Genomic DNA, 72,089 nt, shown 5'->3' with positions numbered 1-72,089 from the left:
GTGGAGAAAGTCTGAAGGCCAGAAGAAGAAAACAAGCATTTCCTCTTGAGCTTTCTTTGACTGCAGTAACCAAGTTTACTTTACTTTGTTTCAGTTTTGACAGTGTAAATCACTGAAGTTCAGACTCCTGTCAGATTGTCAGCAATCACAAAGCAGCCTCAGAAATGTGCACATACTTAGTGAGAAAATGACAAGGTAATGACTAACTATGACAAACGTATATAGGTTTGGATGGGCAAATCTATCATGAGGTTGTACCAATTAATGCCCTGGAAGGAGTTTGAATTGTTTCACACAAAACTAATCACAGTTATTATGTGGTAAGTTAGGATTTCTGAAAACATGAAGTCACCATGTGCCAATAGTTTGCAACTGATCAAAAGGAATTATAAAATTCAAAGCAATTTTTCAAGCTGAATATATGAAAGGTTGCAGGTAGCAGGGGACTTATGTTGCTTAGATCATTCAGAATTAATGCAAACATATTTTTAGCTTAACTCTCTTTGACAAGATTAAGTTAACTCTCTATAGCAAATTAGGAATGGGCTCACCTAAAACAAGTAAATCTTAATTAAGCCCAAATTAAGTTGTTTTACACACAGGCCAATTCAAAATCAAAGGTCTCATCGAGCTCCCAAAGATGTCATCAGGAATATGAAATCCTCATTCCAACTTCCTCATGTTAATACACCCCTTCCAAGCTCATCATTCTGTTGCTCCCTTTCCTTTGTTTAAAAGTTACCTGATAGCAGCAAGGGATTGGGAGAAAAATTCAAACCTACTTAATTTACACTTTCTGAAACAATATACGAACTGAAACAGAACCAACCTTTGATATTTGTACTTCTCCAAAATTTGTAATGCAATTCTCCAGCCAGGTAATGGGTACCAAAATGCACATACTATGGTAAAGGTTGCATATGAGTGCTGACATAATGAAAACAGAATGCACAAATGCATGATATTATGGGAAATAGTATGTCCTGAACTCTTGGCCTACCTGGCAGCAAGTCAGTATGTCAAGTCCCCAGTCCAGGGCCAATCCACAAGCCCAAAGTCCAAACTGAAGCACAGTCCCACAGAGATCCTGCAACATCCAAGCTAAGGACCATCAACATGAACAGCTGAGTAGACAAAGCGCTTCTGCTCTGCTGCGCTTTGGTACTTTGCATACTGATTAAGGCATCTAGGCTTGATGAGACATGGGACCATCACCTGTCCCAAGCCTACTTCAGCTGAGGAACCACACAACTCTTCCCAGAGCTAGCAACCCCACCTGGCCAGCTAGTGAGCTGGGCTGTGGGCCCTTGTCTGCTTCAGCCTCGTGGAGTGCCCCTCCCACTGCTCCCTATGCCTCAGAGCCTGCTGTGTTCTATGAGACAGGGCCCCCTCTGGCTCTGGGGATGGGTCCTGCTGCTCCGGTTCCTCTGCACTGACCTCCATCCCCTCGTCATCGTCCATCACAAACAAGATATGAAATGGAATCCTTCAAACAGAGGCTTGACCTCAGTAAAGCAGAATAATGAGGGTTGCTGCAGCAGCCTTGGTTAAGTTCCAGAACACTTGAGTAAGTTCTTGGCATCTGTGAGGACCCATAATATCTAGCTGCTCCATGGCCTAATGAAAGCTAAAAGTGCAGCCCTGATCACCCTTGGCAGGTATGCTTTAGTAGAAAAGGTCTGCTGAAAGTGCAATATCAGTCAACCATAATCTTCAGAGACATGTGGTCTCAGCTTGTAATTAGATTGCTAGTTTCAATTCCCAGTTCCAAACTTAAACTGCATTACTATATGTGACAACTGCATCAACAGACTTCACCTGTATTGCTATCGGTGATACCTGTACCAGTAAAGATTTCAGTATACCATTCCATAGATTAAACAGGGAATGAATGGTTGTCTGAAACCAACAAAGAAGTACTTAAATAGCAGCTATGGGCAACATGAGACCTCCAGATATTGCTGGATATTTCTCTTACTATTGGCCAAGCTGGCTTGGGTCAATGGGAGTTGGAGTCCAGCAACATATGGTGGCCACTGGTTCCCAAACTGCTACCACAGAAATACATCTGTGCTATAAAACCTTAGTCATAAAGTAGTAGTTATGTTGGGCATGCCCAAGCTATAGCTAAGGTATGTTTCTTCACTTTCCATTATAAAAAAATTCCCAATTTATATGCAGAAACTTTCAAGCTGAAACTTGATGGACAGATTAAGTACCAGAGACAAGTTTAGTATCTCAAAAATCTGAGTGACATGAAGCTATAGGGCCAGAGATTCAGGCAATGATTGAAGGAAGTTTACATCTAATTGAAGGTTTTTAAATTATGCCAATAAAGTATGTAAAGAAACAGAAGCATGTTCACAGGCATTTCTGTGATGAAACCTTGTGTGTGCTTTGGACTCACAATAGTACCATGTATTTTTGTGTGTGATGCACAAAAAGCTTAACAAATAATAAATATTAATATTGGTATTGGCATGAGTTAGTTATTTGCTCAAAATGAAATGTTCGATTAAATTAGTTAATATTAACCAAATGGAGTAGATAATATGAAATTCTGTATCTTACCAATCAAAAGATGATTTACTAAAACATGCTACAACCTGGAAGTAAGCTCCACTGGATTCAGTAGGACTTACACCTGAGTAGACATTATATGCTTTCTTAGAATGAAGAAAATATACTGTCATCCTGGCTATTTAGTGAGGTGTAAATACTGAATAGATAACCCACATATTATTTCATGTTGAATGGTAAAGCACTCATGGATTGGTGTGCTCGTTCAGCAGGGACAGTGCCCCACATGTTTATAACAAACAGCATTTGAAATAAAGCCTTGATTTTGTTAATGATTCTTTCATCTTTAACTACACCTTTAAACTCATCCTCATGTGCCATGAAGAATGTATTTCTGATATTACTGAGACTAGAACACATGATTAATAATAAATGCTTAAGGCTATTTTGAGTCCTGGAAGACCTGCTCCCTGCTTTGCAGGCTTTTCCCCACCTGAGACTGACTCCAGCTAAAAAAGCAGAGCCTGTTGGGTTGGAGTGTTGGGTTGGAGTGTTTTGTTGAGGGAGGGGTTGTTGCTGTTGGTTTTTCCTATCTTTATTAAAGATCTTATCGTGATTTATGTGGAAATTGTTCAGTTCGGTTGTGTATTTTTGATGTTTTATTTATTGTTCATGACTACTTTTTTTAGGTAGTTATATATTTTATTCATGTTGTAAGCCACCTTGAGCGTGGTTTGAGCTGTGGGAAGTCAGCTTACAAATAAAATTATGTCTGTATCTATGTTAAGTGTTTTGCAGCTAGGGGGTTCTGGATGTGCTTAAAGGAGTTTTCCTGATTTTTATAACAGACTATACATTATCTTGTACTTGGGCCCTATAATAATTTATGATTACAAAGCACAAATGCACAGAAATAAAAAAGATTTAACATCAAATGAAAGGGGGGGGTTGACAAAAAGTTGCTTGAAGGTATATAGGTTTGTCTCAGAGTCTGAAAACTTACTGAGTTAAGATGTTATCATAAAACACCTTTTAGTGAATAAACAAAAGTAATCCCTTTGAGTTGGATCCAATTTTTATTCATTTTATGCCCTATTAATGATCAGCTAACTAATGTAATGCTTCAGTTTGAGAAACATGATATACTGAGCACTATAAATTTAAAATCCCCTACTAGAGGTGCTTATGATAAAGCCCCTATTATTGTAATTCACTGTAATGCAGAGATGACATCTGATTACTTCAATAAAGAATGGGCTCTTTTGTTCAGTTTACAATCCGGCTTTGAAATCGCTTGGAAGAAAAGAGGGGAATAATGTCACACTGGAGGGCTCATGAACGTGAGTTTGATTTTCATTCAGGAATATGGGACCCTGGGCTATTTTCTATTGAACTCCTAACTTTTATATCAAAGTTCCATTTCCATGTAATTTAGCAACAGATAGGGTTACGAACTTGGGTGTTCTGTGCAGCTACCAAGTAGTTCAAAGGATACGGCTCTCTGAGACTCAAAGGGTTGGATCCAAAGGGGATTTCTGTATCGTCGTTTCACCACTTTACACATTGTGCTGCATCAAGTGTGCAAAAAGTGGCCCAGAATTGAGATCAGTTTCTCTGCTTGCACTTCCACAGGTGGAAAAATCAACACTGCTATTGAACTTGCCTATTGCCACATTGTATAAACCCTTGCATAAGCTGTTGCAAAACAGGACTACTGCTTGTTTTACTCCCTAGACACGAACTGAGCACAGCAACTGTTTTACCACTTCTTCCTTATCCTCACATAGTATACCATGAAGGCAGCATGTTCCAGCTAGATGCAAATAGTGCTACAAGAATGATCTTTGTGCTCATTAATTTTTCTGGAAAGCCTGGGAAGCTGGCCCTGCTGTATGTGATCCTGAGTATCATTGCAATAAAAGTACTCATAGCTTCTCATAGCAGAAACCCACCCTCCCGTCTAAATTTAGTTTGTAGTTTTAAAACTATACGAGACAATAATAAAACTATACAAGGCAATAATAAACTGACTGCTTCCCACAAATTAAAGGATGAGCAGGATGCATGTGTGCTAAAGGTGTGTGTATGGGCATCAGGTATCTTGCAGGTTTTCAAGGGGATGACTCTGTACACTTTAACAATGTACTCTTATTCTTGTCTAAAGTGTATAGAGTCATCCCCTTGAAAACCAGCAAGATACCTGATGTCCATACATACGCCTTTAGCACACATGCATCCTGTTCATCCTATAGTTTAACTAAACTATAGAATTCACCAGCAAAAAATGTGGTGAAAGCTACTAGGTCACTTAGGTCATGACTACTTAGGTCACTTGAAAAGGATCTGCCACTGGCCACTTGTCATGGCAGCTGCTTTCAACCTTTGTAAGCCAGTTAATGTGGGACAACCATAAGAGAGGACTATTGTATTCATGTACTGCTAGTGGTATACCCAGAGGCATCTGGCTGGCCACTGGATGCTGCACTAGGATAAGCCTTTAGTCGGATGCATAAGGAACCTTATTATGTTCTAACGCCATACCCTGAGTTATTTTGCTTGCTGTCTTTTCTGAAACACTTTTCCAGTTCAATTCTATCTCCAACTATATGGCTGTTTTGTAAAGCATCTCTTATAAATACATCATCAAGAGTTTATCATTATTTATATAACTTGAATGCATTTCTAACTAAAATATTTAAAAAATATATTCATACATTTGAAGTCAATATGTGATTTTAGAAATAATATTTCTAAAGATAAGGTTTTTGCTCTGTAGTGTGTCCTGCAGTGTAAACATAAAGGAGACGCAGATATCACAACAGCTACTTTTGGAAATAGAATCAAAGACCCTCAGAGTCTGTTGGTATCTCAAAGGCCATCTAGTCTAAAGCCCTGCCAATGCAGAAATCTTGTCTTTGTTGAAGGCAGGTTGTGTCAACCAGTGACTAGTGCATTTGGTGCCACCTCCATTGTCATGGACTTGATCAAGGTGTAATCTTTTGACTCGTCCAGCGATTAAAAGCTACATGGATGATCAAATGGGGAACGGAAAATGTTATTGGTCAAAATGTGATTCTGGTAAAGTTAATGTCTTATGGAATATTCAGATTTCTTGGGCAGTGTGAGGTTGGCATCACACTCATACAAATAAAAGGAAAGGGGAATATTGGTGGTAGATTGAAGCCAGGTTCCCCCTTCCCTGGGCAGAAAGGCTCTTTCCACCATACAAAGCTTTGGATCCAGCAGATTGGGGGAGGGAATGTTTTTCAATCTCCCCATGCTTTGTAGACCCCAGTGCTACCTCTCACATTATTTTGGAAGCCTGCAACCCTGAGAGCAGGAGCAAAGTCTGGATCCAACCATCACTACACCATTCAGGATACAGGTTTATGTAACAGCAGCACTGAAAATGGGAGAAATGATTTATTCTCAAATTGCTTCCAAGAAGTATGGCAAATAGCACAATCTACTTGTTTGTTCATTTTTCAAACCAGTCCACATGTCTATATATGCTTAAAAAACAGAGACTAATCTCATGTACTTTTCATTAGCCTCATGCTAAATTAACATCATCTTGTTTGTTGAAATGCCCTAGGCGGTCATTTAATCCAACATAGGTTCTAAGCCAAAACACCACTAGATAGCATCAGAATGGAAGAGCTCTGGCGCTTAATAGCATGGCCTTCAGTGGCAGGGCAGGAGCTGCCACTATGAGTGAATCAGCAACAACTATCTGTAATACAATATTCATGCCTAAAAAGCACAGAAATGAAATAGAAGCCTTCCATCTGCTGTTGTGTTCCATGCATCTGGTCCATGATCAACATAGCACAACACATGCATGCAGTTATTTGTGACAAAGGAGAGCAGAGGGAATTTCCTGGTCTGAATATTTTAGTATCTAACAAAAACACAACAAGGCTGTTTAAATGAATGCAGGAGAGTTTCTGGTGTGTTTGTATGCACCTTCCCTCTCAAATACCAGTAGTTTAATCATGCTAAATTCCAACTGTGATGTATTCATCTTCTGTTTTCTTCCAATTGACAGCTCAGTTTGGATCACCTATTCCTGATCTGTGTCAATATAGCTATAGAAACTGGAAAGCTGTTTGTTTGTTCATTTTTAAAACCAGTCCACATTTCTGTTTACATTTTGACACCTCTTCATAGAATCATATAACTGTGGAGTTGGAAGGAAACCAAGGGTCATCTATTCCAGCCCTCTGCAATGCAAGAACGTTTTTGCCCAATGTGGGGCTTGAACCCCTGGCCCAGAGATTAAGAGTCTCATATTCTACTGACTGAGCTATCCCACAGGCTCTTAAGATATCTTAACCACATTCTTGCAGATCAAGAAGCAAGTTTTTATCTATGTTTGTGTACAATTGAATCTGTTGACAGGATGATGATGATGATTTCCTGTACATGACTGCTCAGAAGTAAACCTCACCAAGTACACACTTACTTGGAAGTACCGTAAGTCTCATTGATTAGGATTGCAGTCCTAACATATGTGAGACTTCGCTCATGATACATGGACATCATGTTACTGAACTTGAACCCTCACATTTTCACCATAGGTCAACTGGCCTTTTTATACAGTGGTACCTCGGGTTAAGTACTTAATTTGTTTCAGAGGTCTGTACTTAACCTGAAACTGTTCTTAACTTGAAGCACGACTTTAGCTAATGGGGCCTCCTGCTGCTGCCGCGCCACCAGAGCATGATTTCTGTCCTCATCCTGAAGCAAAGTTCTTAACCTGAAGCACTATTTCTGGGTTAGCGGAGTCTGTAACCTGAAGCGTATGTAACCTGAAGTGTATGTAACCCGAGGTACCACTGTATATTGTTTGAAAGGGACTAATGTATTTGAAACATGTAGGAAATGCAAGCATGGCTGCCAGTGTGGTGTAGTGGTTAAGAGTGGTAGTTTCGAAATCTGGTGAACCAGGTTCACGTCTCCGCTCCTCCACATGCAGCTGCTGGGTGACCTTGGGTTAGTCACACTTCTTTGAAGTCTCTCAGCCACACTCACCTCACAGAGTGTTTGTTGTGGGGGAGGAAGGGAAAGGAGAATGTTAGCCGCTTTGAGACTCCTTCGGGTAGTGATAAAGCAGGATATCAAATCCAAACTACTACTCTTCTTCTTCTTCTTCTTCTTCTTCTTGATAGGCCAAGGTACGTGGGTGTAGGTTGCTTGCATGTTTGCCAAACCTTCAAACATTACAATACAGACGCAAAAACAGAGACGTGTCTGACTTGCAAGGCTAACATGGGAGCCTACCTTTTGTGCAACATGAGAAGCAGTCCTTGCCTTGGATTTCTGGTCTTACATGTTTCCTAGTCATCTGGGTTAGTGCCTACCTACATTTGCAGTTTGGCATACGGCTCAAGGATATCTCTGTTTTTATCAACGCCGCTACTTGGTCATTAAAACTTACAGAATCCTGGGGGCAAAACTGGAGATTAGAAAACAAAGCTTCTTAGCAGAGATTTAAGGCAACAAAGACTTATAGCAAATGAGATTAGTTCTGCATTAACAATCTTGTCTGAACCTTTAAAAGTTCCACTGCTAATGCTGAGGCAGTCATTTTAGGCAAGAAATTCCTTGGTTCTTTTTATCGGTGAGGGAGCAAAAACCATTCACCTGGGATGACATCTTAGCTGTACTAAACCCAACAGTGCAAAAATTCCCACTGGAATGTCAGCTCTGAATATCCTGGTGGAATTAGAGCCCATGAACTTCCATCTCTGAGCTTCAATTGCATCTTCATAAAAACTAACCAAGACTAGCCTCTAAACAAGTTGCGCCAACTTTCATGGCACAATTTTGTCTTTTTACTACCAACATCAGCCTAGATGCCCCTCCACATGTTTTAGACTACAAGTCCCATCAGCCCCAGCCAACATAGAAGTGATATGTAGTTCAAAACATCTGGGGGGAGGGTGCACCAGGTTGGATGAGGCTGATCTCGGTTTTTTATAGCATGAAGGGAGCAGTTCAAAAGTTTAATTCCCTTGATTCCTTCTGTACAAACCTTTTAACAAGGACAAAATTGTGCTACTTAATATGTGAGCCACTTCATACACATAAGCATACAAAGAGAGATATTTGAGGTGTGTGGGGGGAGAGACTCTGTGAATGATTGGGATCCCACAATAGAAAAACGCATACCAAACCACTACAATTCCAACTTTTTGACTTTTCATTTCAGACTCCAAAAGCAGAGTTGGCATCAATGATAAGCATAGTTGGGCATCGGCCAAAGGCCAACACTCCAGCAAGGGGCACACTAACAACAGGACCCTCAGCTGCTGCAGTCCAGCTCACTGAGGGAAGAGGCCCCTGGAGGTTTCCAAAACCTGGAGATGACATTGCCAAAAGGAGAACTCAGTGACCAACATAGCAGATGAGGCCACTGAAAATTGTCCTAGCTCCAGCACTGTGAAGTTTCATCAAATGGAATGAAGCAGTGTTGTCTCACAGTGGTCAAATTACTAAATAGGATAAGGAGAGCTTGTAGGATATGACCAATATCCCATCTAGTCTAGCAGTCCTGGTCTCTTGCTCTTCTACTTTTAAGACTAACTGGGTTCTGGGAGATGGAGGGTCTGAAATGCTTTCTAATGACACCATGTCAGCCAGCTGCCACTCCAGTTCTGCTTCCTCTTCCTCCCCTCTCCCATTAATTTCCAACTTTCTCCCTCATCTTCCTTTGAGCTGAGGCTTCTCCCAAACCACTATTGTAAATCTATACTGTCTTCCTCTTCCTTCTCCCTGGAAGGGTCAGGATGGAGAGGGGATCTTCACCATTCTTCCTCTGTCCAGTCCCTGACAATATGGGAAGCCCACAAGCAAGGCCTGAAGCATCAAGGTCCTATGCAGTGTTTAGGGATGGTGTCTGATAAACAACAAAGCCTGCACAGTTCAGACACAGAGACTGAGAAGCTACTTTGTGATCCTTCCCCTGCCGCCACCAACGGACCATCTGCTTTTGCATGCACTTCTCTCCCACATACAGCCATTGTGTGCCATATGCACAGTTCAATATTTGATTAAGAGCAAAATAAAAGCTTGTCATAGACCTAATTAGATATACATGCAACCAGATGATTGCTGTTATTAAGCAAAGCTGTCTTTAAAGGCTCTGGCTTAAACACCCAGCTCAATAAAAATCATACTTTTTCAAGTGTGCCCTGCAATTGCATTGTAATGTTTTTGAAAAGCATGCTAAGAAAAGCCTTTTAAAGCTCTTTGTTACTTTCTGTAGCAGGTTATAAATAATTTCCTGCAGAGCCGGGTTAGGTAAGGGTAGTTTAGACTTAGCTTTAAAAATTTAAACGAACCCTTGAACATATTTGATGTTCAAAAGGTGCCCATGTTGCGCTATAACAGTGTACATTGTGCAGTGAATTTTTCCCCACAATTTTCCAAGAGAAAATGCATAGTAGTGTAAATGTTGGCAAAATGGAATAAAGTGCTGTGTGGCTGCAGCCTGAAGTTCCAACTAGTTCACAGTTAAGTAAGGAGAAAGTTTCTATTGCATACCAGGCATGTCTCTTAAAGAGCAGGCTGCATACAGAACACCCCCTCCCTCTTTTTGGCTTAACAATGAACAGCTAAACTTCTGGGTCAAAACATATTTCTGAGGTTTAGGGTCAGAGGCCCAAGCAAATGAATTTAGGGTAATACTGGAGCTTAGCCACCCAGGGTGTGTAGGGTTGTAACCTTAAATTCTCACCCCTGCAGAGTTTTGCTTTTGATAAAGAGACATCAGAGTTCAATGTTACTTTCTGATATGAAGCCTTTAACTGAGTGGTGAGGCAAATTTATTATTTTTAGAAAAGTTCGTAGACCACTCTATTGCAAAACTCTCCAAGCTGTGCACAGCATAAAATTATAAATAAAACAGTTGAAATCCACATAACCATTTAACCCCTCCTCCCCAAATATACCGTATTTACTCGAATCTGCTGCTCACCTTTTCTGGCCAAATTATATTGCAAAAGTTAAGGTATGCATTAGATCTAATGGCACTTTTATATTCCCCAGCACATACTTTTTTTGTTTGTTTCAAGGTTCTAAAAATTGAGGTGTGCATTAGATACAACACAAACTTATTAAAACTTAAAAACACAGAATATAGATATATTAAAAAAAACTGGATAGGTTTGCACAAGCATAGGGACATTTTAAAGTAGTTATCCTTCATATTCTGACTTCAGGAGCAGAGTTGAGCCACGAAAATAGATTACAGGTCTAAACCCTGACATGACCCGGCACAAATTAAGTCCCAGCTGTTACTCATACAACAAGCCCCTCAGGCATCTCTGCTTCAAGACTCTATAACAGAAGATGAGAAGGAGCAGTGCTGGAAGACATGGCCCCATTTGATTACTGTCTTTGCACCCTCCTTCTTTATAAATGCACTACAAGCAGTAATAAAACCAGTTTAGCTTTGGGTGTCCCCTTTTCCATCCCCCAAAGCACTTGAGCACACCCAACTCAATTATTACCTGTCAGGAAGATGTGAGAGAAGACAGTGGGCCAATTTCTGACAGCGAGGAAGTGAGATTGCAAAATACAGAATGCTCACCATTATAAATCTGTTAGTATATTAAGAGCCAGGTTGGGGAGGAGGGGACGACACAATAAATGGGAATGACCCAGGGAAAGCTCTGGAAGAGCTACATCAGCTTATGGTTGCCATACATCTGGGGTTCCACAGACATGTCCTCTTTTCAATGGCCCAACATCTCCATCTGGGTTGTTGTTTTTTTACAATTTACAATAGATGTTTGTGGGTTTTGTTTGTTTTTTGTATATATGGCTGGCTCAACTGGGGATCGGGAGCCTTCCTGATCCCCAGCTGAGCCAGCCATATATATATGTCCTCTTTTTTGCTCTTCCAATTATGGCAACCTTACATTAGTTGGACCTCTGTATGCCATCAACCCTCCATAAATGGGTGGAGTTGTTCACTCATATAGAATAGGAAGACCAGGTGTGGAGGAGGGAAGTAGAAGAATGCAGGGAGCATGCATGCCTAATGGCAAAGGATGATGGGAGTTATAGTTCAGCAATATCTGGAGGTCCAAAGTCCTATACGCTTTATATAACCTTTACCACTATGTCACATTTGCAGTGAAAATGCCCCCTGGAAACTATTTATCATGAGGTGAGAGGAGGGAACCAGATATTTGCACCCACAGTAGCTTCTGGTGTTGCAAACAATAGGAAAGTATTATTTGGCCTGTGTGTGTTCATTTAACATAATGGGTAGTTATGTTTCTTGCAATTATACTTCCTACCTCCCTCTTACTCTCACCTCTCCTATATCTAGTTGAAAAGCTAAGACCCAATTCCATATATCATGAAAAGGTTACATCTAGCATTTCAATGGCACCTGAATATACCCACTCCATTAACTGTACCATTATCCATTACATTCCCCCCTTCCCTCTAAGTCACTGGGTTCTCTCTTGCCAGGTAAAATAACTGCATTTATATAATGTAGCAATTTAAAATATATGGTCTTTTAGGCAGTGATTCAGAGGTATGTGATTCAGATAATATCTCATTTTCTGCCATTTGGTTGATGATTTCAATGCGGTAGTTGCCTAATGAAGTCCACTCTGAGGTGAATGACTGCAAATGTGAATCCACTGCTTAATCTTTCTCCCCTTTTCATAGTAAAGAAAGCTTTCTAATATGCAGTATAAGTGGTCTTTAAATGCTTGGTTGAGGCAAGATAGTCCAGCAACAAATCTTCAGCGTAGAATTAGTATAGATCAGGAATTGGGAGCTTTGTAGCCCTTCAGATGTTTTTGGACTTTTGACTCCCATCAATCCTAGTCATTATGACCTGGAGACGAGGATGATGGCAGTTGTGGTCCATCAACATCTGGAGGGCTGTAGGTTCTCCAGGCTTTTTATAAAAAGTTACAAGTACAGGTGAAAGCAAGTTTCCCACTATTCACATTATACAGGTGTATAAAGGTCAGACCAGTGTAGTTTTTCAGAGATGCATAGCAGAAGGAAAGTCATTGCTGGACTTTATGTAGACAATTATGTAGATTGTCCTTCTGGTATACTTGTGGAAAATAGAACTACTTTTTAAGTAGTTGAAAATGTCTGTTGATCTTTGTGAAGTGTTCTCTCTGTCTGGAAATGCACACTCAATACAGTGACAAAAGTAAAGACATGCAAGATTTCTGGCAGAATGCCTATTAAAATTGTTGGCCCTGGAGCTAGTGACACAAAAGGACTCCCCCCGCCCCCGCAGGAACTACCCAGCACAATGATCAAACAAAAGGGAAAAGTCATGAAGCTACAAATATTTGTTAAACAAGACATATGTTAATTAAAAGAAGCTACAACCTTGGATTAGAAATTGTTTCTCCAGGGAGTTTTATTATCCGTGAGGAAGAACAGTGTTGCAACTCCTGGGATTCTCAAATTAGCAAAACTACAATCTGGTTTTGTTAGGAAAATTTCCCATGGGATTCTAGATTTTCCACCCCCCCCCCCACTCCTTCCTTTCCCCTAGCTACTCAAGTGTCATGAAAAATCAGAATAAACCTCATCAGGGGGGAAAAAATACAGCAGCCAAACACTGTAGGAAGTAGAAAGATTGATGGATCATTGCATTGAAGCTCAGATAAGCATTCCAAGCTCCCTTCATTGCACAAAGGGGAGCTCATCCAATCAAGAAGTAGTGCGGAAGCACAGCTGGCCTGGTAAGGTCTCACAGCTTCCTGTGGACAACCACACATCAGGGGTCGAAGTCCCAGGGCACCTTATGTGTGTTGACTTTTCCGTAACAGATGCCCACACCTAATGCATGAACATCTGGACATGGCCAGGCGAAGCCATGTAATCTCAGGGGAAAGCCTCACCAATTCTTGATCATGTGAGTGAGTAATGTATGAAAGGGCATCACTTACACAGGAAATAATAATAATAATAATAATAATAATAATAATAATAATAATAATAATAATTTATTTATACCCTGCCCTCCTCAGCCAAGACCAGACTCTGGGCGGCTAACACCAAATATAAAAACAATTGATCAGAATACAGCTTAAAAAACAAAATTAAAATACAACACTAAAACTTTAAAATGCAGCCTCATTTCAGTGGAACTCAATCAAAAACTTTTTGGGGGATAAAAACGTCAATTCTTCACCAAAGCTAACTATCCAGACTGGTCCTACCTGGGGCAGAAAAAAGCCAGGGAAGTCCCCAAATAGGAGTTCCAACACAGAAGGAGAAAGGAAAAAAAGAGGGGGAGGGAATCAAATTGATTCCAAGCCAAAGGTCAGGCGGAACAACTCTTAATGAGAAGAGAGTACTCTGTGATAAAACTGCAAGGAGTTTCATGTAAATGAGGTTTGAAAAAATGAGTTCACTTAAGTCCTTTGTGGGTGCCACATGAGGGAGGGCACCTCTTCCGTATATTATCTTTATTCCATATGCAGCCCTCCATGACTTTGCAACAATGGTTTTGGGAAGTCTCCTCTACTTGTAGACGCTCCTTGTATGATTTTAAATCCTGCTTGTGCAGGTTTCTAAATTGCAAAATGAGCCCTCATGAATAGAAAAGGCTCCTTGCTGAAGACCACCCTGCAGAGCTCCACGTGGAATCAAGACAGCATGCCACAGAGGGTGAGGGACTTGTTATTGCGTGGACAGGCGGAGTCCCCCTATCCCGATCGGTCCCCCCCCCCCCGTCATGTGGAATAACGACTCAAAACAACATGCCATGGGATTAAATTGGCCACAACTTTATTAAATTTCAAATGTGGGTAGACCTTGGCTCAGGCATTGGGCGTTCTCCCTCCCCAGTCCCCAGCCGGGGACCTAGGGAGCATCAGGGTTATCCAGTGTGTGGGGGAGGGGATGGGCCGGCTCTGGAGAACATATGTTCAAGCAGAGATAGCCGCCCCCGTTACGCCACTGCCGCAGGGGAGAGCAATGACGACCTTTCGGTGTATGGCCAAAGCCTCCCTTCAGAAACCCCTTTAATGGGGAACCCTGGTATCGCCGCCGCAAAGAGGAAGATGGACTAAAGGATTCCGCCCAATGCCTGATACCGCCAAAGTTGTGACGTTTTTGCTACGGGAAAGGTGAAACCTGCCAATGCAGGGAAATTCCTTTCCGGCCCTTTAACAGCAACCTTAACGTAGCAGCGCCTGCATACCTATGAAGAAAAGTTAACCTGCAAAACCTATGAAGAAAAGTTAACCTGCAGAAGATGACATTAACTGAGGGTGGGTAGGGTGGGAGAAGCTCTGGAGCCAAGTGAGAATTCCCACGTAAGATCCTCCCTCTATTGTGTGGGCAGGTAATCCCTCCCCTACCTGGCCTGGTCTCCTTGGCAACGCTTCCCCCAGGTGGGATTGGACAACTGACTGAGGTAGGCGGAGACCTCCAAGTATCCCACCTGAGGGAAGGCAAAGCCAAGCCTATGCTGATGGGGCTGCTCCAGATCTAGGGTTGCACATGTCCATGAAAAGAGCACCCCCCGTTTTAAGTGGGGAGCGGTCATTCTCAGAAGTGTAGCAAAAACCTCAATCTACTATATATTTTGTAAAGCTGTTTGTTTTCTATGCATTTGGATACCTTTTAAGATATCGTAACCAAATGTTGCATGATGGTTCCTGAATCTAGGAGCAGTTTTTCATCTGTGTTTGAATGCAATTGGATGCCATTTTGACTCAAGATGGTAGACAGAACCTTCCAAAAGGGCACTGATTTTAACCACTGGTCTCAAAGCCACACCCAAACTGCTTTCTTTCTTTCTTTCTTTCTTTCTTTCTTTCTTTCTTTCTTTCTTTCTTTCTTTCTTTCTTTCTTTCATCTTCTGATCAATGCAGTGAATGGAACTGCTAGCATGGGTATAAATAAACAGTAAAGAAAATGAAGACTTAGCCTGCACTCGCCACTGCATGCTGCTGCTATGACGTTCTTGGTGGTTTGATTAGCTCAATCGCATAAACGGCTTACCTTGCTGCTTGTAATATTTCCAGCTGCAAAAAGAATTCCTGGCAGTCTTTTTTAAATAATTTTTTTAATTAATTTTCTCAATAAACAATCATTACATTAAAAATAAAATAAAAAAGACACAAAATAAAACAATTTAACCATCTATATTCACTCTTGGGATAGGTTGGTGGTTCGAATCCCCGCAACGAGGTGAGCTCCCGTTGCTCAGTCCCTGCTCCTGCCAACCTAGCAGTTCGAAAGCATGTCAAAGTGCAAGTAGATAAATAGGTACCACTCCAGCGGGAAGGTAAACGGTGTTTACGTGCACTGCTCTGGTTGGCCAGAAGCAGCTTAGTCATGCTGGCCACATGACCTGGAAGCTGAACATCGGCTCCCTCGGCCAATAAAGCGAGATGAGCGCCGCAATCCCAGAGTCAGTCACAACTGGACCTAATGGTCAGGGGTCCCTTTACCTTTACCTTTATATTCACTCTTAATATTAATCCATGTTTTGGGATTCCTCAAATCCCTTGATTTCCCTCCCCTCCCTCCCCTGGTTCCTTTGTATTACCGTATTTTCATTTATGCATGTCAACAAAAAATATTTATCTCCAATTACTTCCTTATTTAAACAGTTTCCATAACAAGTGGTTTGTTTTTGTTAATCCACCTGGCAGTCTTCCTTGATCTCCAGATGTTTGGGACTACAACTTGTATCACCCCTAACCACTGGTTGTGCGGGCTGGGCCTGGTGGAGTCCATAACATTTGGAGGGCACTTGGCTGGGGGATGGTTGGTTCCTAGAGTACTATTTAAGGCCCCAAGTGTTGGCAATACCAGACCTTTACATTTACGTTTCTCATCATTTTAGGACCTGGGCCCAAATACCTGTGTCCCCACATGCCAGTGGTGGATCTTCCATTAGGAAAAATGGGGCATTGTCCCACCAAGCTCAGTGTACCCTCAGTCAGCCCGCACCTTTCTGTCTTCTTTCAGTTTCTGCTTGCTTAGACACAGTGTTTCTCTTATAGAATACAACAAGGAGGAGGCCAGGACAAAGTTTAGTTGGCTCTGCCTGCCATTGGCTCTGGCTGAATCGTTTGTTGGCCTATCAGCCTTACACCCGGTCAGTCAAAATGGGTACTAGTCACCACCACTGTGACATGCATTTTATTTTAGACAACATTAACAGAACTTTACGCTTACTATAATGATACATGCATTTTGGAGGTCTTTAAAAAAACCTTACATCAAACAACCTCTTTTTGAGGGATGTCTTCTGTAGATCACAGTTATCATGAGGAAATGTGGACAGGGATTGTAACATTATAACTTGTTTTAATTGGTCTGTCTTGTCCTATTGGAAACTTTATGTAGCTTTCAGTGTTTAAATGGTGGAAACACCAACTGAGTCACACCATATTCTAACACTCTACCACAACACAAGTCTACTTTTATTCATAGTTTATAAGAGAAGGGTGGGTTTGGATAGAGAGAGTGTGTGTGTGTTGACCTGGATTGTCCTGCAAGTTGGCTTTTATTGACCATCAATGCACATTTGTAATCTCCTTTCAAATGCTCCTTCTTGCAGAAGCAGCATATGGTGAATCCAACCCCACAGCAAAGCTCACAGTGCCATGATTAGTTCCTATGCAATATGGAAACATTATCCAGTTCCATTGTAGTTTATACCACACTGAAGGATCCCATAATTTTTAAACTGCAGGATAGGGTTTTCTGAAAGTCACCTGGGTATTAGCCATGCCACTCCCTTTGAAATTAATATTAAAGCATTAAGTATAAATCCCAACCGGAGGCATCTTCTGAAAATAAAGGCTTATATAAAGTGTCCCAGATGGAGTGTTGCTGATTAATGAATTTCTTTGTTCAAACATATAACATTAGGACCAAAATATGGAGTCATTTGCTAACTCAAAAGCTTTAGGACTACTTTAGGACCTTTTAAACTAAAACCAGTGAGCTTGCCTCAGTCTGCATCCATTAACATGAAAAGCATATTGCCCAATTGTTGCTGGTACGATGGTGATTAGTTATACAGTGGTACCTCGGGTTAAGTACTTAATTCGTTCCGGAGGTCCGTTCTTAACCTGAAACTGTTCTTAACCTGAAGCACCACTTTAGCTAATGGGGCCTCCTGCTGCCGCTGTGCCACTGGAGCACAATTTCTGTTCTCATCCTGAAGCAAAGTTCTTAACCCGAGGTATTATTTGTGGGTTAGTGGAGTCTGTAACCTGAAGCGTATGTAACCTGAAGCGTATGTAACCTGAGGTACCACTGTAAAGGTAACTCCACACGATGCTTTACAGAGAAATATGAGCAAAACATAGGTCACTGTTCTGGTTATCTTTCAGTCTATGGTCTGAGGCAGTAATGCTTCTGAACACAAGTTGTTGGAAAGGACAGCATTCTTTTCCTTGGCTCTCATGCTTCCGGGTTGCCACTGTGAGAACAAAATGCTAGCCTAGATGGATCATTCGCCTGACACATCAGGCTCTTCCTATATGGAAGGTGGTCTAGGCCCCAACACACCCTAAATACTGGGGGAGTCTATATTCTGGGGCCTAAGGTAAATTACAGCACATAGTTATTGCTTTCTGGGAATGTTATTTATTTTTATTGTGTTTATATCCCACCTTACTTCCGTCATGGAACCCTGAGGGTTCCCGTGAGGTCATCCATCCAGGCCTTGACCAGACACAGGCCTCCTTATCTTCAGCTAGGTGGTGGCCTCATGAACTTACATTTTTGTCAGCATCATTATCTAGCCTTGCAATTCTCCAGGTTTCCTTTCTTCCTCATGCTCCAATCTGCCAATACGGCTGGCACATTTACACCATGCCAACCCCGCTGCCACCTTGCCTCTTTCCTTTTCCATCATGGTTTGTGGGAATGAGTCAACTGGAAGCAGGTCAGGAAAGCAACAAAGCTTTACCACGCTATCTACTGAATAAATGCATCTTGTCTGTAGTTCATGTGTAGGACTGTGTGCTATGCATGCAGTACAGCCCAAGCTGGTTTGATATTTTGGACAATGGTCTAAAATTAGCTATCTGCACCAGTGGGTATGTAACAATTTGAGTATCAGTCTAAGACCGGAGAGACCCAGGATTGAAATCTACTTATCCATGAAGTTCAATGGATGCTCTTAGACCAGGAACAATCTCTCAGGGTTGGTATAATGTGAGGATGATTTCCATTCAGCTAGCAAACTACAAAACCAGCGCTGCTAATTCAAAAGACTTGGGACTACTTTGTGAACTAAAGGCTGTGATCTTACCTTTTTTAAAACCAGTCTGCTCTGATGGAAGCTAATAACATTCCTTCTGCACTCTCTTCTACAAAGCAACATACATTCACCCATAAACACAGTTTCAAGAAACAGTTATTTCACCATCATGCTAACCCTCCAAGGTGGTGGCCCCCAAAGCTGCAAGAGGCAATAAAAACATATGCAGGAGGTGGAATAAAGTTTTGTGCAACTGTGGGGAGGCCTTCAGGCAGTGATCTTTGCTATTAGATATGTGAGCTACAAGCATGCCCTCCCCTCTGTGCAATGCTTGTGGGAATGAAAAGGGAGAGAGGAAGAGGTCAAGGTAGCAAGCCATGAATAAATACAGTCCTGAGTATATAGTTTTTGATGTTGCTTCAAGTTGAGAGCAGGCATACATGAAACACAAGCTACATATACATTTTCCAGTAAATGTGCGAAAGCCAAGGGAACAGAACACCTTTTAGTTATGTCTATTCATAAAGGCCAGAGGTTAGTTATGTCTCAATGGAGCGAATGCTAGGAGTGAGTTACAAATCACCTTTATTACTACAGAAAGGATGTATACAGTTCAATATGAAGGAATGAGGCATTTTTCTAAAACAGGGCTGTTATAATTCAGACATTTTTTCTCTCCAGTGATGGGTCCTTCCAAGGCTTTGAAAAAGCTTATTGCTTGTTGGGTTCAATCCTCTAGATATGATGATAGTTTCTTTGTGCCTTTGTGTAACATCAGTATCAGCAAAAACAGTGCCCGGCATTATCCTGAGGGGGGAAAATGCAGCCTTATAAGCTTCCGCCTTATCTTTCATACACAGATTTCACAGTGGCACAACTCTGATGCGTTTTGCACAGCTTGCTTCTCCAAGTACAGAATTCAGTTCCTGGGTTTATCTTCCCCTCCTGTCTAATCGTCTCCTTGTTTTGACACAATGCCACTAAAATATCTCTTGAAAGCTAATTTAGATTAAAAGTAATCCTCCAAGCATCTTTGTCACGACACTCCAGGAGAATCAAGCTGAATTGACAAGAGAAATGGATACAATATTCTTCATGTTTTGCTAGAGGAGCTAGAAGAGGAGAAGGGAAATATTGTTGCATGAAACATTGACAGGGAAGCTGGAAGCAGAGATTTGCATTCACATCCATAGGTAAAATCTACAGACCAATTAAATGGTGATATTTGGACTCCAGCTCTTTAGACACCAATTCGACTGATATCTGAATGCTGCATATGAACACAAACAAGCTTCTAATGCAATTTAGTTATTCCCTGTGAAGCCCAGAAGCACCAAAACATAAGATGTTAAAAGGGGGCAGGCAAATCCTCCAAGTGATGCTGAAATTAAAAGCAAATAATCATCATCACCATTTTGCAGTGGATTATTATTTTACAAAGAAATATGATCAACAGACATCTGCATTTCACCTTCTCAGCAGCAAGAAGATATTATCCCACTTAATGTAGCATAGTACACATAGAGGGGAGATGGGGAATCTGTGGCCTTCTGGTAGTTGTTAGACACCAATCCCCAGCAGCTGCAGCCAGCCTGGCCAATGGCCATGGATGATGGGAACGTAGCCCAACAACACTTGGAGGCCCACACTGGAGGCTAACACTGACTTAGGTTAGGCTGTGTTCCATGTAGTTGTCAGGGACTGGGCAGAGGAGGAATGGTGGGGACCGCCTCCCCATCCTGACCCTTCCAGGGCGGAGGAAGAGAAAGACAGTATAGATATTCAACACGGGTTTGAGGGAGGTAGCAGCTCAGAGGCAGATGAGAGGGAAAGCTGGGAAATCATGGGAGAGCCGCAACAACACCTGGATGATACATTGTCATGAGAAAGCCTTCCAGACCCTCCATCTCCCAGAACTTGGCAAGCCTTAAAAGTAGGAGAGCAAAGAGCTCAAAGACAGAGGGCACATAACAGCACCCATAGAAGTGATGAATGATGAAGTGGGAGAGATGGGGGGTGGAGATTCACTCGGGACAATGCCATTATCCAAGAGGCTGGGTTCTATAGCCTCTCTCTGTAAAGATTGAAATAAAAAAAAGATGGTAAGAAACTTTTTCTTGTCTTTATACTTTCCTGGGCAACCAACTGGGAGCTGCTGATAGCATCCTGACAGTATTATTGTTACAAGCCAACCCACTCTCTGAGCAGTGAGAGACTCAGAGGTTCCAGAGCTTACCCGGGTTTAGGTTTCCTCAGAATGAAGGCCAGCAGAGACTGGTGTCTTAATGATATATTTACACCTATATACAAACTGAGCTTAGTATGGAGGGGCTCACAGCATTAATACTCCCATAGATTTTGTTTCCTCTTTAGGTTTCCAGAGAAGCTCACCAAGTTCAGTTTAGGCTCAGCACAGAGCAAAACAAGCAAAACCAAGTTCAGTTTAGGCTCAGCACAGAGCAAAACCCCTCTGCAGCTTCTAGCTTTCTGCCTTTTCAGCTCCCTCACACACAGCTTTCTAGCCCAGCCCACCTTTGGCCTAATGTTCTTCATCACATAGCTATAGCTATTGCAACCTAACTCATTCTCTGAAGTGGCCAGCTATGGTAACAAAAGAAACTGGTCTGACCAGTTCCTCTCAGGTTCTAGATTCTAACCATCACTACATACAGAATACCAACCATTGGAAGGGACCCAGGGCAGCACCCCCCCCCAAAAAAAAATCCCCTCTCATAACACTATATTTGGGCATACAGTGGTACCTCAGGTTAAGTACTTAATTCGTTCCAGAGGTCCATACTTAACCTGAAACTGTTCTTAACCTGGAGCACCACTTTAGTTAATGGGGCCTTCTGCTGCTGCCACGCTGCCGGAGCACAATTTCTGTTCTCATCCTGAAGCAAAGTTCTTAACCTGAAGCACTATTTCTGAGTTCCAGAGGTCCATACTTAACCTGAAACTGTTCTTAACCTGGAGCACCACTTTAGTTAATGGGGCCTCCTGCTGCTGCCACACTGCCGGAGCACAATTTCTGTTCTCATCCTGAAGCAAAGTTCTTAACCTGAAGCACTATTTCTGAGTTAGCAGAGTCTGTAACCTGAAGCGTATGTAACCTGAGGTACCACTGTACTGTATTAAGATAAATGCTTTTACTTCCAACATAAATTTGTCAATTTGTCTCTCCACACCTTTATTTTGGGGTGATGGCTTCACACAGAACCTCTTCACCCCAAATGGCTTTTTCGCTTCAATGGAGTGGTGAGCATCAGATGCACAAAAGGGCTCATTGCATGTTGCTTAGGATTTCAGATGAGAGTCGTTGTCTGCTATCTGGCACTAGGTGGTAATAATATTTGCTTTGCAATAGCCAGCAAATAAAAACTCAGCATGCACAGGATTTATTTTCAAGCAAAGGGCTTCAAATCAGAGTACTAATCCCACTTACAGTTAGTGTGGCCAATTTAGTTTTTCCCAGGTACTCTGGTGGCTAAAACTTGAGAGGCGAATTTATTTATGTCCTGCCTTTATTTCTGAACTGGGATACAGCAAAGCGAAATAAAACAAACCAAATGATTTTCCTGCACAGGAATACATACAAAAGAATTATGAGAGTATTTTGAACATGGAGGGCTTAGCCACACTTACCTTTCCCTCTGCTCTTTCTAGGCAGAAACTGTACTTTAAATCTCGGCTTTCCCTGTGAAAATCTACTCTTTACCACTCAATCAGAGAAAATGTTAATCTGCAGAAAACCCAAACTGATCTTTCCTCTGACTGAGCTGTAAAGAGCAGGATAAGTGTGGATAAGCCCTGACTTATTTTTTAAGTGGTGAGTTAAGGGTAGAAATCTAACTCGAATGTTAAGAAGGCAAGAAAACTTCACTGATACCCACATAGCTAATCCCAATTATAGAATGTCATTATAGACACACGGGCTCAGAAAAGAAATTCAATGGAAACACCATTAAGATCAACTGAAATTCCAAAGTACTAATTCATGTCAGATTACTCCATGGCTCTCTATCCTTTCCATGTCTTGCTATCATTTTCTCTCTTCCCCCTTCCACATACACAATTTAATATTTTCTATCATTTTTCTTTACCTCACTAGTCCTTTGTTCTTGAGCATCCTATTTTTTCTGACCTCTGAGGGTCAGAAAACCATGTTCTTTATATTACATCTATTCTTTTTTAAAAAAATAAATAAATTAAATATATATATTAATTTAGTTTTTCCTCAACTCACTTCCTCTTTGATTTGCCATGTTCCTTCCTTTTTATCTTTCAGTCAGCAGTTTCAGTATCCCTCCTATTGATTCCAGCCAAAGCAGAAGAGGGAGAGCATTGTTGTATAATCAAAGAGTGTTTTCCGGGTCCTGTGATTCTGACCTTATTGACTCTTTAAATCATATTTTTTTTTGCAGACCTAAAATCCTCAGTTAAATAGAACTGCAGGATCATCACCCCTCCATTCATGCACACCAGACAAAAAATAAAAAAACCTGAGCACAAAGTAAATTAAATAACTTTAAAGCTAAAGGGAAGAAAGTAGAACAGACCATCACTGGGACAAAAAAAAAAAGTTGCATATATCTGGGGGCATAAGTTAATTGCAAGTTGTGTCCCACATGCACCCGGCTTCCAATTATTTTCTTGATTTTTGTGACCTCAGTATTTTCTGCATTTATCTTTTCCTTTTTCAATATGTTTTCACTTCCAACCTGATTATAGAGAGCGGCCATTCTGCTTGGGGGAAAAACTGCAGGTGATTTGGCTATATAAAAGAAACCCAGCAATTTCACCAAGGCACTTTTTCATAAAACCGGCTACAACAAAGATCAGATTGACACAAAATTACATCCATTTAAGGATGCCTCTTTGGAGAGCCCCACTACAGTCACTACAATGGGTGGGTGTTGCAACCCCAGCTTCAAGGAGCAACAGGGAGAGAAGAAGAGGGGCTTCTGTATGGTCCTGCAGCTCGGACTGTGTTAGACAACAGACCCCCAGAGCCAAGATTGGATGTGCAAGTCTGGCAACCCTCTGTGCTGGACCCCCCCCACTACACATCATCAGACCCTTCTTATCTAATGGGTTGTGTTTGCCAATGGCCTCTTGATCACACTGTCCATTGTGCCTGTGAGTTTGGAGCCACTAGGCAGTGGAGGGTTGGAATAAGATGGACATGGGTATGCCAAAAGTTTTGTTATGATGCCGGCTTCCATCATGGATTCCCAATAGGACAGGTACAGCTGGCTTCTCTGCCCAAAACATCAGAAAAGTCTAAATTGGGGTAACCTACGTACTACTCTCCAGATGTTGATGGACTATCAGTCTCATCATTCATGGGCTTTGCCTGTATTGACAGGGACTAATGGGAGCTTGAGACCAGCAGTATCTTGAGGGCACCACTTTTGCTGGCTATGGCTTACAGAATGCAATGCTCAATAAGACCTAGTCCGCTGCAAAAGAAGCAGCGGATTTCAATGTCCAGGTAATGGTTTGCTCTATAACATTTGCCCATAGGCTTTTTTCTCCTCTTATCTTTCACTGGCTTATTTTAATTGCTGCCGAGTGAAAAGAATAAAACAAGCAAAAAAAACAACCCCTGAAAACAGAAGCAAACAAAGGCAGAATTTGTCAATAAAAAGCTAACCGTTTCAGGCATTTCTTAGGTCCCCAGTTTCCTGTAAGTTGTTGGGTTTTACAAGCTCCTTTCCAAGCTTTCCGTAATAGTTATTGCACAAATCCACACAGTTAAAAAACAACAACTAAAAACCTCTCCGGTAATCTAAGGAAACTACGAGTATAATAATGCATCAAACATTTAGAGCAGTGCAGACCATGCACATAAATGTTATCAGGATCTTTATTTAACAGTGTCACCATTTTAAATATGAATTGCAACCTATGTTGCAAGCCATTTTATTGTCACTATTTATTATTTATTAAATTTGTACACTGTCCTTCATCTGAAGATCACAGGGCAGTTCACAGCATAAGAATACAAAATGAGAATACAAAATAAATAAGAACAAGAACAAGAACAAGAAAAACACACCAATAACACCCCTTGCACAAATACAATTAAAAGTATATAAAATGTTAATCAGCCAAAGGCCACTATAAAAATAAACATTTTTGTCAGGTGCCTAAAGATTTGTAACAAGAGCACCAGGTGAGCCTCCTCAAACATAATTCTGGAAATGTCCATCCGAGTACATCCCAGCTACAAAGTGGTGCCATCTGCCCCTAACTCGGACAGCCACTCCAGAGGAATAAGGTAAAGGTAAAGGGACCCTTGACCATTAGGTCCAGCTGTGGCCGACTCTGGGCTTACGGCGCTCATCTCGCTTTATTGGCCGAGGGAGCCGGTGTACAGCTTCCGGGTCATGTGACCAGCATGACTAAGCCACTTCTGGTGAACCAGAGCAGTGCATGGAAACGCCGTTTACCTTCCCGCCAGAGCAGTACCCATTTATCTACTTTGCATTTGACGTGCTTTCGAACTGCTAGGTGGGCAGGAGCAGGGACTGAGCAACGGGAGCTCACCCTGTCACAGGGATTCAAACCGCTGACCTTCTGATCGGCAAGCCCTAGGCTCTGTGGTTTAGACCACAGTGCCACCCGCATCCCCAGAGGAATATGATGCTATCAAAAGCCACTGAGAACTCAGGAAGTAATAACAAGGAGAAATTGTCTCTGCTTCTTTCCTTTGCCTCTCTGTATGGTGACAAAGGTCACTATACAGGGTGATCAAACCAGTTCCTGTGCCAAACCCCAACTGAAATGGATCTAGAAAATCATTTTCCTTCAAGAGCATCTGGATTTGCCATAGCCAGAAACTACAAACACCTGTCTATACATGCAGCTGAAGTTAGCAGTGTCCACGGGGGAAGTTTTTAAATGTATACAATTACACTCATAGGCCTCATTGCTGTCTCAGTTTAGCACAAGTCTAATCTGTATTCCCAATTCCTAGTTCATGGCTACATGATGCCACATGCCCATTGAGAGGATATTAACATGTGGACGGTATGAGTTGTGGAATGTTGGCAGCTGTTTTTGTAGTCATCAGGTGATGGCCGTACAAACCTGTGAAAAACGAGGGGGGGACGGGACCAAAAGTTTCTCATCATAAAAAGAAAGAAAGATATATATTGAAACTTCCATAATAACTTACAAGTGTGGAGCTGGCCAAGCAATGTTGTGAGCAAAACCCAGAAAGAAATCCATCTGAAAGGACAGTCACAGAGCTATTTTGTGTGTTATTTTGAACCCTAATGTGCCATCAGTGGTTTGTTTCCACAATTATGAAAACTGTGTCACCTCAGATCATAATTCTCTGTCATGGTTCTTGTAAAGAATTTCTCACAACAACTTATATTATTCCAATTTCACTGATGATTTGTGTGTCCTGCTCTTACTGAAGTGGGTGAGCTCCCTTCTCAGAACAAAAGTGCTAAAGGCAGGTGGCCCTTAAGTACTGCAGGACTCTCAAAAACATGGAACAGAAGGAAACTAACAGCAACCATTGGTTTCTGATAGAAGGAATAACAAATTAATGCTCCCGAACTGTATAGCTGCCTCAGTTATTGCTCTTGGCAGTGCTTTCTGATTCACTGCTGTCATCTTTTTTACAAATAGGAGTAAATGCATTGGGAAAATGTAATCATAAAGCATTTAGGACATTCATAAGTAGATGGGTAGGTGAACAATTTGCTCCCTTTCAGTGTAAAAACAATGCAGTGATTATGTATTAGCTTTCAGACATGAAGTGAAAATCAATAGTACACATGAACATTTCATTTTGCTAGTATTTGGGGCTGTGCAATTTTCTGATTTGGTTTCTCTACAGCAGGAGCCCACACAAGTTAGGAACCAAGAGTGCAGTCTGGCACTGTTAAAATCAATGGACTTTTTTTGCCATTGATCTATTCAAGAGAGAGAGGGAGACCAGTACAATATGGAGAAAGTTTTTCTCCTCTCATAACAGTAGAACATGTAGACATCCAATGAAGCTGAGTGTTGGAAGATTCGGGACAGATTAAAGAAAGTACTTGTACATGCAGTACAGTTAAGCTATGGAATTCACTCCCACAAGTGTGATGGCCTCCAACCTAGATGGCTTTAAAAGAGGATTAGATAAATTCATGGAGGACAAAGCAATCAATGGCTACAAGCTATGATAGCTATGCTCTGCCTCCTGCTATGGTTGAATCCTGGGATGACTTGAATACGCCTGATTTTATTTGGGATCTAGGATTCAGCCGGAGCAGTTGCACAGCTCTAACTGCATTCTTCCCTGTGAACTAGCACAATGTTTTGTCACCTGCTGAAGCCTTTGCCCACATGGTGTCCTCCAGATGTTTTGGATGATGACTCCCACCAGCTCCAGCCAGCATAGCAACATGCTTCCGTGATGCCACCAATATGCAATCATATCCAATCTGCAAATATCTGTGCTGGGATATAGGATTGCATTCTAAGAACACAAAACGTTCTGGTGTAGCCCACCTGTTGTTTCATAAGTGTTGCTGTCAGGAGGGTAGTTTAGAAGAGGAAAGACTTTTCAATCAGTGAAACTTATTAACAGCAGAGTTAAAATATGTTACTGCAGAGGATAATTCGTTCATGGGTGCTATCTTCCAAATTACCAAGGCATGAATTAAATTTAAGCATTTTAAAAGTATGTTAATGAAAGTAATTCCCTATACATCTATCTGCAAAATCTATTGTATACAGCACTATATATCTATGGTATATACAGATCTGCATCCATTTATCTGTCATAGAGTTTTACTCTTTTCAGAACTAGATACTGCATTTGAAAAGAGATCATGTAAGCAGGTTCAAGACCTGCTTTCCCCTAAATAAAGTGGTGCATGACTTTAGCCATCTTCAGACTTCGAAGAGAAGCATTGCTGGATGACAGTCTAATAATCTGGCAGATCCATGTTCTAGATCCAAAGCCATTATCTTGAGGCTTGAGCTGTTGTTTATTATGGGGTGCATTTAAAATACCATGGTGCAAAATGTTAGTCCAATGGGACATTACATGTGCACCAGATTCCAGTTAAATGTGGTTGGTTCATGATCTGTTATTTCCATTTTTTTCACACAAAAAATACTGAATGAGGGGGGAATGAATAAGTATCTATTTTAATCTAGTAAACGAATGTGTTTAATTTTTGTCAATGTTTGCCCAGACAATTTAACCAATGGGTGTTTTTGCTTTACTCATCAAACATCCAACCTCGCACGTTCAAGAAATGTCTAGAATAAAATAAAAGTTTCCATTTAAATCATGAGCAGCCTAAGAAGAAACATCAATTGCTCCCATATATGCCTCAGCTTTAATTCTCAGTCAATACGCCATTAACTAAAATTCTGATGAGCTCGTGTGAGGCAGCCTGTGAATGTTGTGATTCAGAAAAGAACATGATAGACGTATCACTCCAACATCCCTCCCCAAAAAATTGTGTCTGGAGACTGGTAAAATAATTCCCTTATTAGACACTAGGCCTGTCAGTCACAAAACTGAACAGACACACCAGCATGCTCCACCCGCCCTATAAGGTCTGGCATGTTCCTTATAGGACAAGCTTGGCGAACAATTTTTGCAAACACACTGCCTGCAGTTCTGTTTGTTCCTGAAACTCCAGGAGAACCCAGATTTGCTTCTAAGTGATTTTGAAGGAGTCACTCATGTCAGGAATCTCTCAAATCCCTCTGAATTAGCCTGATTTGGCTCAGGACTCACCTGAATCCCACACACACAGCCTACTTATCTGCTTGTCTTAGATTTTTAGAGGAGGCTCCAAAAGGACAAATAAGGACAGGGTGAAAGGGAACTTTTATACATCCCACTAGAAGGGTTTCCTTTTGGGCAGAGGGATCCATGTGGCCTTGGAGGGAAATGTTCAGTGTGAAAAGAATGAAAAGTCCCTCCATCCCTGCTGACTGTCAATTTCTTCCTTCATATGATCACCAACAAAACAATCAATAGTCTGCAAGCTAAAAAGGTCAGTATCAATATTAAAACCCCAGGCCGTCTTGCTCTGATGGTTTTGACATTTGCTCTAAGTATGTCTAAATGAACCTCTCTGCTGAGCATCACAAAAATACCTTTCCGTGCCTCCACGTCTGAACAATAGCTGATGTCCTTATGGATTCTTCTGAAAGGGAAGTAGTTGATGTGATTAAGATATACTGTTTTTTATGAGAGTCGTCATACCAGTTCTATTGCTCTGCAGCTGGTTCTGTAGGCTTAATGGTCAAACAAATTGCCAAAGAAGCCCTAAAGCAGTGAAGTTGGTGACACACACCAATGCTTCAGGGAGACTCAGCTGAACTCAGCTGGAAAGTTCAAGATCCCCCGTATGGTCAGGAAATGTTGGTGCTTTACTACTATAATTGCAGTATAAAAGTGAGGGATAATAACAAAATTTAGTGCAAATGACCAGTCCATCTGGAAACACCCTAAGTCACTTATATCCAAGTCTGGTTAAGCAAATTTAGAGTGCAGAGTTTTGGGGGTGGGTCATTTCCTCAGTAATAATCATGTGTGCTTTGAACGCTAGAATGCTATGAAGTTATAGTTATGGGCACTTAGTTCCCTTCCAAAAAATGTTCTGGTGAGAGGGCCTATGGGTGTTGGAAACTGATGCAGAGAAACATAAATTTAAGTTACCTAATATGTTTGAAGTAGGGTGTCAGGGACTGGCTAGTTGAGGGAAAACCCTCTGTTTTCTGCTGTATCGGAACAAACATTTATTTGCAGAAAACTTGGTGTTTGTTTTGATTCAGTAGTAACAATGGGTTTCCCTAAGGAAAGCAATGGCCCAAAAAGAAACCTCTCTGGCCCACGACTAGTAATCATGAGACAAACGAATGTGTGGATGTACCCTTATTTATACAACACTAGGATGCTAAACTGGAGGGAGATATTATACCAATTGAAAATCTTGTGAAACTATTGCTGCTTACACGCCATACATTTAAAGCATTGTTTCTCCCCAGTGAATCCTGGGAACTATAGTTTGCCTCTCAAAGGCAAATTCCCAACATCCTTAACAAACTATAGTTCTCAGGGTTCTTTCTTTTGGGGGAGGCATACTTGAATTGTATTATGAATAGCCTGGGTATGCTGTTCAACCTCAGCCATAAGATATGTCCATGTTTTCTCTCCAGATGGGTGCATGAACACATATAAAAACACATAATGATTAGTTATTTCTTTATTCCATCTCTACACCTTTTTTTTTTTGAGAGGCTTCTTTTCCTTGCTCCTGTCTTCCTGTTCCAAAATGAGCTCCATTTATTATGAAGATGTGCTGAATGGCTTGTCTTTTACAACTTGCAATGACTCAGTGCTCTTCCTTAGCAAAGTACTCAGCTATGAATACAACATCTGTAACCATAGTAAAATAACCAGTTTGTCCTGCGTCTAAACAAAAACAAAGTACTTCAGAGAGACCTGCCCCCAGCACATAAACAATTTTCATTGTCAATATTTTAAGTGTTGTATTAGCAAATCTTCTTAGCTCAGACTACTGAATGATAAGTGAACCAGAGAAAGCAGCAGCCTGGCTAAAAGTAGCCAGGTAGGATATTATGAAAACTACATGGGTTAATCTTGTGAAAGGGCTACAGAATTAAACTGACTATTGATTCTTCATGTAATCCTGTATTTTAATTAGTGTATAGATTTGAAGATGTTTCAATTACAAAAGTGTGCTAATGCATTAAACAACTTAATCACATTAAGCATTATTCTAAAATATAAATATATATTTTTGCTTGCATATTCTCATTTCAAAGTTGGCAGAGTTCAAATTCATTTATGAAACATGGACAAGAGAGGGCAAGATGTGTCTACCTTCTGCTTTAAAAAGTTTGATTTATTTCAGTAGGAAAGTAAAGCATGTGAATAGTAGCTCCTATTGAAATCAATCAACACATATTTATATTTCAAATAACTGCCTCTGTCCATGGAGGCCTAGAAAACAGCCATCATGGGAGTAGTCATGTCCAACTTCATTGGACATCCATACCTTCCAGTGTTATGAGAGAGGGAGAACAACTTCCCTCTAAAAACTTTTTCTGTGTCTTACAAAATTTTATAAACTCATGCCGCCTCTTATTAACCTTTTCTCCCTTTTTAATAATAATTTTTATTAGTTTTCAATTACAACAATCCAATAATCGCCTCATTATAACAATGCCAAATTATAATAAAATTAATAATACCCATCATTGAGATGCCAAATTATACAATTTAGGTGGCGCCCTGCATACTAGAATTGATGGTTTGATGATTTACTTTATTTTTGCTTCCCAAAATCCTTATTAACCTTTTCTCTAAATGGAAAAGCCACAGATGCTGTATCCTTCTTCTCATAGGGAAGCTGTTCCATCCCTTTGGTATTTCTCCTTGATCCTTTCTGAACCCTTTCTAGCTCTACAAAATCCGTTTTGAGGTGAGACTATGAATGAAAGCAAGTGCTGATCCTTATGCACCAAAAGGAGATTACCCATGCCCAAAATACATATATCAGCATGCTCAAATGTAAATAATAATAATAATAATAATAATAATAATAATAATAATAATGTTTAAGGGGCCAAAAAAGTGGCTGAGTGCATGCTGTTTAGGGCAGGGAAGATGACTGCAGTATCCTCAAGAAGTTATGGTAGACTGGGACCTTGAACATGAACATTCCACACTGTAATAACAAAAAGGCAGGATTCTTTATTTTTTCAACTTCACTTTATTTTCAAAAACACATATAGCACAACTGTAATTACTGCCCATGTACATTTCTATGCAACTGAATGTTAATTAAGTTATGAGGCAGTCGTCTAGATAAAAAAGACCTGTTAAATGATCTGTCAGTTACCATAAATAATTTAATTTAAACATCTCTCTTTAATCTGGAGACATATAGTGATAGAGCTTAAGAAGTTATTTTGTACATGTTACTATAGGAGAATACAGACAACAATAAATGATTATTAGTTGAGAGGTTTCAGCCTCTGGCCCTGAACAAACTAAAGTTATTTGCACTTAATTCCCATTAGCATTAACGAGGCATGTTAGTCATGCTGAAGTCAAGATCTATTGATTCCAATGGGATTTCAGCCCAGCTAACTTCTATTGGATTGGGGCCTGTGTCTCACCTAACTTGGTACATTGCCACCATCACAGCAGTTGAGGATCCTCTGTCACTTTATGAGAACAGATCGTTCATGAAAAGCCTAACACACTAATTTATTTTTTACAGAATTAAGTTGCAGAATAAATCTCCCCTGTCCCATTCCTGAAAAACTCATTCCCTTGACCCAAAACTCTGTGATGTACATATGACCACTTGGAATACACCAGAGTTGTTGGACAAGGATGATCATGTAGAAGTGAGTCCCAGACAAAGTTTACTTTCACATTGTGTGTTAGAAGGGCAGAGTTTAGCGACTTAATCACCACTCAGGAATACTGAAATCAGAATGCAAAGTTACATGCCAAGTCTGCAACCTTAAGCATTGGGAGTAAGCCCTGGTAAATTCATTGTTGCATGGCCTATTTGGACAGATGTTTGGTGATAGCTCTATATCACCATGAAAGCATGGGTTACCCATGTTCCTTTCGATCACTGTTCCCAGTTTTCCAGGTTTTGCACAAAGGAAAGAATTACACATCTCTTGGTTGCAGGGGATGAGGAAGAACAAGTTCTTCATTCCTCCTCTGTTGCTACTTTCATGAAAAGTACAAAGCTACCTTAGGTATTACCGGTTTCCAAACAATGTATTGAGAGACAACGGCTGTGAAGTAGATGCAGATACCCTTCTGCCTATTTTTTTTTTTTTTGTCTTGTCTCACACTCTTCCCATAGGAGAACACCTTGGCAATATCTGGTTGCAGGTTAGGTTGTTTATTTGCATAACTCTAGTGTGGCTGCTCCCTATTCCACAAGTAATGAACAAATACAAAGACTAGGCTTCCTCAACCTCAGCCCTCCAGATGTTTTTGGCCTACAATACCCATCATCCCTGACCACTGGTCCTGGGAGTTGTAGGCCAAAAACATCTAGAGGGCTGAGGTTGAGGAAGCCTGACAAAGACTCACAAGAAAGGTAGAGAAGGGATGGCAATGTTAAATTGGTTGACCCAACCAACAAGAACATTTTAACACATGCTAGAACAACAACAGAAAAGTAGATGTAGGGAGGGAAGAGAAACATCATGGAAGCGGGGTGGGAATCAACTTTTACATTAAATTTGAATTAATTTGATATTAATTTGTTAATTATTTTGAAAAGCGATAAAAAGTAATTGGCAAAAAAATGAGATGTAGAAGAGTCTGTATGTGAAAGTTTGTCCTATTTCTTTCCGTGGGGATGGGGAACTTGTGGCCCTCCAGACATTTTGACTCAAAATATCATTATGCTCAACTGTCAGGGATGGTGGGAGCTGTACACTACATTTCCAGAGCCACAGGTTCCCTGTCCCTCATTGCAGTATTCACTGAAGGAAGTCCCAATGTCTATCACCCTGCACCTCCCAAAATCAAGAACGTATTGACTCTAAAAATTGCAAAGAAGTGTGCATGGGGAGTAAAAATCAGCCTTTAAGTGTAGGTGAAATTCACTCAGTCAAAGAAGTCTACAGAGTTAATTATCACAATGTGAGGGCAAGAAGAACTAACAAACTGCAGCTTGTACAACATGAAAGACCTGAATATATAAACATAAACTGCAGGAATACATCAGACAACAAACTAATGAGATATATTAACCTGTTCTTAATATTTGAGATTTGAGAATTACATTGCAAATTGCAAACAAAATAGAAAATAAAATGTTCAGAAGCGTTAATAAATTACTACAAATCTATGATAGCTGGCCAGTAATTTATCTGTTTCCATTAAGAAATGATAGTTTAGAAAGCTCAATAATAAAGCATTTAATATTGTGTCAAACAATGCAGCCACATTTTTTTTTAAAAAAGGCAGTCAACCAAAAATTCTATATGAAAAATATCTTCATAACATCCTGACCATAGCCTGAAGAATTCAGAAAAAGGTTTTCCTTGTCAAGCTATTATTATTAGATTTATTAACCAACCTTCACCTTAAGGTTCTGGGGTGGATTACTATAACATGAGCAATACAAATTAAAACCAAACCATATTTTTTAGAAAGGTTTTATCAAGTGTCTTTTTCTAGCCATTTTGAAAACAAACAAACAAACAAACAAACCTCCCAATTAGAATGCAGTGAATATAGCTTCTGTTTAGGCATTCTAAATATTTCTATTTTGTTGTTGTCTAAAAGCAGGCTTCTCACACAGGTGTTCTATCTGGCAGCCATGTACTGTAGCCGACCAGTTTTTTTTAACAGATGGCATACATATTGCTTGAAGCCTGGGTCTAACATTTTGACAGGCTTGGTCTAAAATATCAGTTCAGGAGCTAACGAAATTCATTCTTGTCTATGTCTTCATGCCCAGGACCTTGATATTGGATACATTTTGTTGGACGTTTGCAGTAACAATAAGCAATATACCAAATAAAGGGTCCCAGGTCTTATTTCGTCCTGTGGCAGTGTAAAACCTATTCATTTACTCTTCAGTTGAATAATATAGAGGAAAGAAGCAGCTGATCTGTAAAATGTGCATCAGCTTCAGAGAGATGGAAGACCAATTTTTCAGAAGCAAACAATGGGTAAAGGTGCTCATAAGGAGCTACTGCAACTCAAAGTTGTGGAAACTCCTATATATTGTATTGTGCATAACAAAGTTCCAGGTATATTGTATATGGAGTTTGTGGTTCATCAAATAATTCCCCTTCCCCCTTCTATGGCTAGGCCTAACCCTACGTTTGTCAGCTTTGCTCTGCACACAGGGCAGGGAAGAGCTTTCAAAGGTTATAACATGTATAATATGATGTCCACACTGGTCTTTTATATGGTGCAGTGAACAAGGTTATCATCACCAGAGACGTTATAATGCATTGGCAGTGGGTTGTATGTAAAATACTGAGAAACAATACTTCACAGAAAACTGGTGTACAGACAGATGATGTACAAATGTATGCTGTATAACCCATAGGGTAACTGCTTTTCCTGATTTAGATTAAGATTTCAGTTCATCGCCACCAAAGTCTACCTGGTTTTTTATTATTAAATGCCTCTGAACTGTCCTACAGGAGCTTTGCTATTAGGCTGAACAAACTAAATTATTTCTATCAGTAAGTTTAGAACATATGAGAATCAGTTATAATTTTTATTTATATGACAAAGAGTTCTCTAACTCGGAAGCTCTTATGCCACCAGAACTTGGCCCCATAAGAAGATACCACTTATCTACCTCATCCTAATTTTTCTCCAGGGCATTATATATTACTAATTTGTTCTCAGGAAAACAAGGACAGTTTTCAGCTATGTAGACAACAGCAACGTCTCCCCTATTGCTGTTTCTGAGTCCTGACTGTGAGTGGAACTGATTCCAGTATCAGAGTCTGTATCATTTATGTCTAAACTAGTCACTTTGTGAAGGAGATCAGTCCCTGTAAAACTCTTGGTGGAAATTTCACTGTCCTTTGCTTGCTCCTCATTAGGTGGGTGCCTGATTTCACTTTTGGCCTTAGCATGCAAAGCATTAAGCTCCTCCACAATCAGTTCATACTCCTTTTCCTTCTTTTGAAGCATCAGGTCCCTATATTTTAACTCCTGCTGAATGCAGTTTAGTTGAGAATGGATCCTTAAGGCATCTTTCATGCTTTTCTCCAATTCGTTCTTGACACTTCCTACATCGGAATTCTCCATTTCCTCCTTAGGTGGTTCCTCTGTCCACATGTCTCCGTTTCTTCCAATGTTATTAACCTCTCGTTCAATTTCCGCAGAGAGCTTTTCAATAAGCTCTTTGTGGTGCTTTAGTCCTTCTTCCACTTGTAACATCCCCTCTCCTTTGCCCGAGCTTTCTGGCATCTGCTGGTTGCTGTGAGGCATGTCTGTTTCTTCTTCAGCATCACTGGATGTTGCCATTAAATAAGACTCCTGCACATAATTTCCTCCATCACCTTCAAGCTGATCTAGGTGAAATTTGGCTTCACACTGTTCAATTTCTAGATCCAGTTCCTTCATTCTGTTGATTTGCTGGTGAATGGTGTGGTCCTGAGAAAGGATCAAGTGGATGAGAGTCTCTATGTTGTCCCTCTCTTGCAGGACTCCTTCTTGTTTAAGTTTGGCCAGCTTCCGGAAGGTTTTCCTAACAATCCTCTTTTGCTTGTCCACTGGCAACATCTTCATGTAATTGGCCGGGCTCAGGTCCCAGGGTTTTTCAAGATTTGGTACAAGCTTGGCTTCAGCTGTCCTCCACAATGGAAATGGGGGGAAGGCATCTGCCTTGATCAAGACAAAGTGCAAATTAGGCTGCTCTTCCCCCCAGGCTTTCCAGAGTCTCAGCATTTTAGTGAGAGGTGGAAGGACCCTCTCAGAACCTCTCCATTTTTCTATGATGCAGTAATCCTTGGGCTGTCCAAAAAGAAACTTCTTTTCTGCATAGGTGGCTTGATGTTCCTCAAGCAGAGCTTCAATTACTTGAGTGCAAGTTGTGCGCTTTGTCAATCCGCTAACAATTTTCTCTTCCTGACAAACCCAGACCACAATTTCTTGCTCTGTAGAACCCATCTCTTTTTCTGGTGACCTGGAATTAAAGAAAGCAAATATTATACAGAGCACTTGCTATCTCTGAAGCTTTGAACATGATATGTATTTGAGGTGTTTAAACTGTGGGTGGATTTCAACCTTTAAAAACCATCTTGGAGGGTGGGGGTGAGGAAATTCACAAGTTCAAAGAGGTTATGGCTGTGATCTGCATGCTCATTAAAGCTACTCTTTATATTAACATGCAGGAAGTAACTCTATGTAGTTTCACGTTCAATTCTTTATAGCTATCCATATTATACAATTATGTATAATAATAATAATAATAATAACAACAACAATAATAAATGCAACACTTCCTCCCAAAGGAGCCCAGGGAATCTTACAGAGGAAACTGCAGCCACCTCAGTTTCTGCTCCCAGACTTTGGAACTCCCTCCTTGCTGTCCTTTCGCCAGCATGTGAAGATGGTTTTATTCTGACAGACTTTGAGGAACTGACTGGTTATTTTTTCGAAATAAAAAGCTTTTAATAGTGTGGCACTGTTGCTAGCCGTACTTTAATAGACTTGCTTTTGTATTGTTTTAATTTTGTTATAGTTTAATTGCATTTTGACTATAATCTTTAGTAGCTTTCTGTGTTTTATTCATGTTTGTTTTAATTTTTGGGAGCCGCCTTGAGTCCTGGTTCTGGGAGAAAGGTAGGAAATACATACATACATACATACATACATACATACATACATACATACAACCACCAGTAGCAAGCAGGGGGAGTGGGGTGGTCACCTACCCTGGGAAAATTGAATTTACCCTAGAGTGCATGGTACAGCACATAATTGGCATTATCCAGACAAAAGCCAGGTCTGCTCAGCCTTGCACCCAATGTCCCATGGAGCTCAGTAGGACTGAGTAGACAGTTATTTTCAGTGGAACTTTTTCTAGAGTTCCCCCATTACTCAGAACTGTATTCTGACAGTGAAAGCTGCTGTGGGAACTTTGTTGAAATGAAGGCTGGAAATCTTTAAAATAAATAAGTGAATACATTTGAATCCTGAACGGGCATGTACAGTGCATTGACAGCTCTTTGCTGCACTTCTTATTGCCATCCTCTTAATGCAATGCAGCAGGATGGTGCATATGTGCTGTATGTGCAAGCTTACTCCTCTCTGGATTAGTGAGGCCAATATACTCCTCTCAGGAGTAGTGCTTCAAGGTAACAAGCTTTAATTTATTATAAGGCTGACTATACATTTACAAAGTTTGCTAAGGGTGTTGAGAGTTGCTAGGAGATCCCTATTTCCACCACAGCTACAGTTGCCAGAATTCTCTGGAACTGACCGTTAAACAATTCTGATAATCGTAACTTTGTGATTCTCAAGAGAGGTTGTCCGCAATGAGCATTCTGTACATTGAAAGTGACAGACAGACAAATTTTGATGAGGTTTTGGGTGATTTTGCTATGAGGAAGGCTAGGGAGAAAACGTTTTAGCCTTACTGTGCTGTATTTGATGGTTGTAGTTTACTTCCATTTTAAAACTAACCTTTTAATGACAGCATAAAGTAGATTCTAAAAGTGTCACACTGTCAGGTAATCATGATCATATTATTTACACTTCCCAGGCAATATAATTTGTAAACTCAAGGTGTTTTTTTAAGGATAACATTACAACTTCATTTTCCTAAAAACCTATGCTTATTCCACAACAGGTTTACAAAGTTCAATAATTACAAAAGTTTTTCAGTGTTAATTCTATGCATTTTTAAAAATCACCATGGTATTTAAGTTAACAATAACATCTTATGTCCTTTAGAGGAGAAATTGAGAATCGCAGAATTTTAAATACCCATCATCATCCTTCGCTTCACTCAATTTTATTTAGAACACTTCCATTTTCTTCTAGTCATGAGGGGGGGATGGGGGGGCTCTCTTCATCTAAATCCGGCCCTGTCTGTGAAGGGAATAGGGGTCTCCTAACAACTCTCAGCACCCTTAACAAACTACATTTCCCAAGCTCCTTTGGGGGGAAGCTAGTGCAGATGGAGTCGGGGAGGGGAAATCCTGAAACAGACCAATGACTTAGCATGTTCAATGGACACAGAATGCTGACACAGACTGCTGGAGGTGGAGGGAAACCAGAAAACTAGGAGGGAAGGGGTGGATGCAATGGAATATCTTGAAAGAGGGCTTGGCCGGATTGCTCTAATCCTGAATAGAAGCACTCCACAGCACAATGCTTCTCTGCAGGTCCCCTTGTTAATATTTGATTCTCAAACAAAGTAGCTGACATGGGACCTCTCCCAGTCAAAAGGTCTGTGGAAGGCTGCAAAAAGGCTGTGATTGAGAGGTTGACAGTTGCAAGCAGTTGTTAACCTACAAGAGAAGTCAGCTTGACACAGGTCGAAGTTTAGAAATGTGAAAGTATACCAATACATTTCTCTCAGTACCCACTCAATTTACCCCTCCCTCACACACAAAACACTGGGAACTCAAACAGTGCACACTTGTAAGCCTCCTCCCACCTGTTCCGCACACAGTCACATTTCCCATTGTTATGCTGTGCCGCACAGAATACACTCCCCCATCCCGTTGGCTTGCTATCCAGAACTAACATTTAACTCCCTAGTTCCCATGCTGCCTTAAGGCTCTGCTGGCTACTACATAATATCCGTAGCAAGCAGCCTAATTGAAAGGAAAGCTGCAGGGATTGGGGAAGGGTTGGTGTGACTATTAAAAGTACACTTTCTCAAATGTACCAAGTATTTTATAGTCTGAATATTGTATATTTATGTTTTGCATCGACAGAATTAAAAATGTGTGAAGCACACAGGAACTTTGGGAGCTGCTTTATACTAAGTTCATCTTAGCTCAGTTGTCTTCATTGACTGGCTGTGACTCTCCAGGTCTCTTCCAGATGCTGGAGACTGAATCTGGAACCTTCTGCATGCAAAACATAGATGCTCTACCACTGAGCCACACACCTTTCCTTGTATTTTCACATTTCATCCTGTTTAATGTTTATACCAACATCATGGTAGTGTTGTTTTGCTGATTAAAAAAAGAATGACTTGGTGACTGTGGGTGTCACCATTTGGTGGCCCCAGAGATCTCAATCTTTGGCAGGAAGCCCTAAATATAGCTTGGCCTCTACAGTGAATGGGAGAGAGTTTTCCAGAGCCTGAGAAGGTTGACACAGGGGATAGAGAGCAAGAAGCCAGAAGAAGAAAAAAATAGTTTGTTGTCCTCTCACTTTTTTATGCCTCAAGAGCTGTGTGTGCTGGGGGTAAGGATAATAAAATCCTGACAGAAACAGGTCAACATTAGTCCCAAGTCCGGAATGGAAATCATTTCAAGATACACAAAAGCCAGAGGATAGTACTATATGTTCCATTCCACATGTTTGTCTGGGAAGTACAGGTCATGTCGTCAATTTATATTGCAATTCCAAACAGCAAATTCCTCAGGAATTCCTAGAATTCTGCTGCATATAGAGCCAGTAGTTGTGACACACATTCACATCAGAGACTCATTGTTTTTATGTGACTCATTCGAACAGTCATGAGCTATCATGGAGGTTTTTTTAAAAAACAAAAATGAGGTGTTGGAGTGACCATCATTTTGGCAAAGTATAGTTCTGCATAGATATAACTGTGAAACAGTGAGCTGCAACCAATGTTAGTCATACTCAGAGTAGGCCAATTGGGTGATTTTTAAGTTTTATTCAGAATAGATGCACTGAAATTAATGGTCCTAACTTAATCATGTTAATTACTTTCAATGGGTCTACACTGTGTAAAACTTAGTTGAATACCACCCAGTGAAATTAATGGACACAATTAATTAGACCCATTAATTTTAGCAGGTCTATTCTAAGTAGAACTTAGTTGCCTACAATCCAATGATACTATTTTATTTTTACAGCTATCAATTTAAGTACATGGATTCATAACATAGGGAAAGGAAAGAGTAAAAGACCCAGTCCGACAACATTATTTCTGAATGTGTCACCAGATACAAAATAAATATCTGCCACCTTTTGGGATGTTTGCATAGCCCAAGATGCCATATAAATGCCATTCTGAGCTCACAGACTGGCTGTTAAAATAGAACGTATATATAAATTGCAACAGAGGCAACAGGTGAGCACTAAACGTCAACAAATTCTGAGCTTTATTTGCCTTAAGTTTCAGCAATCATAAAAAGTTAGTCCCACAAATGGAACAGAGTTTCTGAAGGTGTTTCAATATTCTGTGGCTAAAATGAAAAGCAAAGTAACCCATGATGATTATGCACGTTAACACAAGAGTTATCAAGTACAACTGATAGCTTTACAAATAACTAGCAGATGCTGATAAAAAAGAGAAAGGAGCAGTTACCAGGAACTATTCAGCTCTATGGAACTATTTGACACCTGTTCGAAATCTCAGCTCCATATACCTGACCACAGCAGAAGTGGTCAACCCTTCTATTTTATCTAGTATTGATTAAGATAATAGTACAGGCTGCTGAATTGATACAGAAATCCTGCAAAGCTTTGGGGAGGATATTCTGGATGCCAAGATTTCTATGGGCTTCTATGGCTGAAAAATATGGAATGCCACACCTCACCATGTTCCTAAACATTTATTAGTATTTTTCTCTGCTGCACAAATGAATCCATTGATTATATTGTTCTTAATTTAACCTAGGGTCATTTCCATTTGGCACATGTTTTGAATATTCATAGTAGGTCAAAATCTTTATTTCACCAACCAAAGCATCATGAAATAGGGTGAAAGGCTGCAAGTTCTCTATAACTCTCCATCAAGTTATGGAGTAGACAAACAACTTTTTTGGAGGGGAGGGGTGGTGATTGATGGTAACACCATGAGTTTGCATCTGGTCAGTGTCTTAAAATGGAAAATAGCAGGAGGCAGCAGATAATAGAAGCCAAAGTAGCAATAGTGCCATATGATGTGAGATATTGTTATTGCATCACCCTCCTGGCTATAGTGATATTGCTGTTCCCTGGTATGGGCCAATCAGGTGGTAGCGAGGGCAGGTAAGCACAAGACTGGCAGCAGGTGGAGGGGGTAAAACACCTGGGCCCACAGCTGCTGCCAGTCCATGGCTTCCTCCACCCTCACTGCTGCTCCACCTCATCCTTGGCAAGGGACAGCACCGCTGCAGCCAGGAAGGTGGTCCAGTAGTGGCATCCCACCTTACGTAACATGAATGCAGTTGGGATAACTCTATTTTTTAGTTGGAGTGAAATTTCTCTTAGGGAATAAAGCCCAATCTTCACAAGATCCTCTTCCTCCAGTTTACGATTCCACTGTTCAATGGTGAAATTCAGTATTTTCCACATCACATAAAATATTTCTCCTCTATTTGCTTTTTTAAAAACCTAGCATATCACCTAGAATTAATTTCCACATTGGTTGACATTAAGACTGCCTAGGTTTACTTTATTTGTGTTTTCCACCTATCAGAGAACTTGTGTTTTCTCCCATGTGTGAAGATCTGGTTTAATAACAGCCTTAGTAACAGCCGTTTTTTGTATTGGGAGAGATGGGGAAATCTCTGTTCTGTTGGCCACTGAATAAGGTTGGGAAATTGAAGCAAATCAAATAGAACAACTGTACTTTGCCCTTTCTATAACACAAATTGTTAATGGCTATTCTAGGCACACAACTTTAAGGGTCCTTGAGAATGAAAACCTGGAAACCTCACAAGAGCTAAATAATGGCAGGGAGCAGTAACTTTGCAAGAAATGAAAAGAGCAGTTGTAACATGTGATTATGTGATAAAAGATTGTATCATACTCTGGCTAAGCATTTTTAAATTCCAAAGGATTCATTTTGAAATGTTGCTCTGCTTCTAAGGTGGTTGGGTGTGCATGGTATATGTCTGTATCTTTAGACAGCTTCCTGGAGCAGCTTTAATCCTAAACAGGAATAGTTGCCTAGAGAGTGGAAATATCTAAGCAAAGGATGGGCAGGAATCTGCCAGGAAATGCTTTATGCATAGGATGTCCTGCTACAGGGCAGGGACTTGTGCCAGATGATTCACTACATTCCCTTCCAACCCCACAGCTGTGCTTCTATGATATACCCACCCTAAATGAAACCTGCATTAGCCTTGATTTCCTTCAGTTGTCATATGACATGCTTTCTAAATTTCATAAACAAATACCAAGAAGAAGCTTAAGGAACCTCCAACTTCAAGAATGCTTGTATTGTTTTGAAGTTACAGAATGGCTAATCTGTGTCACCATTACGGTTCATGTTAAGAACAACAGTCCTATTTTCAGTTTTTAGAGACCAACTATAAGGCTTCTGGTTGTGGCTAACGCTTTTTAGCCTGGGGGACACCTTCACTCTTGGCAAACCCTCCAGAGGTCATATGCCAGTGGTGCATTTGGCAACCATACTCTCTCATATACATGCAAAAAAGGTAAAGGTTAAGTCCAGTCAAAGGCGACTATGGGGTGCAGTACTTATCTTGCTTTCAGGCCAAAGGAGCTGGTGTTTGTCCACAGACAGCTTTCCGGGTCATGTGGCCAACATGACTAAACCGCTTCTGGTGCAACAGAACACCATTTACACGGCCCCATTCTGATGCAGATCAGCTGAGAAGATTGTTCATCACTGGGGATGTCAGAGGAAACTGTTCAAATGCCCTAGCAATCTGTTTCCTTCCATCAACTCAGTTTGCATAGACTTGTGCAAAATAAACCAATTGCAACACTGGAAAGTCAAACCAGATGTCAAACAAATATCATAGCTGAATGAGACATGTTTGTACATAGCTAGTTATCATCCCCTCTGTGCTCCTCAAATGATTGATCTGATGACTTGGGAGGGAGAGATGTGCTATGTACCTCTGTCCTAGACAAATTGCTGTTGCAGATCAGTCCTTTAATCTTCTCAATAGAGGAATAATAATAATGAGATATGAATACTGCATACAATTACCTTAAGCAATCTGGAGGAGTCCGTGGAAACAGAGGATTGGCAAGATATAAAAAAATAAAAATAAAAATGGTGATAATAGCTAGAGAAGGAGGCTGGCAGCTTTGGTGTCTCAGCTGTGCCAAACTAAAGAGTAATATAGGAGCCATGGGAGAAACAGCTAACTTGCTTACAGAAAGAGAGAGAGATGTAAGAACAGTGGAAATAACCTTTTTTAAAAAAGAAAAGTACTGTTGAAAAGAAAAGTACACCACTTGATCTTTATTTTTTTTTTTTCTGATAGGGACTAACCCAATCTTCCCTTATCACATAACACAGTTTTTCACGAGCTTTCACACTTCCCAAATGTTTTGATGCAGTTTTCAGTTCAAAAAGCATGCTCAAAACAAAACACATTTTAAAATGTGGTCTTAAATAGGTATTAAAGGGTGCAATCGTATGATTAGTGGGAGGCCATATGACTTTGCAGGTGTTTCTGTTTCATGTCAGCCATGACACGGAGAAAGGATCACATAGAGGGGAAAGGATATATAGGAAAAACTTGGCAGAGAAAAGGAAAAAGGGGCATTTCGGGGACTGATTAGGTCCAGTGAATTCCAAGCCCTCCCATTATCTCAGCATGCCATGATGGTGGTAGATGGAATAAATGCCAGCCTTGGACGTGACATACTAACCCCTCCCAGCCTTTTACCCTGGCAGGCATGAGACTGGCTGGGCTTGGGAACTGGTAGTTCTATTGCCTCCTGCAACCTCACCGGTTTGCTTTGCCCATGAGAATTTGAAAACAACAACACATTAACACGGAAATAGGATGAAACGGACTTATGGGTGAACACATGGAAAGCTGACACAGACCAGAAACAGACTGATTCACTCATCCTTAAGCACTATTAGATATTTCATATAAGGCTGATGCAAATATCTCAGCCTAAGGAGATAATGTAGTAAATTTGAATGGAAGCCCAGTAGGCGGGGTAGAAATCCATGAATAGTTACAGAGAATATAAAATAGGAATGTAAGAAGAGGTTGCCTTGTACTTTTATAATTTCCTGGCAGTCTTCCATGTCTTGATCTGCTTTCCAGAATGGGTAGCCAACCATGGCCTAAGGTGTTTTTGTTTTTTTGTTTTTTTTAACAATAATTACACTTCAAAATGAAATTTGGTAGACAATAAGGAGGACTCACTGAGACGGCTCCAATTCTAAAATAGAATCTCAGTGGCTTATTGTTCCATATTTGATCTTGCAAGACAGTGTGAGCCTCGGTCCTAGTACACTGGATGACCATTATGATAATCTGATCTGCTGTCCTTTGCTTAAGCAGGAGTAGTGTCAACAGCAATTGTTGTTGAAACGAAAGCTATTGCAGCAACAGATGTTCTCAAATTCCATAAGGCTCCAAGTTCAGTCCCTGGCATCTCCACATAGGACAGAGAAAGACCCCTGAAACCCTGGTGAGTCACTGCCAGAGTGTAGACAGTACTGAAGGAGATGGAACCAATAGTCTGATTCAGTATAAGGCAGATATCTGAGTGTTTCCAAAAACTCTGCCACCACAGTAGCTGGAGAGGATTAGAAAATGCTTCTGTTGCAGGTTCAATCCCTGGCAAACCATGGAGAGATGGTGCTAGTCAGTGTATACAATACCAATCTAGGTGGATCTATGGCAGGCTTCCTCAAACTTGGCCCCCCAGATCTTTTTGAGACTACAATTCCCATCACCCCTGACCACTGCTCCTGCTAGTTAGGGATCATGGGAGTTGTAGGCCAAAAACATCTGGAGGGCTGAGTTTGAGGAACCCTGATCTATGGCCTGACTCAGGCGGATGTCAGCTTCCTATGTTCCCTCTGCTCCTACAGGACATCAATCATGAACCCACAGTACCCATGCAAGTAAGGCACTAATCAACAGCTGATGACAATGGGAATGTCAGACAATGTCATCCTACTCAGGTTACGCCCCCTCCATATAAAATCCACAAGAATGCAGGTGGGAAATCTCTGTTTAGAGCTTCTTGTGGTCTCATGGTTAGCAGGCCTAAATGGAAAAACCAGAGGCTTCTCAGGAAAAGGCCTCAGGTTTTTGAGATAACTCTCAGTTACACACAGAGACATACAAGTTCAGAACACAGACAGCAACACGCATCTAGTTATATATGTCAGAGAGGAACAAGCCCTGCTTCAAGAGGGAGGGATGAAAGCCATGTGGCTAAGAAAGACTGAAAGCTACAGTAGCACACAGGAGGCAACAGCATCAAGAGACCATTCACTCAGTGGGAAAGAAAAGACTTTGTGAAACAGGCACTGTGGATTTGAGTTCCACTGCTGAGAGATGCCAATGCATCCTTCACAAGGCAAAGCCCAACTTTTGGGTGTGCTGACAGCAAAAATAACATTGATTTCTTCAACAGGTAATAGAAGGTAGAGTCCTATGGATGCAGGATGGGGAACCTATAGCCCTCCAGATGTTGTTGGGAATCCCACCATTCCATGATAGCAGGACCAAGTGTCAGGGATGATGGGAACATCATCCAGGAACATCTGCAGAGCCACAGGTTCCTAGCCCTGCACTAGAGCAACTCATAAACTATAGAGCAGACAGAAGAATGCCTTATGATATGATTATGTGTATTCTCCTAGCCAATGACACAACCCCTTGCCAGCCTCTCACTTACCCATTCCATATAGAACAGAACTGAAGCAGAAGAGGATTTAGGAGTGATTGTATCTGCCCCAGCCTGCACAACCCTGGATTTATTATCATTTACGGTCATTTGGTTTCCTTTACCGCTTCTTTCATGTAAAGCATGCTATTAATTCAAAACTTATCAAGCAGTGCCATGCAGCTGTAATATCTCAAACATCTGTTCTTTGTCATCTCACATTTCAGAAAATTAAGTCAGTAAGATCTAATATCATATGGTCTTTTCAGGCAAATTACATCATAATTCTTTAATTATAGCTAATCCTGGTAATACCCAACAAAGAAGCTCTGAACTTAGCTTCTGCTTGTTCAGTAACCATTTAATACCATAAGGGGTTGTGTTTCTTTGTTCTTCTGTCCAAAAATGGAGCTTATGTAAAAATAATGATTATTAATAATGAGTTGCCTCATTACGTATGTTTGCATTAAGAAATAAGCAGCTTCCATTGCCATTTGAAGAATGATTCTACATGTTCAGAAATATAATATGGTAGGGCTCTCCTAGGACAGTGCCATTTCAGAATGCATTTCTACATGACGAAAATGAAGCCACCAAGGTAAGGAGTACTTGTCGAATGTTGTGTCTGAACTGAAGAGAAGACAACATGTATGTATTGCTATGTAAACAGATGTTAATGGGAAGCAAAGGTCTTCTGGCGAGTCCCTGCTTGGAAACCTGTGAAGTTGGAAAAGAGAGGGACCGAGAGAAGTCACATAAACTACATGTATTGTTCAATCACCGCTAAATAACAAGAAGCAGCTAGTGATGGGTGGGGAATCCATGCACAGTCAGACTCTCACTCTTGTACAGATTTATATATATGAGGTGGTCCAATGGCTGCCTGTCCATCTTCGTTAAAAAGTAATTTCAACCACCTAAGAGCAGCTACCAAGTGTGTGGGGCTCCTGTTGCTCATGTGTGTTGAAATCAGTACAGCAAATCCCACGGGGATTAACAGGTCTTGATGATATGCCTCACACTCTTGCAGAAATTTAGGATATTTTATGTGCATTTTACATTCAAATCCCCCTTAGAGTTTCGGGGGGAATTCAACAACAACAAAATAAAATGTATATAAAATACATAAAATTCTCCATGAGTGATACAACGCCATCACTTAATTGGACTTGCTACACTGATTTCAATATGTGCAACAGCAGGAGACCCATTTGCTAATTAGATGCTTGTAGGCTGCTGTACTTACTTTTTGAACACAGATAGGCATCTATCAGACCCACCTGGCAAGCAGGTGGGAATTTTCCCTTTACTTTGTACATTACATTTGTGTAGATTTCTAAAGAATTATACAGATTTGTCCTCAGAAACCTGCCCAGCAATGGGATGGATTGGACTTTATTCCCATTCTGCGATGAGCTGAATTTTAATTCAATTTTATTATTTATTAAATATATTCATTGCTTGTCACCCAAAGGTCTCCAGGCAACTCACATCAAAGAAAAATTTACAATATATAATACCATAGTGTATCATACAACATAAACACCCATGGAAAAACAAAAAAAGCACACATATCAGCTTTATATAGGCGTACCTTGGTTTTTGAACGCCTTTTGACTCAAACGCTTTGGCTTCCAAACACCACAAACCTGGAAGTGAGTATTCCAGTTTGCGAACGTTTTTTGGAAGCCAAATGTCCAACACGGAAGTTGCACCAATCAGAAGCTGCACCTTGGTTTTCGAACATTTTCAGAAGTCTAACGGACTTCCAGAACAGATTCCATGTGAGAACCAAGCTACGACTGTAGTAGGAAAAAATAGTAATAATACTCAAATAATTGATCCACTAGCAAATAAACAAAACCTCAGCCTTCTCCTAGTCTAAAAATCATGCACATCAAACCAGCAATTTTTCCCATTTAACGTCCTCACCCCACCCTGAAGTCTGGTGTTGAGGCCAGTTGTTACAAAGCAGTGGTCAGTGGGTCTAGTGTCCTCCAGGGATGGTCTGTCATCTCTCCTCTCCCTTCAGGGGGCAGCAGTAGCAAAGCAAAGCAGGAAGGTGGTAACAAAAGTTTTGCCTGCTTTGCAGTTGACCCAGCTACTGGTCCTCTCCTGCTTCAATCTTGGCCCCCTCCCTAGAGGCAGCCCAAACAGATCTGGCGTTAGAACATGTCTCTCTTAAGCTCAGGTGCTGCAGCTTCAGTGTCAACCCCCACCCCAGATAGTATAGTATAGTAACTAGCTGCCGTTTAAAGTAAAGTTTCTAAGATGAGATCACTTCTACTTTCAATCTATAGAAATCAAAGACATATTCAGGTCTGGCTTTCCCCCTGGAGTTTTCCCTATTTTTTATACTGCAAAAACTAAATAAATATGGATTTATCAAAGGGCCTTAAGGCAGAGCTGTTCAAGTTATGACTGCATTTTGTTTGAAACTCAAAGCTTTTCAAGCTCCATGCTTATGGGGTGGTGAAACTTAGGTATGCTGGGGATATTGTTTGTTATGGTATTTTCACTTTCATGCTGGAGGTAAAAAAAAGAGCTAAAATGAAAAATCTAAGGGAACTGCAAGTATACTCTGAGAGAGAGAGAGAGAGAGAGAGAGAACGTGTACACACAGAGAGAGAGACTGAATACCCACATTACTATCTTAGCCTCTTTCCAGCAAGTTCTGCTAGCATACAGATGAAGAAGATAATCACATTTGCCAAACTCATTTTAGATACCTTAAGATGGAGATGCAGGAATCAAACAGGTACTGTATTTGAACAACTTCTCCAGCTGCCTGAATCAAGCACACAAGCCATGGTTCTCTGGGCTTGACTAATCTGTGATGACTTTTGTGCTCTGAGGCTAATGCAACATCTCAGCGGATGGAATGTTCAAAGCCGACAATGTCCGAGTTGCCTCAGATGCTGTGAATTTTGGTAGCAAAGTTCAACAATTTCTGGCCTATCTTGAACAATCAAACAGCACTGCAAACGTACAGATGAAATGACCTGTTATGTGATAGGAAAGAGTATTTTCCATGGTCTGTTGGAGTACTATGACCAAAGAGCAATGAACTAAGGAGAACCATGATGCATAACTGAATCTGGATTTCATTGCTTAAGAACACATACTCCAAATACTTTACAGGGATAAAGCTTGAACAAATAGTCGGCCTGAAAGGAGTTAGTCTGAACAAAGCACTGACCTTTGATGCAGTATGTTCCATGTTAGGTTGCTATCTGGGCAGTTACTCCAGGAAACTGACATGTTTGCACTTCAACATTTCAATATAGTTTACCCAGCATAACATAGTAGCTCAACCAAAGCACATTCACATTTTAAAATTATTCTTTAAAATCACCCTGATTATGCACACATATAGGCCATGTTCACACCATACATTTAAAGCATTATGATACCACTTTGAACAGTCATGACTTCTCCCAAAGGATTCTGGGACTGTAGTTTATTAAGGGTTCTGAGAGTTGTTAGGAGAACTGTATCCCTCAAAACTACAAAGTTCTCTGGGAGAGGAAAAGAGGTTTCCTAACAACTCTCATCACCCTTAACAAACTACAGCTCCCAGAATTCTTTGGGGGAGCCATGATTGTTAAAGTGATATCATAGCTTTAAATGTATGGGGTGAATGTGGCCTCAGAAACAAGTCCTACTGCTTTCCACAGAACTTCCAAGTATGTGACTAAGAATGGAATGGGGACATTTCAGAATAATTAAAATCTTGGTCTAAAAGTCTTCCTGGAGGTAAAATAAATAAATAAACGAGTAATTACTGAGAGACCACATGATTAATTATAATTTAGTTTTTAGGATAACGGGGACGCAGGTGGCGCTGTGGGTTAAAGCCTCAGCGCCTAGGACTTGCCGATCGAAAGGTCGGCAGTTCGAATCCCTGCGGCGGGGTGCGCTCCCGCTGCTCGGTCCCAGCGCCTGCCAACCTAGCAGTTCAAAAGCACCTCCGGGTGCAAGTAGATAAATAGGGACCACTTACCAGCGGGAAGGTAAACGGCGTTTCCGTGTGCGGCTCTGGCTCGCCAGAGCAGCGATGTCACGCTGGCCACGTGACCCGGAAGTGTCTCCGGACAGCGCTGGCCCCTGGCCTCTTAAGTGAGATGGGCGCACAACCCCAGAGTCTGTCAAGACTGGCCCGTACGGGCAGGGGTACCTTTACCTTTACCTTTTTTTTTAGGATAACTGACTGATGAAAGAAGTGAGCAATGGAACTGCTACATATTTTGCCATGATAAATCAAAATGAATTGTATCTAACCAAGCTTTGCTCAAAGTAGACTTACCAAAATGAATGACCCTAAGTTAGTCATGACTATTATTTTCAATGGGCTTACTCTGACTAGAGCTATTGTATATAACCCAATGCACTAGCAAAATCCTCTGGAAAGCAAAGGGGTTTAGTGGATGGTGAGCTACAGAGTTTGGCCATGTACAGCAGTGCAATATACTGTGTGCCAGTATGGCCCCTCTCAGGCTGCCCAGTGTCGGGGCTAGAGATGTGTAGGCTTTTTCTCTTCTGCAAAAGAGTCCCTAACCATTCATTTCGATGGAATAAAATAAAGGTGCGTGCTCTTTGTTGCTAGAGCGAAGCATGCTGTCCTCGCTTCCTCACAGAGAGAGTAGTTTATTTTTATTTATTTGTCTTTTCCCCAACAATTGCCAAAGGCTGCATCACATTTCATTTGCCTCATAGAACTTAGGCAGTCAGTATGAGTCAAATGGTTCACCACAAAACTGTGCCAATTGAGACTGCATGCAGGGACATGCTTAACCTTTCAAAAATAAGTCATTGTAGTAGTCAGAGGGCCTGGGACTCTTCTGAGTATGCAGAAGCAGAAACCATCGGTTGCTTCAACAGTCTTGTGAAGACATCAGGATATTATGGGCTTTTTTTGCTTTTATATGCTTCCTGTGTTTTTATATTGGTTTTAGGTTATGGTTTTGTTTCTTATGATATACTGTTTCTTTTTCAGACTATACACTGCTTAGAATTTTTAAGAATATGAAATCGTTGACAAATTCTTTTAAATACATGTAATAAATAGGAGTATGGATGCAGAATAAGCTTAAGCAAATCTATTTTATTTATGTATTTATTATTTCCATTTTTAGACTACTTACTATCTGAAGATCCTGAAGCGGTATACAATAAATAGAAACACAGGTATGAGTACAATCAAAACCATAGCAAACGATTTACCTAAAAGTGAAATGGCTACATATACTGTATCAATAAATAGAAACATAATGTTGTTCTAAATAAATGCAGAAACCCCAATGGGCTCTTGCCCCACTCACCCTGCTCATCTCTTATCTCTCACCTGAGAGCACCAAGTTTTATATCGGAGCAGGCTTTTACGCTCATAACCTACTTCCCTCTATGCACTCCCAACTACAGAATCGTAACAGGTTTGGTGCTGCACAACCTCAGCTCCTGAGAAAGCAGCACTGGTAGAAGAAAATAGTAGATTCTTTTCAGAACAGATACCCCCTCCCCAAATTCTCCCCAGTCTAATGTAAGTCCTGGGATGGGTTTGCCTGTGATTAACTCAGCTCTTCTGAAATACTGATTTAGATCAAAGAATAGATATGTCACATACAATGCAGTCATGACAATTATCATTGACTGTGCAATTATCCCACCATCCTCTCAGGTATATCCAAAGGTGTATAAGGACTGGGATTTACTTATCACATACACACAGTTTGTAAGGTGCTCTATTAATATGAAGGGGGGTTTTTTAGTGCAAAATTTAAATGGCTTACAGTGCAATATTCAGTTCAATTCCTCTAGACAGATATATGCTAAAAACACTGCCCATAGGCTGAGTGCAGTGAGCACTTGTGGTTTTCATTCCAGTAATGGCTCTCGATTTGCAAGTCTACACTGTTAGTACATCTATTCTTCTTCTTTACTTGTCACAAAAAGTTTGTTTACACCACGCATCCTCTACCCTTAAGGTAACACTGCTGGGGGTTTTCTTTGGTAATTCATACCTGCAGCTGAAATCCAGCCACCTGTCTGACGCGATGAAATTCATTCTTATGTATGCAAAGGCACTGTAAGGTTACTGGCAATCATTTCAAATATCTTATTGCGAAGAAGGCAAAATGCCAACAGATAGGTTGAGTGCAATGTCACTCCTATATTGCAGCCTAAACTGCAGCTAAGGAGAACCTTGGATTTATTTTCTACAAAAGTGCAGGTGGTGCTGCTGCTTTTATGATCCTCCTTTCAGCCTAAGGTCCCAGGACACGTAATTGCAAGAGTAGTTTAAAAAAATGGAGCAAAAACATATTTTACACAAATAAGTAGGAAGCCTCAGAATTACAATTATAGATTTAATTATAGTCTACACAGACTCCACTAAGGAAAACCAACAACCATTATGCATGTTCTTGCTTGAGGGGGAAAAACAACAAGAAAACTATACATCATATTTCCTCAAACATAGGGCTGGACAGAAAATAGATTGTGGTACATTAAGCAGTTTCTTAATGGACAAGGTGGATCTTCATCTGACCTAGTGCCACACAGTTACACTCCACAACCTATTGTATTGGCTTCCAATCTATAGATCTTTCCAGCAGATGTTTGGGCATTTAGTGTGGTTTCTTTCTTTGCTTTTTCTAAGTGAAGTCCTTCATATATATATATATATACCGTATTTTTCGCTCTATAACACGCACCCGACCATAACACGCACGTAGTTTTTAGAGGAGGAAAATCCGTAGGCATGCCACCCGTAGGCATTCCCTCCATAACACGCACAGACATTTCCCCTTACTTTTTAGGAGGAAAAAAGTGAGTGTTATGGTGCAAAAAATACGGTATATATATTTTAAAAAACAAACCCCAGTTTATATAAATTTTAATCAGATTTTATTTTTCTTACTCATAAATTTGAGGCAGTCAGATGGGTGGGATAATAATAATAATAATAATAATAATAATAATAATAATAATAATGGATTTCCCTATTTTCATCAGAGAAAGGTTGCTGGGAATGCTATATGACAATGACATCTTCACTATTTGGTGGCATCTTACCATAAAGAAAGTTAGGTAATATGTTTCCCTCACAAGATGATGTAAATCCATCTTCATAATGGGCTCCTGAGATCTGAAGCAATAAAATATCCTTTGAATTATTATTATTTTTCCCTGTAGCGAAGGCAACAAAGAAACTAGTATGCATAAATACACCTGTTCGGACTCCACTCTCATCTCCACCTCAATAAAATCTGGCTGCCTTCCAGTCACCCTTGAATCAGTTAAATTATGTAGGAATGTCTTGTATCAAAGCTGAGGAAAAGAAAATGGATAGGCTCATGCCTAATTTATTTTGAAAGTGACCCAATGGCCCTTCCACCTGCTGGGAGGAAACTAACCAAACCAGTCTTTCCCTTGAAAACAGTCTACGAAAACAAAGCCTTTAGGGACCTGTTACCATATACTATACTGGGGTCCAGGCCAGAGACCTTTCAAAAGCTATCTAGTTTATCCTTCCTTTCCGTTCCTGCCAGCATGGTCCTTTCCTTCCTGAGGCAGCTTCATTTTTCTAAAGGAACGAGTGGACCATCCCTACCAGATGCAACTCATATTTTCTTATCTCTGTCAAAACACTGTCCCTCTGTTTCCTGTGAGTGTCAAATCTTTACAGCACCCATGCTCGAGAAGGGCATGTCAACAGGCTAGGGTAGCCAACATGGTTCCCTCCAGTTGTTGTCCGACTCCAATTCCCATCAGACCCAGCCAGCATGGCCCGTGCTCTGGGATGGTGAAGTCCAGTATCATCTGCACCATGTTGGCTATGCCTGAGCTAGGAGCAATAATTACTTAATGGACCTCTGAACCTTCAAAATAATAGACTCAGGTAAAATGATTGTGTGTAGGGTTGGCATATTTCAAACAGTGAAAATCTGGACAAAAATGTTGTTGAGCTTTTTTTAGTTTTGCCCAAAGCTGTTGACTATTTTCTATAAAAACGGCACTACTGACATGGGTTGCCATCTGTCCAGATTTTCGAAGACATTTAGCCAATTTCTGCCTGAACACTACTGACAAGTGCAGTATTCCAGATATGACCAGGAAATTCAGCAACCCTAATTGTGTGGAGCTTCAAGCATTGGGCTTTCAGGGAAGTTTTTCCTAAACATTTTGAGATCCATTGCCCCACATGTTCCAACAGACTTCCTTTTGCTGAGCAGGTTTTTAGTTCAGGCCCTAAATTAGGAATCCTGCAAACTAAATCATTACCTACAATCATATGTAATTTCTTTTGCACTCGGTGAATCATTAAGTATGGGGAGACAACTTATTTACATCTGCTTAACTATACAGCGCTTGGCAATTTGGATGAACCAATCATTACTTCAAGGATACCAGGCTAGGACCTGCTTAACTACAACATGGCGCCCAACCCCTGCTTGATCCTTTACTCCCTCAAGGAAGGAGTTGTGTTTTCTCCTGTAAGCCTTCTATCAGTCTTGCTTTTTCAGAAGGGAAGACAAAATATACCTCCCTTGGCCAGGAAGCTGTTTTCTATCCATGCAGGAAATCCTAGCACATAATTATCACCAACACAAGGAACAATAGGTGTGAGAAGTGCACCTACTTTGCCATCCAGAAACATAGAGATAAATAATAATTAAGGATACATTTCTCTTTAGAATTATATCTTGTTTGCAGTGTTATATAAATTAGCCATCATCTTGGGGAAAACTACTATTTTGGTTTATGGAAGACTGTCCAAAAAGGACAAGTCTCAGACTGGCTCAGAAGTGTCCACTGTCTTCCCTGAAACAAGCATAGTTCAAAAGTGGTCTAAGTGCAACTCAGAAGACGGAGGTTTTCAAAACAGAAGTTGATTGGCCATCTGTCAGGAATTCTTTAGCTGTGATTCTTGCATTCATAGAATCATAGAATTGTGCAGTTGAAAGGGAGCCACAGGGTCATTTAATTCACACTACTGAACTGCAGGAATCTCAGCTAGATCATACATGATAGATGACAATCGAAATCCTGCTTAAAGACCTCCAAAGAAGGAGAGTCCACCATCTCTTGCAGCATTGTGTTCCACTGTCAAGCAGTTCTTACTGTCAGAAGGTTCTTCCTGATGTTTATTCAGAATATCCTTTCTTGTAACATGCATCCATTGGTTCAAGTCTTACTCTCCGGAGCAGAAGAAAACAAGCTTGCTCCACCCTCCATGTGACAGCCCTTTAGATATTTGGAGATGGTTATCATATCACCTCTTAGTCTCCTCTTTATAAGGCTAAACATACTCCATTCCATCAACTGTTGCTCATTTGACCTGGTTTCTAGACCCTTCATCATCTTGATTGCCCTCTTCTGCACACATTTCGGCTTGTCAATATCCTTCTTAAATTGTGGCACCCAAAACTGGACACAGTACTCCAGGTGTGATTTGACTAAGGCATAATTGAGTAGGACTATTATGTCCATTGATCAACACACTTCTATTGATGCAGCCTAGAATAGCATTAGCTTTTTTTTGCTGCTCCATCACACTGTTGACTCCCCATTGACAATGTTGGCTTGTGGCCTACTAACATCCCTAGATCCTTGTCATATGTACTATCGGCAAACCAAGTGTCCCTCATTTTATATTTGTAGTGCTGGTACTTCCTACCTAAGTGTAGAACCTTACCTTTGTCTCTGCAAGGCATCTAGCTAGGAGACCCTTGGGCTCCCTTCCAATTCTGTGATTCCATGAAAGTGACTTTCATTTCAACAGATACTATACATTTAGTAAAAACTATTGAAAGCAGTGACACTCACTCGCAAGCAAATGAATGCAACATTCATTTTGGTGACCTGTTTGCACAGTCTAGTCTTAAAATGAAATCAGACCTTAAATGATATTTACATTCCTAATTCATAAGGATGCTTCAAGAACTGATGTTTTCAGAACATGTGATTACAGAGTTTGCAGATTATGTTTGAAGATTAGGTTTGTGAAATACATTTATGTATTTATCTTATTATTTTGTATATGCCCAAGGAACTTTTTGTCCCTATGATTATTGCCCTGTGAGTACCGTAAATAACTAGCTTCTAAATGCACTTATCCTCACAACACCTAAGTGAAGCAACAAACTGCTGCCTTTCAACCACCATCCTATCTTAGAAACAACAACAAAAAACTAGGTCAGATTTGCACAGAAGTTTCATGTGCTACTTTTGAAAATGCAGGAAGCTGTGTTGCAGACATACTCCAATTTTTATTTATACTAATAGCAAATTTTCCTTCTAACATTACACTTTCCCATAAATAATTTGCCCAACTCTTCTGTAGAGTTTCTCTTAGAAGGTGGTATCAATTGCTATGAAGGTACTTCTCTAGGGATAAAAATGCATGAATCACAAAGTGGTTCAAAGTCACAGCTCAGAGTACCTACAGCAGTAGAAGTTACACTACTCAGTCCTGGGCTTACCCTAACACTCACAGAAGGCTCTTGCAACCTGACAATGTTGATTCCACCCCCCATTCAATGCAATATTGGAAGCAGAGTCACATTCACTGTGAACTGTAAAGATTATGCTATCCCTGACATGAATGTACCAACACATAATTGACTTTCTTCCAGGTTAAGCACAGGTCTCCAGTAGGTGTTTCAGACAACAGCATTGATGAATATGCAAGGAAATTAAGTAGGATGGAAATTAAGTAGGTTATCAGAGGTGAGAATTCATCTCTGCACATTGCATAGAAGCATGGGGGGAAAGCAAAAGTTCATTCCCTGCATTGCTGTTATTATTATTATTATTATTATTATTATTATTATTATTATTATTATTTGCCTGCATTGGTATTGTTGATTAATTTATATACTGCTCAGTGCCAGAACTTGTTTCTTCTAAGTGGTTTACAAAGTATAAATATTAAAAACCAAACACATAAATTGAATTTAAACCCATGGTTAAAATATACAATAAAGCTGTATGATTTTTTAGAAGTAAAAACAGAAGATCTAGTTCAAGGAAACAGGAATATGCTTACACAGCTGCAAGCGCCTTCAGGATGCAAACACAGACTGGGTCTCTCAAATTTCAACAGGGAGGGCATTCAATAGATCTGGTACAATAAGTGGAAAAGGCCACCTGCACATTGCCAGTTGGGCCATGGCAACATTAGCAGGGTTCCATTTGCTGACTTCAGTGCCTTTACAGGGTAAAAAGGTAAAGGTAAAGGACCCCTGACAGTTAAGTCCAGTTGTGAACGACTCTGGGGTTGCGGCGCTCATCTCGTTTTACTGGCCGAGGGAGCCGATGTTTGTCTGCAGTTTTTCCGGGTCATGTGGCCAGCATGACTAAGCCGCTTCTGGAGAACCAGAGCAGTGCATGGAAACGCCATTTACCTTCCCACCGGACTGGTACCTATTTATCTACTTGCACTTTGATGTGCTTTCGAACTGCTAGGTTGGCAGGAGCAGGGACTGAGCAATGGAAGCTCACCCTGTCGCAGGGATTCAAACCTCCAACCTTCTGATCGGCAAGCCCTAGGTTCAGTGGTTTAGACCACAGCGCCACCCGCGTAGAGGGGAAATCAGCAGTCCAGAGTATTTTAGTAGTTTATATGTAACTCTCAAGACCTTAAAGCTGGCTGAGTAGCTAATAGGCAGCAAGAGCAGATCCATCAGTACAGGTGTGATGTGTGCCCAGTAAAAGACACCACTCAGCACCCAGGCTGTGGACATTCTGCAGTAGTGGCACCTCTGGATCAGCCATAAGAGAAGCCTGATATATGATGCACTACAGAGAATCTCAGAAATATTTCCCCTGTGGGTGAGATTGTGTCCCTGGGCCAAGAATATGGAACAAATGAACAACAAAAGTACCAAAACAGTAGCCTGGGAATGCTCCTAGAGTCATCAATGTCACTGGTGGCTCAAGTGGCTGCAGTAATGAGGAGCAACTCTTACCAGTTTTGGCTGGTATATCAGCTTTGGCTGTGTCTGGACAGGGACAGCTTAGCCACAGTGACTTGTGTCTTGACACCGTAATGCTCTGATTACTGCAATGTGCTCTATGTGGACCCACCCCTAGCTGCAGTCTGGAAGCTGAAGCTAGCGTAGAATGCAACAGTCAGGCTAATGAGCCAGGGACATGTAACACCCTTGTTAAAAGACCTGTACTGTGTCAATTAGCTAACAGGCCAGGTTCTAATATTAATTTAAAATTTCTTAAGTAGCTAGGGACCAGCATATCTGAGAGAATGCCTTCCATATAAAACTGTCTGCTTCCTGCAGTCATCTTCAGTCATCTCCCAAAGCCTGCAAATGTTCATGGGCAACAACTCACAACAGAGCCTTCCCTGTCGTGACACTTTTTTTTTTTTTTTTTGAATAACCATCTCCCAGACATAAAGCAAACATTAACTGGCTACACTTTTGATGAATGTTGAAAACCTTCCTGTTCATCTTGATGTGTGCTGGTGTGTGCTGGCAGGCATTGTGGTTTTAAAAATGGTTTTGACTTCCGATTATGTTGGACACCTTTTTTTTATTTTTAAGTGTATTGTATATTTGTTTTGCTGTATGCCACTTTGAAATGATGCTCTTGCTGTGACAATTGCAGGCAGCACACACACATTTTAAAATAAATAACCATCAACAACAATATCTCCTACTTCTCACTGTATGAAGTGACCTCTGTTGAAAATTTCAAGTGAAGCAACCCTACTAGCCATCTGAAACTGTGTTGACCTCTAGCCACTCTTCACAACTGCCATTGAATATTCATTTCTAAATAAGTGCCTGAGAAGTTTAGAAGTGCTATCTGTTCTTTCTACAGGATTCATAAAGTATACTGTACTTCCCCTACAAGAAAACTGTGGTTTCTGAACTCAAGTGATTATTTCTGAGTAAGTGTTTTATTAGCTTCTATCCAAGCCAGCTCTTTCTCTTTCTCCAGATTATGCAGTCTTATGCTCGAGTCCATTAGTCATGTAATTTAGCCTGCCGGAATGAAATTGTTGCCTGCCTTTCTAAAGTGGTAGATAATTAACTGTTGCAGGGGAAGGTATTTGTGCTTTGCCATTGAAAGAAAACTCTTCCTGGGTAAATGAGTAAGAATCCAGATATTGCTAGAATTTTTTTGCTAACTAGCAGTCTGATCCTGTGCATGCTTTAGTTAAACACCAGTGCAGGCTTGTCCATTAGGACTGATGGGCCATTGCCCTACCAACCTCAGTCTGCCCTCATTTAGTTCTCACCTGCCTGTCTTCTAACTTACAACTAGTCCAGGGGTTCCCTATTGCCAGCTTCCTCCTCCTCAGTCTCAGTGTTGCCCTTGCAGAACTCAGTAGGGAGGAGGATGGGGACAAAACTCAAATTGGTTGGCTCTGCCCATCATTGGCTCAGGCCCCACCTACTGTTAGCATTTCTGCCTTCTGCACCACCAGTCCTAATGGTTACCAGCCACTACTATTAAATTCATGGGGCATTGCATTCAAGAGTATTCTCATGAAGTGGCAGCCAATGAAATGGAAAACCGAGCATGGTTTCATGAGCCATCGTGTATTAAGGACTCCATTTGGGAAGGAACACATGTTTTGCATGCACAAGGTCCCAGGATCAAACTTTGGAACTCGCTACCTATGGATATCAGGCAAGAATCTTCATTGTATGCTTTTTGGTGCCTGCTAAAACATTCTTGTGTAGACAAGTCTACTCAGATGTTTAGGAAGTTGATGCAAGTTTTAATCTGCTTTTGGTCTATTGCTGTTTTAATTTTTTGGAAGTTTTACATTATTGTTGTTAATTCTTCTTATTGCTAATGTAGTTGTTTCATTTTTTTTGTAAACCACTTTAAATGGGGGTTGTTTTTTTAACCAAATCAAGTGGTATAGAAATTTTTGTGCAATAAATAAACAGAATCCCTGCAAGGATGGTAGAGAAAGACTTCTGCATGAGACCCCAGACAGCCACTGCCAGTCAGTGGAGACAGTATTGAGTTTGATAGACCAATGGTCTGACTTGATATGAGAAAGCTTTCTGTGTGTTTTGACATGCATGCAGAAAGAGCGGAGTGGAATTGTACCTGCTGGCTCAACCACATCTGATATAACCTATGTGTGCAAGAGTCTGTGAATATGTGAATATGTAGGTTTTACAGGGATCACTGAAAGAGAATGTCTCACATTTGCAAACAGAGAGTATGCGTGTACACTCTGCATTCCTCTGAAGAATCTTTATCATGGCTACAGCTTTGGAAGTCAGAGTCAGTTTCCCCACCTCTGCTTCACTGCATTGGTTGTCATTTGGCAGGGACAATGACGCCTGTCTGCCTTCTTTAATTAAAGGTTACTAGGAAAATGCAGAATTAATATGATGTGATGGCAGGCATATGGTCCTGTTACTATGCTGTTTGGATGACTTCTGAGCAAGCACGTACTGGATCAGATTGCTCACTGGCAAGCATTTCTTAGCAATCTCTGGGTACTTACTCATTTAAGCGTCAGAAAGAGTTTTCTCTCAGTGGCAAAGAAAGCACAAGTATTTGTGCCTTAAATGTTAATGATCGACTGCTTTTGGAAAGCAGGCAACAATTTCTTTCTAGTGGAGTAGATTGCATGACTAATGGTATTATATGTAATACTACCTAAGCCAGAGAAAGAAGAAAATTGGGTTAAAGAAGACACATTGATAAATACTCATATGGGGCTGAAAACACGTGGACACAGAAGTTATGCTGAATGCATGCTGTGAGTAAGGAAAATGGACCCAATCCTGCAGCCTTTCCATGTATTCATGTAAATGCAAGAAGAGTTTTATGGTACCTTAAAGATTAGTAGAACTATTGTGGCATGGGCTTTGATGGACTAGAGCCCACCTCATCAGATTTATGGAAGTTTATCCCCAGTTGCCCAGCATTTGTCTATCTTTCTATGCACAAATTTGGAACATATATTTTGGGCTTCCGTTAAGTGGAGCTATTTCACAAGTTTGTGTGGATAAGAATCACAGTTACAAAACATTCAGTACTACTTTTATCTCAGAATGATGAATAACAATAACGTCATATCTATTGTGAATTCAAGAAAGAGATAGCTGTAATAAAGTTGTGTTGGTTTTCCCCTTAAAAAGAAATGGTGAGCTTGTGGGCCTACAGATACTGTTGGATATCAGCCCCAAACAACCTGATAGGAGTTGATTGGCAACATATGGAGGGCTACAGGTACCCCAGACTTGTCCTAGGATAATTGGCATAACAGCTTGTTGCAAAGATAGCCTAACCTGTAAAAGGCACTATTCCCCCCCCCCCTTTCTCTTCTGTGACTGCATATGTATGCAATCAGAGAAAGTGAAGGATAGTGGTTAGAGCAACTTTCTCCACACCTGATGTCCTTCAGGTGTTAGTGGGCAACAACACTCCTCAACCTCAGTCAGCATGGACAATGGTCAAGTGGGGAAGTCTGGGTTGGAGTGATAGACTAGGACCAATGAGGCTTGGATTCAAATCCCTGTTGTCCCATGAAGCTTGCAGGATTAGCTCAGGCCAATCACCAACTCTTAGCTTAACCACTGCACAGGATTGTTGTAAGGATCAAATAGTGGCAGGGTGAGACAACCATGTGTGCAGCACCAAGCTATAAAAAACGTACTAAATAAATTGATAACAGTAAGTGTGCAAGTAAATGTGTTTGTAGGCAGCCTCCCTCTTCCTCCTTCCCTCTCAGCCTCCAGTGCCTGTCTATCCTGTCTAAGATATTGGGGTTTTCTCTAAGCATACTGATACCTCCCTCTTGCTTCTCAATGGCCCTATTTTGGCTACCTGGTAGCAGCATACAAGGATGCTACATAGTAGCAGTGTACAGTATAAGGATGACCAAAAGTCACCTTGTATCTGTGCATTAAAAAGAAAGATTGATTTCTGAGTTCCAACCACGCTGTGTTGTAATGAATGCAATCAATGTTTAAGGTCCTAGGCCACTCTCTATAAAATGAAACTCTGTGCTCTCCCGTTCACTATCATGAAGAATCTAAAAACAGCTTTAACTTTCTCCTCTTTTGGCTATAGTGGATGACATTGATGAACATAATAATGGTTTAAGCCAGGGGTCAGCAAACGTTTTCAGCAGGGGGCCAGTCCACTGTCCCTCAGACCTTGTGGGGGGCTAGACTATATTTTGAAAAAAATATATGAACGAATTCCTATGCCCCACAAATAACCCAGAGATGCATTTTAAATAAAAGGACACATTCTACTCCTGTAAAAACACACTGATTCCCGGGACCATCCATGGGCTGGATTTAGAAGGCGATTGGGCCGGATTCGGCCCCCGGGCCTTAGTTTGCCTACCCATGGACTTTAAGCGGGCTGAGCTGTAGAGCAGGCTAAGCTGTAGGACTAGAACCATTTTGTGGGTAAAGTTACGAATGTGCGGTAACTTTCCTTTATAACCCGTTATAAGGGTGTGTGAGAGTGGTGTTTGTCTTTAACATATTTAAGAGCTGGCAAAATGGATATGCTTGCTTGTACTATTACTATTATTATTTTTAAAAATGTAGCTTGCTAGACCTGACTTTGTTGTTTGTAGATCTACACTGAAAAAGCAGCCACACATTTCTATGCAATTTTTTTTTTAAGTTTATAGCTGAAAATTGTTTATAGCACAATCACAAACTTTCACCTTGGTCAATCATTTATATTTATACTTTATCCCCTACCAGGTTAGCAAAACTTGCATGAACAATATATTCAAATTTTAGGATTGTGACTCACATAGAGATTTTTTAAAAGAAACTTGTTGTATTATCTATATGTATAATAAAGACAGAGTAGGTATCTATAATATGTTGAAAAACACACACAATATAATGTTCCAGGGTGCAATCCCCCTCTGCTAAGGTATCCTCCTCTGCAGTCGAAACATTCCTAAAAGATTAGCTCCTTGCAAGAAGAGGAGAATGCAGCCTGTCATCATCCAGATTACAGCATGGCAGAAGGAGACAGACAGAGATACAGATGACCAGCACAGCCTTCAGGGTAAGGAACACATTCAGGAAGGCAGGCCCCAATGGAACAAACATGCTGGCCAATGCCACATTGCCACACACTTCTGGGGAAGGTGAAAACCTATTTGCTACCAATCCATTTGATGCAATGTCAGATTGGCACTGGTCGCATTGAAATGATCACTCCTCTTTTTAGAAAGAGCTCTAGTTATGGGCCATTGCACCCACCCAAGCCTTCTAGAAGTGCAGCAAGTATGAAAGCACATGTGTCTGCCAAATGATACATTCAAAATGTGGAAATGATCATTGCTTTCACATAAGGCCAATGGCCACAACAATCACAGTAACTCAAACTGTAACTCCCCAAAAATGATCTGTCCCAAACTCAATTCTTCATTTGGGTATACATAGTTTCCAGGTGGCACAGTACTCTGTGGATCCTTTATCCTCTTTCTATATGATGTGACTATGCCTCTACCATCTTCAGCCGAGGGAGCCAGCGGACAGCTTCCGGGTCATGTGGCCAGCATGACTAAGCCGCTTCTGGCAAACCAGAGCAGCGCACGGAAACGCTGTTTACCTTTCCGCCGGAGCAGTACCTATTTGTCTACTTGCATTTTGACATGCTTTCAAACTGATAGGTTGGCAGGAGGAGGGACCGAGCAACGGGAGCTCACCCCATCCTGGGGATTCGAACTACAACGTTCTGATTGGCAAGTCCTAGGCTCTGTGGTTTAACGCACAGCGCCACCCACGTCCCGTAATAAAGCAGTAATTGGCCCAAAGTCACATCCAGTGAGCTTCATGGTTGAGGGGGGATTTGAACCCTGGTCTCTTCCAGGTCATAGTCCAACACTCTAACCATTACACCACACTGACCACTGTTAGAAACTGAATAAAAGTACCATTTGCTCTCAACAGGAAAACTCTGCTTCCATCTGCTTCAAATAATCTTGACCTCTTTGGCTGATTAAACAATATATTGCCTTTTAAACTGGGGGGAGGGTGTTGTCACTGTTTTTGTTTGTTATTATGGTATGTATTTTTGTGTTTTCATGTTGCAAACCGCCCTGTGACTTTCAAATGAAGGGTTGTACAGAAATTTAATAAATCATCATCATCTTTGCTTGACTGAGTAAACTGAAACATACATACAGTGGTACCTCTGGTTAAGAACTTGATTCATTCTGGTGGTCCGTTTTTAATCTGAAACTGTTCTTAACCTGAAGCACCACTTTAGCTAATGGGGCCTCCCCCTGTTGCCGCACGATTTCTGTTCTCATCCTGAAGCAAAGTTCTTAACCCGAGGTACTATGTCTGGGTTAGCGGAGTCTTTAACCTGAAGAATCTGCAACCCGTGGTACCACTGTACTAGAATGTAAGGATGCTTAGAACTCCTGCCTAAACTTCACTGAAGTCATTTAGATGAATGGGACTTTTTAATATGCAAACATGTTAGAATAGGATAAGAAATCAGAGATAAAATATGGATGGCACTCATGTAACTCTGTGGGGCTTAAAAAAATATTTATTGGATAGTTGTTGATAATTTCAAATGTATTTCTATGGACATTCATGTGGAGTTATAAGATGTCTATTGAGTTCCCCAGGACTAGAAACAATGGGCCTCACAACACTTCTGTGGATTACAAATGAGTGCATTATGAGTACTTGCATGTACCAAACCACAAGGACTAGCTGGCACTATTTGTTCAAAAGTAGCAGAGCCAGGAACAAAAAGAAAAAGGAAAATCTATTTCCAAGTTTACTGTTCTATATACCAATTAAAACTTTGATGGACAGATCCTACTTAGGGCAAGATTTTACTTAGGTTTGAAAAGGCAGCAACTACTCAGGGAAATGATTCCTATCTCATCACAACTTTTCAGATTTACAAAACATCCGTTTTCCATCTCTCTTGGCAGCCTTTAAATTATCAGACACAGATCTCTACCAGGAGCAAGCTGTAGGCAATTGTCCTCTGGTTCCAGTACTGTAGTGCAAGAAAGGGTGCCTTTGTTTACTTTCCAGATTTTGCCCTTTGTTATTGTGCCAAGACTTACCCTCCACCCCTACCCCATGGTTCAACGAGAACGTGATAGAACCACAGCAGATTTTGGGACTAACACTAATTTTCGAGGAAAACAAAGTCCCCAATGCCATCCCACAAAACTCCCCCAAAAACTTCTGAAAATGTGTCACTTATTTGTAATTTAATTGGAAAGAAATATATCCAAGCGTAGGCCTCTGAAACCTTCTGCATACATCTGCCCACCACCATTGCAGCTCACTGTAGAGTTTTAGATTAGCTTCTTACACTGCAATTCTATGCATATTTGCTCAGAAGGAAATCCTACATAGCTTTTGCAATCTAAAGCAGCTATCATTTTCTAACATTAACCGAAAACTCATGAACAAATCATTGTTCTCAAACACAGAGACATGCTCATTTATTTTTGCCTGCACTTGTGAATGATAACCACTGATAATATACTGACAGAGGCAGAGAGAGATTATTGCAGATTATTGGCCTTATCATGGAATGTGACCACGGTCCTAAAGAGGCCAAGGCACACAAATGTAAATGAAACCAATTAACACATACGGGGTTGGGGGGGAGAGAACACAGCATTCACTGGAGGGGGGGACCTATACCACATGGTTTTTTAATAAAATAAAATAGAAAACATCCCAATAGAATTGAAATCGGAATTACAGAAACAAGGAGGACACAGACCAGTGCAACAAAAGGCACTTTAGCTATTCCATCTCAAGTTCAAGGTCACTGTGATTGCCAAAGCAACAGAAAAAATATCATGTTCGCTCCAAGGAAACTTACACTTAAGATGTAAAGCTACACCAGCAGTTAAAAATAATTACACAATTCTGGAGCATGCAATTTTCTTTTTACAGTATTGGAAAGAACATGTAGAAGCAAGTGTGGCTATTGGGGGTAGGGGGCCAGATAGGAGCCCTGGAAATATGAGGGAGGGGAACATGAAGTTCTGCCCTTGTTAGGACAGACTAGGCTATTCAAAACGAACTAACTCTTATCCCCAGTAAAAAAATGGTAACAGAAATTTAAATGATGAATTAGGAATCATAGATCCCAAACTGCGCTCAGAACAGATTAAAACCCAAAAAACTAAAAAACAAAACAAAACCCATCATCCAGCCCGCCAAACACAACAAACTTCTCTTTACAGTACAAAACTTACACTGAAAAGCGAATGTAGCCTGCTGAGAAGCGAGAGTGGATTCCTGAGAGCTTTCAGGCAAACGTTGGGCAAAGTTTAGGTGGGACACGAACAAAAACATGAGCCGCCCCCCTTCAATGAACGAGCGAGTCCCCGCTGTTTGCAGCCAGCCAACTAGTGCGCGCAGAAACTTATCAGCTTCCAGATAAGGGGCGCTGTAACGTCTGTATTTAGTTCGCACTCCTAGCCAGGACGTTTTCATCCCACCCTGGAATTTTCTCGGGCATTCTTTCACACGTTCAGTTTGCAGGAGGAAATGAAATAGTAGTAGTAGTAGTAGTAGTAGTAGTAGTAGTAGTAGTAAAGTCGTGCAGTGCTCCAGTATCCGAGTGCTTACAAGCACCTTTTTATAAAGGGGGGAGGGGAGGGATAAGAGTGGGGCGGAATTTTCCTATTGAAAAGCCATGGTTGGAGAAGCCAACTCATAGGCATGAGGAAAGTGCAAAAGGGGGGAGAAAGAGACGCACACCCGTCTTGAGTTTATATAGGCACCTTCCCCCGAAGAGTTAATCTTCGGATGATCGTCTTCTCGGCTGTGTGTGAATCAAACAGGTACAAGAAAGAGAATCTCCAAACAACTCCTTACCTATTTTTGTGCCGGGTCTTTAAGAGATTCCTTCCAAAAGGAGCCATGGTAGGTCCCAAAGGCAGGAGGAGATCATCAAACAGGTCCCAGAAGAAAGCTCTGGCTGGCTGGCTGGCGCGCTGCTGTCTCGCTGGCGTTCCTGCTGCTGCTACTACTCCAGCTTGTTAATAGTCACCCAGCGTCGAAGTTGTGCAACCCGTTGCTAACTTTGAACTCCTGCCTCCTTGTTTGTTGCTGCTGCTCTTCTGGAGCCCTGCCCAGCAGCCGCGATCTTGAAGGAGGCGTTTAGGAACAGGCGGGAGGAGGGGATGGGTGTCGAGAGAGGAAGGGCGAAACCCGAGGTGGAAGGGGGAATAGGAGCGATGGCGAGGGGGAGCAATGCTGCTAAACTTTCCGAGCTGCTAACTTAAAAAGGAAAGAAAGCAGGATCAGTAAAACCAGAGTGTTTGGGAGCGCGGGGCAGAGGGGGTTTAACAAAGCAAAACGGAAAGCCAACTTTTTTTGTTTGTTGGGGTTGAGCAAGCAAGGTGGAGAGCATCAGACCACTAGGATAGAATCATAGAATTGTAGAGTTGCAAAGGACCACAAGGGTCATCTAGTCCAACCCCCTGCAATGCAGGAATCGTTTGCCCAATATGAGACTTGAACCCATGACTCTTAGATTAAGAATCTCATGCTCTACTGACTGAACTATCAGATAGGATTCCACTGGCTACATCAATTTAGCATTGCCCTACAGTGGTACCTCTGGTTGCGAACGGGAGCCGTTCTGGAGCCCCGTTCGCAATGTGAGCAGAATGCAACCCGCATCTGCGTGTGCGCGGGTTGCAATTTGCCGCTTCTGCGCATGCGCATGATGTCATTTTGCGCGTCTGCGCATGCGGCGAAACCTGGAAGTAACCCTTTCCGGTACTTCTGGGTCGCCGCGGGACGTATCCTGAAAGAACGTAACATGAAGTGGACGTAACAAGAGGTATGACTGTATTTTGAAAAGAAAAAAGAAAAAATGAGGATGCTAGGACACTATGATGGCCATTCAAAGCAAATACATGCAATTTGTCTCAAATTTTACCCCTGAAGAAGAGGACACATCTTGGAAAAAGAGGACACATGAACATATCTCTGCCTCCCCAGAGAAGGTGATCACCTGCCACCAACTCTGTAAAGACCTTCCAAAGCCTTTAAAATAGTCTAGTCTTTTAAGTTTTTAATTCTGTCTTAAATTGTGGTTCTGTTTTATTTTTATTTTTGCTGGAGTTTGTATTGTTCTATATGTGGACTTTTGGGGAGAGGAATTTTTTTGCTCTTGGTTTTTTGTATAACTCTTGTAAGCAGACAGAAATAGAAGGGAAGATTTCTCCATGAGAGAGGGGAGAGTGGATTTGTGGAAGTATCTGTACCTTGAACACAGTGTGGTGGGAAAGATATCTCAAGCAAGTTAGCATGCAATTCTGACTCTCCCTGAGAATAAGGCCCATTGCATTCAATAGGACCTCCTTCTAGATATGATTAGTACTGCAGCCTGGGAGTAGCATCAGACATTAATAGAAATAATAGGAGTGGGAATGGGGAAATGTGTATGCTCTTGGAATGGTTACAGCATATATTTTCTTTCCCTGGGGAAGGTATAAGAGAAGAGTCCTGACTTTGAAAGTTAATTATATACTTGAATACAGGAAACATGGTTCATTCACCCTTCCTGTAGTGCCAGATTTATGTATAGGCTAAGAAGGCTGAAGACTAGGGCCTCTAAATCTAGGGGGCCTCACCAGCCCTCCCACTCCCCAGCGGGCAGTCTCCCGTCTCCCAAATTTGCAAACCCAAGACTTCATACAGGTAGGTAGCTAGCCATGTTGGTCTGCCGTAGTCAAAACAAAATAAAAAAAAATTCCTTCCAGTAGCACCAGCTAAGTTTGTTATTGTTATGAGCTTTCGTGTGCATGGAGTGGCTTGCCGGTTCCTGCTCCAGGTGGATCACGTTTAGGCAAAACTCTCCACTATGACCTGTCCGTCTTGGGTGGCCCTGCACGACATAGCTCATAGCTTCTCTGAGTTATTCAAGCCCCTTTGCCACGACAAGGCAGTGATCCATGATATTACTAAAGTGCAAAGTTACTTTTAAGGCCCCTTCCTGTGTCTCCTGAGAAACATGAGAGCCTTGTGTTTGTATTTCTTGTACTGCCACAACAACATAGCAATGTAGCATCTCTCCATGCCAGCACTTCCCAAGCATCATGGGGGTCAACACTAGTGTGGGAGCCAGGCACATTGCGGGATCTTCCCACGTAGCCTGGTACTTCCAACATGACAGCAGTGGAATGAATAAGAAAGGACACTCCTGCAGCTCCTATGCATGCTATTCAAGTATTTATCAAGTATATATGATTTTTTTTTCATTCCATCAAACACTTGTAACCAACTATTCATTGGAAAAGCTCTAAGAACAGCTTACAAATCAACAAAAATTAAGACAATCTAAAAAGACAAATCACAAAAGGAAAATGGATGGTGAGGGAAGAGGAAAACAAACTCAAATATCAAATTATTGATGTTTTCAATGACCAATTTGAATGAAAACTAACTGTTCACAGTTAAAAACAAAACAGGCCTTGTCAACCCCTGAGAAAAATTAAACAAAACATGATGACTGTACCTTACTGGACTGGTAGTGTGGCAACAATTTTTCATTTTTCACAGTGCCCCAGATCTAATGTTACTACAGAACATTGCAGAGAAGAATGACAGTTGACACAAAAATATTTAGAGAGCATTTGGCAAAATGTCTGCAGGTTGTTTGCTTATTTTTGGAGGTGGGTAGTGAGAAAAAGATGGATTTTATTTAAAAGAAAAAACTCCCCCAAGAAATTTCAAGTCAGCTCTAGATGCAATGTAATGCAATGTAAACATTTATGGCATGAAAATATGGACACACAAAACTCCCAAGTCAGCTTTGTAGCACAAATCTAAAGTACCCCTGAACAAGAAAGTCATCTTTCCCTCTGAGGACAGGTGTCAAAAAAAGCAGGCAACCAGCTGTGTATTATGCATCCAGCCTATACAGGATCTCACCGTTATCCCCATCAACTCTAGGGGAGATGACAGCAGATTGACAGAAACTGAAATTACCTGTGAGAGGCAGTGTGGAAATGAGATATAGAGGACAAATGAACAGGTGTAAAAACCCATCAAATGAGCGTGTTGTGCATCTTCTTTAATCATTTTTACACATCACAGACATAAAGAGTTAGAAGGCAGCTTTGATAATTTTGGGTATGTTTTACTATTTTATCTCTTATGCTTTGTTGATATTATTATTCTTTCTGACACTTTAACAGAGTCCTATAGTGCAGGAACTGTGCAAAAAGCTTTAAATTAGAATCCTAATTCTTTTCTCCTGTTACTGTCTCATCGAAGGAATGAGGAGGGTCATGAGGCACATTCTGCCTTTTTAACATTATGGGCTGCTTTGCTCACTGACAAGTGAAAAAAATGAAAAAAAAAATAACATAATTTGCATGAAGATAATAACTTGGAAGTCAATTGTGGTGCTCTAACAACAACCGATATTTTCCTCCTCTCACCTCCCCCATATAGAAGAAAGAGTTTTCCTTGTCAGATTTTTGTAAATTTGTGAAACAGCCATGAATGATAGCAAAAAAAAAAAAAATGAGTGCCAGCATCATCCCTCATGGTGCTATAGTGACTATCTCAATCAGCCTATCTAGTTCAGCATTTCATTTTTTTAAAAAATGTGTTCTTGTTTTCTTAAGGTTTTCTTGGATATGGAGGTGTGATAGCTCCACACTGTTGTTCTTTTCTAATGTTTTTGCTGCTGATTTCTTTTACAAATGCATTTGTTTTTAATGGTTGGACTTATCCATGAATGTTTTGAATAGGGGAAGGGCATGCTCTACGCCAGTCCCTAAACCGTGGTCTGGCTCCTCATTTTGTAGTTTTTCATCATATGCTGAAGATACGTGGGAGGGGCCTGATCCTGCCCATCTATCATCCTGATCCTGGCCCATCTATCATCATCATCATCATCATCATCATCATCATCATCAATAATATACCGCCCTATACTGTACCTGCATATTTCAGGGCACTTCACAGAATAAAATAAAAATATAAACCACAAAATAAATAATCAAAATAAAAACAACCCAATACCCCCCCCCAAACCCCACATTTTAAAAGGTCATCTAGTCGAGCATCCTGGAACTGGCACAATACCAGCAACTGGTATTCAGAAGTACCTCATTACTTTGACCTTTGACACCAGAGAGAGATATTTCTAGGAACCATCATATTGTCTTGAGAGTTCATTTGTTTCTACTGAAATTAGTATGGTATCGTTAAGCTGCTGTGACCTGCTCTGGGACCTCATGATGAAGGGTGGGTAAAAAAAAAAAAAAAACAAATTAGGAAGGAAGTTAATATTTTGATGCAGAGAAAGGAAGAAGTTGAGTGACTAGGGAAATAGGGACCTGTTCTTTGCATGAAGAGGTTCATTGTGTAATTGTGGCAAAGAATGAAATAAAAGAATGATGCCTAGTATTGTAGCTACACCAACCTTCACTGAACAATGTTGGAACTCATTCCATGGATTACCTATTACCAGCAGGTTTGGGAATACCCTACATACTTTCAGTTAATCCCATGGCACTAAACTGTGACTACAAAAAGAAGAGACAGAAGAGAGGAGAGGAGAGGAGAGGAGAAGGAAAGAAAAGAAAAGAAAAGAAAAGAAAAGAAAAGAAAAGAAAAGAAGCAAATAAATCCCCTAAACTTGGCAATTGCACAGCTGTCCTTTTTTCATATCTCCATAGAAAGCTTTCTACTGATACCTCAAAACTGGGGTTTAATTCAACCGGAGGGAATTTCCGCACCATTCAATGGTGACAAATATTTCTCAACCACCTGAAATGCCTGCCAGTCTTTTCTTGGCACAGAAACCTCATTCCGCAGCTGGGAATTTCTCCAATACACATTAACTTACTTCCCCCTCCCTTTCCCCTCTTTCTTTGTCTGACTTACAATATTATAGGCAGATTGTTTCAACAGGCAGTTTTACATTATGGTCCTAGGTTTCTCTTATTACAAAGATAAAAGGTAACATTATGACAGCTACGGCTTATCTGACATTTGTACAATTAGCCAATTACTACTGCAGAACAGAAAGCGGTGCAGCGTGGTGTCTAAG

The 72,089-nt window shown here is 40.9% G+C and overlaps 1 protein-coding gene across 3 annotated transcripts; it reads right to left on the bottom strand.

Moving 5' to 3' along the window:
- Positions 1–15,231: 15,231 nt before the first annotated feature.
- Positions 15,232–67,176, bottom strand: RASSF9 (Ras association domain family member 9). 3 transcript variants are annotated; one of them, XR_014555362.1, is made up of 3 exons: positions 66,887–67,176; positions 34,002–36,459; positions 15,232–15,241 (listed from the first exon to the last, which is right to left on the bottom strand). XR_014555362.1 is itself a non-coding variant. In XM_083699383.1 (2 exons), exons 1-2 carry the CDS (start codon positions 66,931–66,933, stop codon positions 35,193–35,195), a joined length of 1,314 nt encoding a protein of 437 aa, XP_083555509.1. In that variant the 5' UTR covers positions 66,934–67,176; the 3' UTR covers positions 31,511–35,192. The 3 variants fall into 3 exon arrangements, 2 of the variants coding, with proteins under 2 accessions (XP_083555509.1, XP_083555510.1); XM_083699383.1 differs by lacking the exon at positions 15,232–15,241 and having other exon boundaries at positions 31,511–36,459; XM_083699384.1 differs by lacking the exons at positions 15,232–15,241; positions 66,887–67,176 and adding an exon at positions 66,262–66,420 and having other exon boundaries at positions 31,511–36,459.
- Positions 67,177–72,089: the final 4,913 nt, after the last annotated feature.

This window comes from Podarcis gaigeae (assembly GCF_964106915.1).
Source record: "Podarcis gaigeae genome assembly, chromosome: 10".
Lineage (NCBI taxonomy): Eukaryota > Metazoa > Chordata > Lepidosauria > Squamata > Lacertidae > Podarcis > Podarcis gaigeae.
Note: the sequence above shows the minus strand (reverse complement) of the source record. Positions and strands in the feature narration are given on the sequence as shown.

Bases quoted from the DNA above. Each gene is read 5' to 3' on its own strand.
- RASSF9 (XM_083699383.1), bottom strand. From the start codon at position 66,933: ATGGCTCCTTTTGGAAGGAATCTCTTAAAGACCCGGCACAAAAATAG. The intron at 36,460-66,886 runs GTAAGGAGTTGT...CTTTAATTCCAG, and splicing joins AAGACCCGGCACAAAAATAG to GTCACCAGAAAAAGAGATGG.